The sequence below is a fragment of the Diadema antillarum genome, unplaced genomic scaffold, assembly GCF_040938485.1.
Source record: "Diadema antillarum isolate AM-2024a unplaced genomic scaffold, OU_Dant_1.0 seq00001930_RagTag, whole genome shotgun sequence".
Taxonomy (NCBI): Eukaryota; Metazoa; Echinodermata; class Echinoidea; order Diadematoida; family Diadematidae; genus Diadema; species Diadema antillarum.
The window spans coordinates 89,711-150,658 of NW_027272593.1; the positions used below are offsets into that span (position 1 = coordinate 89,711).

Below are 60,948 nucleotides of genomic sequence, written 5' to 3' on the forward strand. Positions count from 1 at the left end.
TCCATTTTACATACTTGATGGCCCTGAAAAGCGGCCCCCCAAATTAGGTCAACCTTGCTGAAAAAGTAACTAGCTCGTCAAACCGGTGGGATATTTTCAGCCACAGCCGCTCCAGAGACGCACTTAAAGACACAAACTTTGTGCCTAGAGTAACCTATTGGATGGAAAAGTAATCTCGTCTATTATCATTAATACGTAACAAAAAAGAAAAATTAAGTCATTTACATCTCGCCAAATCCACTCTGATTGAAATGATATAGGCCTTACTGTTGTAGGTTATACATTCTAAAGGCAGAAGAACGACTGTTGCCAGGAATTTTAGGTGGTCTGGCGTAGCCGTCGACGCCCTGAGAGACCTAAATTTTCCACCTATGGTAGACAAACTGAAGTTGTCATCCACAGAAACCCACGGGAAATTCTTTATATTTCTTGAAGAGCAAGAGTTGGACTGTTCCCCCCCCCCCGTTTTTTTTTTTTTCAAGCAGGGGCCTGAGCCGGCAAACAGCTCGATCACCCCACTACCACCACCACCACCACCACTGACCACCAAGGCTAGAATGCTAGTTTATCCTAGCTTTAGAGTAATGGTGTGAAACTTTTTGGAATTTAAAAAAAAAAAAAAATCTAAGAGTCAATGAATATCAAAATGGTGGCCTTATCTCTCAACCTTAATGACCACCCCCTTCCACAGACACATACGAAGAGAGACTCACAAAACAACGCTGCATAATGATTATCCATGACTAAACCACCATCAATCTGAATTCCTCATTAGAGAACAAAAGTAGCAGTGCTACTAGGACCATTATCAACTTTTTGTTTTGTTCATGCTTTGTTCTTGCCAATGCACGGGTATTTTTCTTTCACATTAATTATTTTTGTCATGACTCATTAAATGAATGTACTGTGACGAGTTTCCTCATCAGATGTTGGTAAGAATTGTAAACAATGATGGCAAATAAATTGAAACGAACACACGCACACACACACACACACACACACACACACTACCCATCACGCTATTATGGTGTATTCATACGAATGAATGACATGGAACATATTATAGACTTTATGAAATGCTACAAAAGCCTAAAGAAAATCAAGACAATGTACTGCTTCTCTGCATTCTTATCAGTCGACGTAATGAATATTTGAAGAGGGCAAAACAAATACAAACCACTTGGTCTATTCTATTGGAAAAAAAAAAAACAACACACACACACACACCATAGAAACGATGTGAAATCCGGCAACGGGAAAAAGACATTTATTTGAGAAAGTCTGATTTTCAACTCGGTTCATTTTTTTCACACTCAAGCATGCAGGGGCTCTTTCAACGCTGTGGGTCTCTCCATTGCGGTATATGAAAAGTAAACTGTGTTGAGTTCGAGAACATTCATAGGCTGCAAGGTTTAATGAGGATAGTAGAGATTTCAAACCTTTCTATTTCTAAGAATTTTATCTTTAATTTTTCTGGAAAGCTAAACATATTTGTAGTTGACAGTAGACTAACATCCCATCAAAGCATTCTTGGAGATATTATTTGCAATTCTTCGTGAAGTGTTTGCAGATTCCTAAGCTCTTGAATGTTCTAGGCAGGTCATGGTTGGACCCCAAATGTGTAACCAAGTCAAATAAAGAAGGAGGAGGGGGGGGGGGGGATTTTCCTGCTTTGATGATTAGGTGGTTTTCCTTCAGGAGCATGCACAGAATTTAAAGCTCACTGTTAAAAGTATAATTGATATGCAGCTTCTGTGTACAGATATATATACAGATATGCAGCTTCTGTTGCAGTCTTCAGCTGCCGACATTCATGGTCGTATTTTTGTGTGAAAGCATACAGTAATATCAATCTATGAGCATGATGAGTGTGCTACCGTTCCAGATACTAAACTATTCTATGAACTGCATGATACTGCAGTACAAATTGCGCTCAATATCGATACACATAAAATGCGGATGTGTCTCTCTAGGCAGTGTAATGATACATCTTGTCAGTTTTTTTTTTTTTTTTAAGTGGGAATGTCCCAGGTGTCTTTTTCAACAAGTGCCATTTTGGAACGCTGATATAAATACTAGATCTCAGCAGCCCCAACTGGCTGATTTGTCACAAATGTCATTTGATGATGATGACGCAAGAATTTCATCTGAATTTCCAAAAGGTAAGGGATTAAAAATTTCGCATGTTAATATAAGAAGTTTGAGAAATAAGGTTAATGATTTAAAATTATTTTTGGAAAATAACCCATATGAAATACTTTCCATCTCAGAAACGTGGCTCTGTGAAAGTATATCTAACTCTCTATTACAATAGATGCATGGATATTGTTTTGAAAGGAGGGATAGAGATGAAAAAGGTGGAGGAGTTGGTTGTTTTATAAAAGCTAGTATTTCATATGTAAGAAGAAGTGATCTTGAAGACAGTGAGCTAGAAATGATGTGGCTTGAAATAAGACTACAAAATCACAATTCAAAGTTACCTGGTATTGTGTATCGCCAGCCAAACAGTGGAAATACATTTTTTAATCTTGTTGAAATAAATTTAGAAAAGAGTTAGTGATTTATTAAAGGACATTTTGATACTTGGTGATTTTAATTGCAATATGTTGACAAAGAATAATTTTTGATTTTTGTGATAACCTGCAATTTACTCAATTGATCAAAAACCCTACAAGGATAACGCCAAACAGTAAAACCCTCATTGATTTGATTCTTGTTACAAATGATTTAAAATCATTGGAAAGTGGCACACAGTCAATGGGAATTAGTGACCACTCATTTGTTTACCTTGTTTTAAAAGAAAAACTACCAGTATCAAGATGTTCACTGATAACATTTCGTTCATATAGGCGTTTTGATGAAGATGCATTCAAGCAAGACCTCGAGACCATAAAGTGGGATCATCAGTTTGCGAGAAATGAAAACGTAGAACAGATGTGGCATATCTTTAAATGTAGAGTAAAAGAGGTCTGTGATCGTCATACTCCCTACATCACTGTAAAAAAAGGTCCAAAGGGTCACCATGGATAACGAACGAGTATTTGAGTATAGCACGTGATCATGATTATTTTAAGCGTAAATACGATAAGTATAAAAGTTTGGATTATTGGGAAAAGTACAGAAATTTGAGAAATGCAGCAAATGTCCTGAATAGGAAACTGAAACGAAATTATTACAAAAACTTATGTAATAAGAATTGTGATATGAAAACATCATGGAGAGTATTAAAACAATTGTTGCCTAAAAAAATCTGTTCTGAAATTACTTTTTTTTAAATATTGAAATTATTGAAGAGAAAGAAAAAGTTGCTGAACTTTTTAATAAAGTTTTTAATAATCTACAAAATTAAATTTTAGGTAATACGGACACCCGAAACCTTAATGCAAATGCATTAAAGACGTTACATCAGACTGAAAATGTATTTAAGTTTGTTGAACTCAAGGAAGAATTTGAATTAAAGGAACTATCTCATTTTGATACGTCTAAAGGAGTTGGAGTTGATGACATACCTCCAAGGTTGCTTAAAATAGCTGCTCCTTACATAGCTGGTGCTTTAACAATGCTGTTTAATTGTTCATTAGAATATGGCTGTTTTCCGAGAGAGTGTAAAATAGCAAAAATAACTCCTGCTATATTTACAAAGGAGGAAATCGAATGTAACTAGGTAGGTATAGACTCATCTCCTCTGTGCTGCCAGTATTGTCCAAAATTCTCGAAAAGCTGTGCATACGCAATTATATACATACTTGAACAAACAATCAATGCTAAGCGAGTGTCAATCCGGATTTAGACATGGTCATTCAACTCTCACATGCACATAAAGTAGAGAAAAATTTGGACAACATGGATAAAGGCAGTGTCACAGGTGCTGTTTTTCTAGATTTGAAAAGGGCCTTTGATCTTATACCTCATCATCTCATCTTTCAAAAAATTTTATGTTACGGCATTAAGGGTGTTGAATTGGCGTAATTTAAGTTATACTTTTGAATAGGCAACACTGTACTAGCATACAAGGAACCATGAGTAACTATTACCTATACGAGGTAGTTTTGCGAGGCAATTACAGTTCGTATTTTGCAGGGTCGTGGAGTTCAGCAGGCGACATTAGAACATATCACGAGCATCCGGGTTTTTACATATACAGTGGACTCCCATTATAACGAAATCCTCGGGATCGGCAGTTTTCTTTCGTTATATCGGAATTTTGTTATAATCGAACAAATAAACAACAGAAATACATAGAGTGGATGAAATTGCAGCCCAAATTTTTACTTCGTTACAACCAGAATGTTGTTATAACCGTGTTCGTTATAACGGGAGTGCACTGTAAAACAGGGAGGTGGGAAGAGAAGGAGTGGAATCTCTCTTCCCACCTCCCTGCTTTACATGTAAAAATTCAATTCAATTCAATTCAATTCAAAGTTTATTTCATTTTTCGACAAAACATATAAGTTACACTTCTTTTGACAACAGATAATAAAGTAAACAGAACATTATGTATTGAAAAGAATGTAAAACAATTGAGGAGGACCTTATAGTAATTATACATTGTAGTAAAAAAAAAAAGAAGTGATAGAAATAAAGTACATGTATAACTTTGCTTGAAGTGCGAAAAATGGAGAGACCCACTACAAAGACAGAGCTTGTAGAATGTGGGCCCCTCTGGAATAATAACATCAATGGAAAGATTAATTGAAGCATCATAAATACAAAAGGAGAGGGGAAAAAAGAGGAAGAAGTCTGGAAGCCCGCTGAGAACTACATTCACAGATAAATACACTTACTACCATAGACGTGAACAACATAGGACAAGACTAGACCACGAAGAGAAAACATTCAGGGAGGTCGCTGCGTGTCGATTACGCGCACCGCAGAAGAACGCCGAGAAATCAACTCATACAAGGTCGACCACTTCCAGCAGCACTACACGTCAAACAATGACTAGTCCATTTGTGCTCAATATCTGCACAGTGACCATCAGTTAGTACACCTCTACGGAAGCCCATTCGTGCCACGCAGGATAAATCTTTCAGTGAAGCTAACTTGCGGCCGCCAGATAATTATCTGGCGGCCACCAGATAATTATCGATATCGATATCAATAATTATCTGGCGGCCGCCACTTAATTTTCTGGCGGCCGCCAGAGGGATTTAACATCCTCTGCATTTTGTGACCAATATTTTGAGGGGGAAAAGAACTTTCGGTGCGAGTAATCAAGCTGGTTTACGCGGGTACCTAATACGAATCTGTTTACCTTATCATGTTTATTTGATGCACTTATTATTATATATTATTATTATTATTATTATTACTATTATCATTATTATTGTTATTATCATTATTGTTATTGTTGTTGTTGTTTTACTGTTATTATCATCATTCAAAATATCATTGCATTAAGATCACGAAGCACTGCTTTGGTACATGTGCATACCGAGATCTGTCGTAATTCGTTATTTTATACTACCGCCATTTATGGCAGTATTCAACAGCTGTGAGTGATCGGTGCAATTACAGTTTACAGGTATCTATAGTCATCAGTATCACTTCCATTCTTTGCTTTTGTTCAGATTAACACAATCAATGTCAAGTTTATCCCCCACTTTGTAACGGTACTTTTTCAAATGTCCAAAAATGTTCTAAATGCCGCTATACAGAATGATCTCAAATGAGGAACCATGACTTAATAATTATAGTCGACTGATTCGTCACTGAAGACAACGAACTTTGTGTTCTTAATATCTAAGTCGTAAAACATATTCAGATAAGAAACTTATATTACAGCTGTATTGCCTGTTGAGCTCGTAAACATTGAGAATGCCGAATGCAGATCTTTCACAGCATTGTTCAGTCTGCCAAGACGGAACAAACCAAGTATAGTGTGCAGGTAATGGATATTGCTTACATACACAGGTTAGAAAACAACATTGGTTGGAACGTCTGTCACCTTGTCGCTTTTGTGACCTTCTCGGACAACGGAAATGGTCCGAGGAGGTGATATGCATCGGGACGAAACATAAATCATAAGCTTGGGTGTACGAAACAATCATCTTATGTTAAGTTGTGAACAAGCTGAGGCAAGACTGATGACAATGGGTGGATTTACGCTGCGATTTCGTCAAGGGCTGTGGATTTCTGCCCTCCTTCTTTGCTCCTTGGTTGTGTATGTTAGGAGCAGCTCTCGGCAAAATTGTCAAGGTGGCGGTAAGTTGTTTTTTTTTTGTGGCATCTGCAATGATCATAAATATGTGACAAATGATGACAATAATGATGTCGCAGAATGGTGCAGGATGCCAGAGTGGAGCAGGTTTCGACATTTGTCTTTCTCAACTTTATATCGACTGCACGCAAACACGGATTAATAGAGAAATAAACAATAACTTGAGTGCATGGTATAGAAATAATGAAAATAACAGCAAGAAAGAATAACGTAGAATTGGTCTGGACGCGACAACATCTGGAAGCATAATTGGCAACTACAAAACACAAAAAAGCTCGAGGATAGCAGAGCAAAATATATACATTTTGTTGGCGTACGAGCATACATACTATGTATGTAAGACGCCGACAATATCATTGTTGGCATCTTCTATATAAAACGCATTCAACCTTAGGAACCGACTATAGTAGTTACAAACATTACTTTAACTTGGTTCCATCACATTTCAGACTTTTATTCGTAATGAACCTAGCTTTGGTTCCGTCATTTACTTGTGTACCCTTGTGTTGTCAGTTCGCCTTGATATCAATGCAATTAGTTTTGTAGCAATACGTTTTTTTCTTTCATGTTTTGAATCGTAATCTGATGATTTTAATGTTATTTTTTTGTCCAGCGACATGTATTGTATTTGGTTTGTTTTGAAATAATCATAAAAAATTCAATACAATTCAATTCAATTCAATACTAAGAAATGATTTAGTAATGGTTAGCAGAAATGAAGAAGATGTATGTATGTTATACACACACGTATATATGGGCCTATACGCGCGCGCGCACACACACCCATGATATAAATATCTCTCTATGTATATTGATCTATATATATATCGCAAGCAGGTTAGTTTTGAAATCCGTCCGACCAGGAGCAGACGTATACCCTTGTGTGTATGTTCTGCTTCAGAAACGGATTTTAATCTAACATCACATCGCATCCTGGTCGCTGATGAAGAATGCGATGACTAACCTGTTTGGTGTCTTGTTGCTAAAACATGCGCTTAATTTCCTCGCCAGGATAAAGCGTTTTAATGCCATTTTAGGTTTTAATCTCATATATATATATATATATATATATATATATATACAACTAACCTCAAACACATTGTATCAACTTTTTCCTTGAGCACATTATAAAAACAAATCAATCAATCTTTCTCCATAAGTAGGACCTATGCATGTGGAGTGAATTTGTAAATCTGATATCAACGCCTGTATTCAGCCAATCACAAACCATGTACTGTATGCACTATTTCCTTTCTTCAATATTACTCCCGACTAAGTTTGCGAGGAACCAGTCGTGTACGGGGGTGGCACCCCTACATTCTCACCGACTGCCGACTGTTACGCGGAAGGGACTGAGGTCACCATCGGGTGTAGCGGAAAGTTGTATGGCTATCCGAATGCAACCTGTATTCGTGATTACTGGGATATCATTTACATGCCAACGTGTGAAGGTAGGTAAACTAATCATAGGGAAAGAAGGGGAAAGGGGGGGGGGGGGTATCGAACACAATCAGCGGAACAATTTAGATAAGCAATAAGCCATTTCTGAGTTAGCTCATGGGAGCTCTGGTCGGATGACCGTTCTTTTTGCCCAATCGGCTAGGGGCACTTTACTCGTTTTCAGAGCGACATAAGGCACAGACTTTAAGAAACATGGGATCATCAATCCTGTTCAAAACAGATGTGATTCTATTTCTCACAAAATTTCTCTCCCCTTGTAGACCAGATGACCAGAGTGATATGTCAATTAACACTTGTGAAAGCGTCCATTTCATTATTTTGCACTGAATGTATAAACAATCTCTTTCTATTGATATTGCCAAATACCACATCTGCTGTCAGGTGGATGTGCTGGCAAGCAGCATTTACAAGGATTACATGAATAATCATTTCATCACAAATGCTTATCCCAGTGAATTTAAAAACCAACAGGTCTGTTTGTACGAGTAACATTCTTTTTTTTTCTCTGCTCATGCGCAAGCGGAAATGCGAACTGGCTTATACACCGTATGCTTCCGAGCCTTCTGATGCCTTTTCACTGTTGCGTAATTAAAGGTATACGCACTCAAAACAAAATATTTAGGTAGAGTTTCATCACACGTCTGTGTTATCAGTTATGTCGATAAGCCCAAATATTTCTACTTCAGATATTTCACTCAGTGCGTTCGAAATGTAGATAAAGAAATCACAGGCGAGATACCGAGTGGCACTCACAAATCCGTTGATGAAATAATGAAAACAAGATATGAAATCAAGAGTTACTTCATGTTTTTTATAGAACTCTTTGCATGTCTTTGTGTGACCGCGTGGAGCATTGATTAAATATAACAAATTTAGTAATCACAGCGCAGAGAATATGATACATTTACATTACACATGCACACTCACTAGATGACGCTGTTTTTCGATTTATGCTATTTAGATTTAGGGCCCTACATAATAAATAGTGCATGCAAATAAAATGGTACGTATGTGTACATGAATCTTTATTTCAGTAATCATATTATAAAACAATAATTGTCCAACATAATATGAGATGTGACGTGCTGTTTGTTTCCCCTAATATTACGTGTCTAGATGCATGACATGACACTCGCCTATAATCCAAAGCATTGTTCCTCTTTCAGCACATATACTGTCATGCCTGTTGTAATGTTTGTCAACAGTAAATAAATTATTGTTATACAGTTTATTGCACAAAAGTATCGTTTGAGGCTAACCATTACTTGTGTAAAACAGAGGTCAAAGCTACGTTTTATGCAGAGCAATCGAGGGAAGCATCATTTTTAAAACCCGTCAAAATATATACAAGGGCATTTCCAGGATATTTCTTTTGCAGGATATAAGAGTGTTAGTTCTTCTGTTGTTACGATTATTCATACCATTGACTTTACGTGCTATGTTTGATTGAAAAAGGAACAATCAAGAAATTTTTCAAAGCTTTATAAATAGGTATAGTCTGAGGCCTTGGTCCCACGTAAGCGGAGACCGATCGGTGACCATGGTACGACCTCTGAAATCTCTGGTCGGCAGGTAGTTGTTGTTGTTGTGGTTTTTTTTAAGTCGGCAAATGGTTGTCAGTAGGCGGTGACCAGTTTGGTCGGCTAGAGGTTTTACATGCTGCATCGAAAACCTTTTACCGATCAAACTGGGTTTTTTTTTTCGTTTTTGTCTTTTTTCGGTCTTGCATTGGTCATAAAAAGGTAAGCAACAGGTCGTTGACTGGTTGCTAACCCCTTTAGGATTGATCTGCCGTGATATTGGGCCCTTGGCATGAGTATTTTGGTCGGCAACCAGTTGCCAACCAATAACAGACCAAGTAAAGACTGATCGCCGATCATTTGCCAAGTGGCTGCCGACCAGATTACATGTATAGTAATTATATACTACTGACTGACTGAAAACCTTTTCCGTGGACCACACCCAACCTACTATTCTGTGAAAACCTTGTCTCCCCCTAGACAGTGAATGTGTCCACGCGCTTACACATTTGTAATCATGTAGTTGTTGTCCCAAAATTTAAAAAAAAAAGCAACCGATAAGCAGCCAATTTCAAATGGTCTTCATTAAAGTCGCTGACCATTTGCCGACCGTTTGCAAACCTTTCTGCGAAAGCTGTCTGTTCATCATCATTTCTACCGTGGTGTTGTTTGCAAAACGTTCGCAAAACGCTCTTCAACCGATCAGCAGACGGTTTGCAAATGGTCGGGAGTCGGTCAACAGGTCCATTCGGCAATCAAAAAATTGGGGGTGTGGTCGCCAATTGGTTGTCGATAATCGCCAGAAAGTTTTGATCACTTGACGTTGGCGACCAGTCTTCGCGAAGGTTTGACCAGGCCCATAGACATATACCATGTTATACCAGAAATAAAAACCTGACGTCACATTTTCACAGAATCCCCCTGCTCGTCACCAAGTCCTCCCGATCATGGATCCGAATTATACCCAATGGATGAATACTTACTGTACGACACTGCGTTCTTTTCCTGCGACAACGGCTACAGTTTGGTCGGATCCACAGAGGTGGGCTGCACCGGCACTGGCGAGTGGGTCCCGACCATACCAAAGTGCAACGGTAACGTCACGTGATTTAAATCTTACGACATCTTTTGTTTTCACCATCATTCCGTCCACGTTCTAGTTTCATCGGCTGATCGGAAGCACGCATTTCCTACTGTAATAATTTTGTCCTAGCTGAGAAAAAATGATGACGTTTTAGGAGTTCGGATACTTATCAACGAATCTAATAATTAACCCTTCATACTCTTAAGATGGATTAAGTACCACGCATGCGCAGTCGTGCAGTGGTGAAGCATCATTCCTGCACTATAAACTTTACCTTGCATTTCGGGCTCATTGTCTGTTCAGAAAAGACAATGGTACCAAAAAGACAAAAACAAACAAACATTTTGGGGTCATGTAGAATGCCACTCGTGGCCACACAGCATAAAAATAATAACATGAAAAATCTGTGTGACGTTAAATACACAAATGTTTTAAAGAGCTTTACAATTGAACATATAAATAATTCAGAAATTTGCAAAGAATTAACACTACTAATAACATGATAACAAACGCATGCATAAGACAATTACATAATTCGTGAATTGCATAATCAGCGATATTGCATGCAGTATACTATACAAATATCGACTGCTGCAGAGGGAGATGGTAAAACTATTTGCACCGAGGTGATTTCTCAACAGTGCTTATGTCCCGAGACGAAGTCGAGGGACATGGCACTGTTGAGAAATCACCGAGGTCAAATAGTTTTACCATGGCCCGAAAGAAAGCAGTCGATATTTGTTTTATATCCCTCTCGAGCATTTTACTAGAGTAATGACGGTTCCCTTTTGGAAAAATGTGCAGGTTTCTTGAACGATAAATCTACCGTTAGGCCGTAGCTGTGCAGCAGCAGTGCGTGCAGCGCGTAGCGAACGACACCGCTGCGCTGTTGTTGATTCCTACACACGAGCTACACTACTACACAGCGTGCAAAACTCCGAAAGATCGAGGAGGTCCAGGACTACGTTAGAAGTAGGCCTAAAGCAGCTTCGTTACCCAGATCATCTTCAAAATCGGTTTTAGTTTATTCCCAATTCGTACCTGATATGGTGTCCTCCTGCGATCATTCCTCCGTTACTTGAACCAGTCACTTTGTCAATTGAGCTGAATGCATTGATCACACTAATTGCAAATAACGTTACACACACACGCCATCGCACCACAGATTTCTGTAATTATGCCGTCGCGCAATTCCAAAGCGCTGAGCGCTAGCTACAAGCCACGCACAGGACTGTCGCTCAAAAGTATCGCTACTACGCGCACTGCGTACATTCTTAAGTGAGAAATGTCGATATCGATCGCACGATCACGATGGGTGCAGATCGTGGATTCCCAAAAGTACTATATCCCGCTGGCTAGTAACCAATTGCACCGCATCCAGCTGCTCGTAGCTAGCTAGTAAAACTACACCATGTTCGTGCTCTGTACAATCCTATGGCAAGAAGCTTTACATGAGGGATATAATAGTAAATGTTTTGCAGAACCCTGCACCGTTCCTGTGGTTGCCAATGGAAACACCTCATCTGCACACGGCACGTCGAAGTCTCAAGGGGAAGACATGAAAGTGACGTGTGACGAGGGGTACAGCCTAACTGGTCCTCGTGACGTCATATGTAATGACGGGATTTGGGAGCCGTTCATTGGCCAATGTCTGAGTGAGTGGGCTTATAAAAAGACAGTTCGATACCGTTGACACTCAGGACAACCAATCTTAAATCTTATTCGCATTGTTTAGAAACATGTTGCCAGGGTCGGAAAGTGTTAATCCTATCTCTGACCTCAAAGAGTTTCATAAGTGTTTTCTCTGTACGCACTGAAATAGCAAAAAAAAAAAAAAATTGTCTTCATATCACACATGTAAAATGAGTAATCCCATCACAAGCAAAGCTGGATCAATAGGCATCGGCTCGCAGTATTGTTTGATCTGCTAAGATGGTTTTCATTACTTGCATACGTTTTCTCTTTTAAAGAGAGTGTTTACTGTTTTTTCGTTTCTTTTAGCACTGTTTTTTAGAGGGGGTGTTGAGGTTTTTTTTTCTTTTCTAGAGGTTCGTTAATCCGACAACGGAATAAGTGTCGTTATTACGAAGGTTCGTCAGTACGCACCTTTTTTTTTCCTGATTAACGAACCCCAAGAAAAACAAATCTTATTTCATTTACGAATTAACGGACCTTCGGAATAACGCCACAAATGTTAAAATCATCTAATTGGTATAGTGAATGTGTGTGTTTCAGAATAACAAACCTTGGGAATAACGAACCTTATTTTATTTTCGGAATAAAGAACCACAAAGCTTTCTGCTTTGTGTACGACAGGTCATTGTCCCCATCCGACGGTGCCCAACTCGAATTTTGCTGAAGCCGATACCAACCTGACCGTGCCTCATGGAGGGTACGTGGTGGTTGAATGCGACTTCGGTTACTTTCCTGGTTCAGGGGCCAATTTACCCGTGCCTTTGACATGTCATGACGGCTCATGGGACCCCACAGTGACTTGCTCAGGTACGAATATTCTTTTAACTATTAAAAGGCCTCTCTTTACATTGGACACCGCAGTGCAATTTTGAATAACGTAAAGGAGTGCACACACGAACGAATGGCGATACACAGCTTAACCATTCTGCTACATGGTTCACACTATCTTGGCAAGCCATTGTACTGATTTCTTTTTATTTTTCAACTTAATGATCTTGTCCATATAACGGCAGAAAGGTAATTAATTGTTAAACATCGAAATATATTACTGCGAGGTCAAGGACTTGATGGTGTGCGTTCTCGAATAATTCTGCGGTCACGTTGTTAGCAAAATTAACTATGCAACACACTCTCATACCTACTGTACTGTAATTTTCAGTAATCATCCCACGTCCTAAATATCGCACAGAGCAGAAATTCTGGGCGATACCTCCTTAAGAAATGCTTAAAGAGTGAGGATGTAAGGATCGAAGGTGCTTGCGATTGGAGAAGTTCGGATTTTTGGTTTTATGAATGTGATGTACATACAATAATGCTTCCTTTTCGTTTTTGTCATAATATACTATTCTGCCCTACTTTGGCAAAAGGAAGCAAGTGACATTGAGTACAAATACTACAAATGAAGAAACTATGTTTTTGGGTAGGCCCTTCAACATGGAAATTTGTGACGAGAAATGATGTTGGTATTCGTGCAAGTCACATAGTGATGTATTTATGACAATTCGAAGAATTTTGATATTAACGTAGAAGCTCATTATTATGTTACTTGCTTCCTTTTGCCAAAGTATTATAGATGTGTAGCAAACGTAAAAAAATGACAAAAGGAAGCGAGTGACAATCATATCTTAAAGATGTCACCTGCTTCCTTTTGTCGAAGTATTTTAGATTGTGTGCAAATATAAATAATTTGGCAAAAGGAAGAAAGTGAAAATCTTATCATGAGGTTGTAACCTGCTTCCTTTTGCCAAAGTATTTCAGATTTTCAGCAAACATGAACAATCTGGCAAAAGGAAGCAAGTGACAATCGATTATCATGAGAATGTTACTTGCTTCCTTTTGCAAAAGTATTATAGACTTGTAGCAAACCTAGAAAAATGACAAAAGGAAGCAAGTGACAATCATATCATAAGGATGTTACTTGCTCTCTTTTGCCAAAGTATTTTAGATTGTGTGTAATTAATATAAATGATTTGGCAAAGGGAAGCAAGTGACAATCACATCACGAGGCTGTTACTTGCTTCCTTTTGCCATTTTTTTCACGCAATTTTGTGCACTTGCTTCCTTTTTCAACCCGAATATGTCAGAAATGGGCCAAAATGGTAACTTTTGGATTTTTCAGGTAAATAGAGCATGCCTCAATTATGCCAAATCAATGAAACAAGTCAATATTCATTTTAAAAAAAATGTCAAAGTAGGGCAGTATTGTATTTAAAAAGGATGGTGTTGTTTTCTATTGTGGGCCCTTTATTGTGGATCTAGATATATTCTGTTTGTTCTCTCTGTTTTATTTCAATCACAACTATTCAAGAATCTGAAGAGTGCTCTTCGACGCCCGAAGTACTCGGGGGTGGTACTCCGAGTTTCGCACCGGATGCGACCTGCTACCCACTCAGCGCTGAGGTGGAAATCGACTGCAGTGGGGTGCTGTTCGGCTCTTCGGGTGCTTTCTACAACGGTTCCTGGTCTTACGGCAGGACTTCATCCTCCCCTACGTGTGAAGGTGGCGTATAAAATCTCTTCGACTCCAGACAAAAGTCAGCATTCATTCCAACCTTCATGAAAACAGTGTCGCTAACACCCATTAAAGGTTTCTAACATGTTTTAGCATAAATCGACATAACGTTCGGACTGCCATTGACATGTAAATCTAATTGGGATCACCTTCTGACATGTGCTAAATAACCAGAAGGTAAATTTTTCGTAATTAGGGTTATTGTCAAAGGTAATTATTTCCGGCACTCAGAATGGCTGAAAAACAAAAGAGATCTTAATTACTTTAGGTGCGTAGTTTGCTCTTTGCCACACTAGCATGTCAAACACGGATTTGTCAATGAGCATCTCCCTCATTATTGTTTTGCAGATACTGGTAAACAAAGATCATGGTTACGTTTCATGCAGAGAAGACGAAGGATGCACCTTTAAAAACCGTCATATATACAAAGGCACATTCTACAATACATGTATTGTTTTTGCAGGACCTAAGTTTCATAAGTTGTCAGTTCTTATAGAGACTCATTGACTAAACGTACCGTGTATGATTACAAAAGAACACTTAAGCAATTTCTACAAGCTTTATAGAGGTGGGAACGCTGTGGCGTAGTGCATAATGGATAAGACTACAGACTCCTAATCGGCAGATCGGGGGACTCGAATTCGATTCCTGCCCAGTGCTTACGTCCTTGGACAATATGTTTTTACCCACCATGTCTCTCTCGACCCAGGTGTATAAATTGGTACCTGGCAACGTTAGGGTAATAATAATGGCAGGGCCCTCTGGTAGGGAAGTGGCAACACTGAAGTGGCTACCCTGGGTGAATAATACCTTTATTATTATTATTATTATTATTATTATTATTATTATTATTATTATTATTATTATCATTATTATTATTATCGTTATTATTATTACTATTGTCATTATTATCATTATCATTATTATCATTATTATTATCATTATTATTATTATTACAAACTTTATAAATTAGGTATAGCTATATGCCCGGGACCCGAATAAGCAAAGACAGTCGCCGACCATTCTACGACCTCTGAAATCTCTGGTCTGCAGGTGGTTGTCACAGGTCGCAATACAAAAAGCGTTTTGGAAGTAGGCAATGACTGTCAGCTGTTGTCGACCGGTTTGATCGGCTAGGGGTTTCCCTTCTGCATCAAAAACTTTTTGCCGACCAAACTAATCGGCAAAAGATTGTATTCTTTCTTTCTTTCTTTCTTTCTTTCTTTTTTTTTTTTGGGGGGGGGGGTCTTGAATTGGTCGAAAAATGGTCAGCATGATAACCTCGTCTAGATTAATCTGCAGGGATTTCTGGCCCTTGGCCATTGTTGGCATGAGTATTTTGGTCGGCAATCAGTAACCAACCAACTTGAAGACCAAATAAAGACTGATCGTCGACCATTTGCCAAGTGGTTGTCGACCAGAATATATACTAAGCACATTACTAAAAACCTCGAGTGACCATGTCCACGTGCTTACACATTTGAAATCCTGTTGTGACTGTTGCCATGCCTCAAATGAAAACAAGTAACCAATTAGTAGCCAATTGCTAGTGGAATTCATTACAGTCAATGACCAAACGTTTGCAAACCTTTCTGCGAGCAGTTGCCTACATTCATCATCATTTTTTGCTGTTATTCGCTAAACGTTCTCTACACGTTCGCAAAGCACTCTCCAACCGATCATCAAATGGTTTGCAACCGGTCGCGAGTCGCTCAGCAACCAGCAGTCGCCAATCAAAATTTGAGAGTTCGTTCGCTGATTGGTTGTCGATGATCTTCAGAAAGTTTTGGTCGAGTTTTCGCGTATGCCATGTTTGACCAGGTCCGTAGATAACCCTAAACGCTGATAGATATTCATGTAGTGCACTATACCGGAAATAAAAACCTAATGTTATTTTCTTTACAGAATCCTTCTGCGCGTCACCAAGTCCTCCCGATCACGGATCCGAATTATACCCAATGAATGAGTACGTATTATACGACACCGCCATCTTTTCTTGTGACAACGGCTACAGTTTGATCGGATCCACAGAAGTGGGCTGCACCGGTACTGGCGAGTGGGTGCCGACCATACCAAAGTGTAAAGGTAATGTCACGCAATTTAAATCTTACGACATATTGTGTTTTTAGCCATAATTCCGTTGACGTCTTTGGTTTCATCTGCTGGCTGTAAGTACCAATTCCTTAACGTGATAATTTCGTCCAAGCTGGGAAAGAATAAAGAGATTTTCAGAGTTCATATTTAACAACGATAATCAAGCTTTTATTCTTATACACTTGCATTAGGAGCACGAAATACCGTGCACAGTCACGATTGTGATGTAATGGTATAAGGTCATTCCTGCACCATGAAGTTTACCGTGTGTTTCGGACTCATTATTTCTTACATGAAAAATACACTGGTATACCAAAACGGCAAAGCATCTAGGTCACGTAGATTACCACTCAAATTGTGGCAAAGCGCCACGATGATTAATCTTAACAAAAAATCCTACAAAGCACATTGACATGATTGAACAAAAAAAAAAAAAATAAATGTTTCAAAGCGTCTTAGAATTCGAGATATAGATTATTGAGAAATGAACAATAAAAAGTAACGCCAGTAAAAAGACGAGAACAATGACATGCATTCAAGTCAATTGTAATTTCAAATGATTCGTGAATTGCATAATACGCGATATTGTATGCAGCATTCTAGTCGAATATTCTTTTGCAGAACACTGCGTCATTCCAGTGGTTGCCAATGGAAACACCTCATCTGCATACGGCACGTCAAAATCTGAAGGGCAACGCATAGAAGTGACGTGTGATGAAGGGTACAGTCTGACTGGTCCTCGTGACGTCACATGTAATGACGGAAACTGGGAGCCGTTCATCGGTCAATGTTTGAGTGAGTGGGCCTTTAAGGGGATGGTATTGTATCGGTTGAGGTGAATATTCGCCTATAACTTTTTGCTATATACTTAGGAACGACTTTAGAAAAAGTAAAAAAAAAAAATCCCACATAATTCTAAGAGGAATTCAAAGTTCATTTGATAAAAATCGATTTTGAAACCAGGACCAGTTCAACTCCAGTACAAAGTCATAGCGCGATCACGTTCTGCTTGATTTCAGTCGGCTGATTAAATACTTGACGCTGATCCCATGCACCTGGTATCTCTACCATGATATAGCGTATAATTATGGACTTTGATTACGACGAACACTGTTTGTTTGCCCAATGTGATTCTGGTGAATTACTGCGTGAATCATAACAAACTATATTGAAGCTGTTTATGCTAGTCCCATATCGTTTGTCTGATATCACTTTATTATACATTAGTTCCCCGTCGGATAAAATGCAGCGTGTAATAAATACCAACAGATATCATCATGACCATGGAATATCAGGGGTTTTTTTCGGGGGGTGGGATGGGGGGGGGGGGGGGGGGGCTAAGATAATTTATTGGTCCTACCAGCTGGGTAATAATTATCACATCATGATGGATGGGAACCTGTATACTACGCGCCGATAAAACAGAGCCCACGAAGATAATGAACGATAAAACAACGCATTGTACACCAAAGAGAAAAGCGATGAAGAGCTTGCTTCCGTAAGGCGCTAAATCCACTATTTGGCAATGGATTTAGCGCCTTTTGGAAGCAAGCTCTTCAAATATAGCAAAGTAAATAGAATGCAAAACTTTGAAATAAAATCAGCATGAGAAAAAAAATTGACCACTCAACAAGAATATATTGTTAGTCGTAACATCAAGCGAGGAAACAAGACCCTCAGGTAAATAAAAACAAAACGAGATTAGGCAATCAAAACAACTACAACAACAACATCAACAGCAATTAAACAATGATTACAAACAATTACAAAGGCTTTCATTTATATCGATACGAGAATGTTGAAGCATATTCTCTTCCAGGCTATGATTTCATAGAAAATAGTAGACGCGATAGAATGGGCGGAGGTGTCGGTTTATACATCAAACAAAACCTTGATTATGTTATGCACAAAGATTTAATGTGCATGAACGGAGTCATCGAGTCATTATGTGTTGAAATCAAGGTCGCCCATGCCAAAAACATACTTGTATTCATGATGTATAGACCTCCTAATTCTAACACCCAAGACTTTTGGGATTATTTGCAAATTTTATTCCATAATTCAGTATTTCATAATAAAGACTGTTATATTATGGGAGATTTCAATATAGATTTATCTAAGTTCCAAGCAATGAATACTGCTCAATCTTTTCTTGATATCATGATGTCCACATCTTTTTTACCCCTTATAACCAAACCAACTCGAGTAACCAATCACTCGGCAACTCTTATTGATAATATGTTTTGTAACATTAACCCCTTACCGGTCTCTGGTATTGTTCTTTCAGATTTATCAGACCATTACCCTATTTTCACTCACATACCCCTTCAGAAAGACATTACCATGAATGACCCGGTGTCAACTTTCCGGAAAGTTACACCTGGAAATATAGAGAGATTGCAAAACGACCTCGGTAATGTGGATTGGTCTTCTGTATATAATACCGAAGATACAAATGAGGCTTATAATTCGTTCATGAGTACTTTAATATCGCTTATGGATAAGAATGTTCCTGTTGTTAAAAAGATATCTAGAAATTATAAGAGATCCCCTAGACTTCCATGGATATCTAAGTCTTTACTGCGATCAATCAATCGAAAGAATAATTTGTATTATGCTAACAAAATTAAACGTACCCAGCAATCTCATGATAGATACACTTCATATAAAAACGTCCTCACACAAATATTACGTTATGAGAAACGGAAATATTTTACTAATCAGATAAGTTTGTTTAAACATGATATTCAAAATACTTGGAAAGTTATCAATATGGCTATCAACAAAAATAAGGACAAACCCCGTATTACATCAATCAAATATGGTGATTTATTTGTTGATGATGTTTCTTCAATAGTTGATATCTTTAATCAGTATTTTTCACAAATAGGAAGTAATCTTGCCCAAAATATTCCACATACTCATCTGAATTTTCAAGATTATTTAGAAGGCCCGAATCCTAGCTCATTGTTTTTCATGCCTTTGCACAGAAATGAATTATTAGATATAGTTCAGAATTTAAAAAATAAAAAAAGCTCTGGTTATGACGGCATTGATAATGTCCTTTTAAAAAATATTATTGATTATATCGTTGATCCACTTGTACATGTATTTAATTTGTCTATAAGTAACGGTGTTGTCCCTGAGGCTATGAAAGTCTCGAAAGTAATTCCTGTCCATAAAAAAGGGGAAAGGGAAGATGTCTCCAATTATAGACCAATATCCCTGCTAACCTCCGTTTCGAAAATGTTAGAAAGGGTTGTTTACACCAGACTCTTGAAGTTCTTGGACACTCATAAAATAATTTCTGATTATCAGTTCGGATTTCGGCAAAAGCATTGCACATCTCATGCAATCCTTACTTTCCCTGACAGGGTTTCAAAAGCGATAGATACATTTCATCATACTATTGGAGTCTTCCTGGACCTCTCCAAGGCCTTTGATACCATAGACCACAACATACTGCTTCACAAATTATCACATTATGGTATCAGGGGAAAGGCCTTGGAGTGGTTCACGAGTTACCTTACTAATCGAAAACAATTTGTATTTATCAACGGTCACGCATCGACTACGCAAAATGTTGACTGTGGTGTTCCTCAGGGAAGTTTACTAGGTCCCCTTTTATTTACTCTTTATGTCAATGATATGTCAAATTCTTCAAACATCCTCTCTTTCTTATTATTTGCAGATGATACTAATGTGTTTTTATCTGATTCTGATCCCGATCGGTTAATTGATACTTTAAATAGTGAATTAATGAAGTTACTTCATAGGATAAGAGGGTTTGCATATTGATTCTGTATGTCGTGTTATTTCAAGGAATATAGGTATTATAAACAAAGTCAAATTTTATCTTCCCAAAAATGTACTTTTTATGTTATATTCTACTTTGATACTACCTTATTTAAACTACGGGATACTCGCATGGGGAAACACTTTTTCTACTTATACAGAAAGAATATTATTATTACAGAAAAAAGCTCTTCGAATCATTTGTCACGAATCGTGGAGAAGTCATACTAATAATTTATTTCACGAAAATAATATTCTGAAAATTTATGATCTTTATCGTTTGCAATTAGGACAATTCATGTACAAACTCACCAACAATTCTCTCCCCCTGGTGTTTGATTCCATGTTTTTAAAGAATGAAACTGTTCATGCATATCCAACCCGTCAATCCCATGAATATCATTTGCCTTTGACTAGGACGGTTTTTGCTAAATCCTTATTCTCCTTTTCTGGACCAAAATTCTGGAATTCTCTTGATAATAACATCAAAGAAGCTTTAAGTTTTCATACATTTTCTTTAAAGTTAAAGAAATATTTAAAAATGTCGTATGCAGCATAATGATTCATTCTTTATATATATATATATATATATATATATATATATATATATATATATATATATATTTGTGATTTCCAAAACTGTTGTTGCTCGGTAGTGTCGCTATACACACTTCGTTTATCAGTGAGCCCGTACTTCTGTGCCTCTAGTGCCCTGGTTTAATATGACCCATCGTTTCCTTCTCTCTCTCTCTCTGCCCCCCCCCCCCCCTCTTGCCCACTTCGGGACTTACTACCTTCCTCACTATATCTCTATCCTCTCATCTATCTTTCCTTACAAGAGAGCCGCCTTGTGTCTGTCAATGTGCATTGGTATGTGTGCATGTATGTGTGTATTTGTCTGTCTTTTTTTCTTTTTTCCGCTTAGGGAAATTGTTGTTTTGTTGTTTTTGTTACTATGTGTGTGTGTGTGTGTGTGTTTTTTTTTTATACGAGGGGACTGCACTCTACAAGCTCTGCTTTTTAGCAGTCCCCTCCATTTCCAGCAATATTGTGTATGAATTTACCACAGCGACACGAGTTATTTTTTATATCTATGTTGGAAATTTACCTGTATCTGTGTTACAATGTTATTTCTGTTGATCGCATTGTGGTACTGATTTTCTGACATCTGTTTATACGAATGTTTCATTGTACTTCCAATTATTTTGTTTGTTGGAAATGAAAATAAATGAACTTGAACTTGAACTTGAACTTGAAGATTTTCTAGTTGAAGCCGGATATGTAAATCCTTTTAAATATCTGAATGATATTCAAATATAGCTTTTAAAGACGCACATAATATATCTATGCTGTATGTATCCATTGTTTTTTTCTGCACGACAGGTCATTGTCCCCATCCGACCGTGCCCAACTCGAATTTTGCTGAAGCCGATACTAACCTGACCGTGCCACATGGAGAGTACGTGGTGGTTGAATGTGACTTCGGTTACTCTCCTGGTTCGGTCACCAATTTACCTGTGCCATTAACATGTAATGACGGCTCATGGGACTCCACAGTGACTTGCACAGGTACGAATATTCTTTTGAGTCTTCTAACAAGGCCTCTTGTCTTTGAGGTTTCGAACGGACACATCGGAGCGACATTAGAAACAAGGACTGGAACGCGCAAACGATTGACTATACAGACCAAAGAGCCTAGACATGCGCTTCTCTACCTACAGACACAGCTAAAGCATCCAGCCTGCTCGAGCGTTCACACTGCTGAACTGAACAGTCCAGAGGTTCACACTTGCCATGTCTTTGTACTGAGATATTTTTTGTTTGTTCTTTGTTTGTTTTATTTTCGATCACGACTATCCAAGAATCCGAAGAGTGCTCTCCGGCGCCCGAAGTACTCGGGGGTGGTACTCCCAGTTTCTCACCGGATGCAACGTGCTACCCACTCGGCTCTGAGGTGGCTATCGGCTGCAGTGGGGTGCTGTTCGGCTCGTCGAGTGCTTTCTGCTACCGTAACGGTTCCTGGTCTTATAGCAGGAACTCGCCTCCGCCTACGTGTGAAGGTGGCGTATAAAATCTCTTTAACTCCAAACAAACGTCAGCATTCATTCCAACCTTCATGAAAACAGTGTCACTCACATCCAGGAAAATTTTCAAACACTCTTCAAAATAAATCAACATTACTTTCGGATTTGCCATTCTGTGTCGATCGAATGTGTTAGCAATGCAAAAGGTTTCCAGAGTTTTTCATCGGATACTCCAGTTGTCGATGATAATCAATTCTGGCACAGACAATGATTGTAAAAATGGACGCTATTAAGTGTGTAGTTCACTCCCCGTCACACTAGCTAGTCAAACACTGGTTTGTCAGTTGTCATTTACTAATTTCTGTTTCGCAGTGTTTTATAACAAACATTTTTGCTCCATTGAAGATTTGTGTGTGTGTGTGTGTGTGTGTGATTGCTTTCTTCTAATCATCTGAGAATTTCTTCAGAATGCAACAATTTCTTTACGTTCATTGAAAGTTAGTGCATACAACGTCTCTGGGTTTTAAAATCTTTTTCATGATTTTTATTCTAAAGTTTGTATAACTATATACCACTGCCACAGGAGATTTTTAACTATTTCAATGTGCGCGTCCAACATGAATTATCTCATTGTGTGTGTCCTGTAACATTGATTATTTACTGATTAACGTACATGAACTATTACGTCAAAGGAAAATTCGCACAAAGAGGATAATCAACCATTGATATTCTCTTTTTCTACATCATCAAAGTAATAATCATCCTTCATCTTCCTCTTGGTGGCTCAAATGTAGAGTCCACCTGCTCACTGCCAGCTCCTCCTGAACATGGATCCGAAGAATATCCGGGCGATCAGAACACTTTGTACGACGTGGCGTCCTTCGTTTGTGACGACGGCTACAGTTTGGTCGGATCCAGGGAAGTGATGTGTACCGGTACTGGCCAATGGGAACCAGATATTCCTTCATGTGCAGGTGATTTCATATGACCCGGATTTTGAAAACAAACGCAACCTGAAACACAGAATATACAGGAAACTCGCAACAGATCTATTCAAATCCAAGTGCAGTCCAGAAACCATTTAAACTGAAACATTTTCAAGTTCCTTTGGAATTGAAGTATAACAAAGGTGAATCATCACTGTAAAATCTTGAACCTTGTGAAATCCCAACAAGGCAACTGTACTTTAAAAGATTCCCAGATGAGTTTGAGTGAAATCAGTTTACTTATGCCACCTCGGAGGAGACGCCAGCGAAATTACTCACAAAAAGAAGTTACTTTGAAATACATTAATAAAAAATATAACCATTATACATGATATTGAAATGTATAATCATGTTTACGTATTTCTTTTCCTTCTAACGTCATATCAGAATTGTATGTTTATAATCTTTCGTAACCAATGTTTTCTTGTTTGGGGACGTATGAGAAACACACTGAAATTCAATGAAATTTGAAATAGAAATCTTTGTCATATTCATAGGCCTCGTTTACCTGGCCGTCCCCGGACGTGTACGATCTTTTGAATGCAGAAATGTGGAATGGTGAAACTCACCCCAAACTATTAAAACTTAATGGACTAATGCCTCATCTGTATATCCCCGCCCCCTCGCTTCCCGACAGAAAACTGCATCGTTCCCTCTGTTGCCAATGGTAACTGCAGTTTCACTACCGGCACGTCGCTTCGGTCTGGTCAAACCATCAGTATTTCGTGTGCAGACGACTTTACTCTCACCGGGCCGGATTCAGTAACATGTCGTAATGGAGTTTGGGAACCAATCATCGGCGAATGTCTCAGTGAGTACTGAGTATATAGATCTATTCTTGATAAGACATGAAGTACAGGAAGGAAATTCTGGGAATAAACCATCCTTTTAAGATGAAACAAATGGGTAAAGGCAGATAGAATGAAGAATATATATATATATATATATATATATATATATATATATATATGTATATATATACATATGTATATAGATATATATTTTTTACATATATATATATATACATATATATATATATATATATACATATATATATATATATATATATATATATATATATATATATATATTTCAATCTACCGTGCCTCACTTGCTTCTCTATTAATTTTTTTTTGTCTTGATAGGGGATTGCCCCGCCCCGACGATCGCCAATTCGAACTACGCCGATGATCGGGGCTCCATCGCACACGGGGATTACGTGATCGTGGAATGTGACGAAGGTTATACTTCTGGGTCAGACTTCCCTACTCCTGTGACCTGTTACAACGGGCAGTGGTATTCTGAAGTCAGTTGTCACGGTAATAACAACACAGTATTTAAACGCAACCAGGAGAACAGAGAAGAAGGATCTGAATAATCAAAGGAGAATAATAAAAATCCGAAATTATCAGACTGAAATATACATTCCTCATAAAATCGCCCTATCTATAATCTATCTACGAACTGCCCTGATATTCTTTCTACAAACGCGTTCGAGTCCTTTTTAATTCCCTGCTTTATATTTCTGTTCTGATGTAACTATTAATTTGTCTGTGAATAATTTAAGTATTCATCAAATCTTTGACAGTTAAGAGAAGTGAGGTCTCATATAAATATGTGGAGTACGAAACATTGTGGGAACAATGATTTCAAAGATGGTGTGTGTAGTACTTTGTTACAATGAATATGCGCAATGATTTTTTTTTCAATTCAATTCAAACTTTATTACATTTTTCGAAAAGAACATAAACATTTCACTTTCTTTGGTAACAGAGAATAAGGTTACATATAATCAAAATGAATATAATCAAAATGAATGTTTGATGTAAATCGCTCGTGATGTGATATTCACTGGTGCTATAGAACTGATACGTCTGGAAGTACAAGTTGTGCGCTCGTGAAGTCACATCAGTAGCATTATTGATCGAATAATATTGGTATTCCATATAAGCTGCAGCTAGAATATTTGCAGTGGAAAAATTTCACCGCAAGGCGAGTTAACTACATTTTTGTCGATTTAAGATACTTGCGATAAAACCGAAAAACAAACGAAATTGTAAAAAAAAAAAAATAGGGGATATCTTTGAGAATAACTTCAAGAATATGGCTTGTTATGCAGCAATTGAGGTGTCAATGAAAAATAAAAATGTTTTATTTTACTCAATTTGATGGGTCGAATTACTTTAAAATGTTTAGAAATGACGCTTAACCATCTTTGCAACAAAACTTTTTTATTGGTTGATACTGATCAAATTGTAGGCAACGGAATAACAACAACAACAACAACAAAACCCATTGAATTTTGTCTTTGAAATAACTTAAGTTTACAATACACTGTACTTTGAAAATATACAGGGTGCTTAACTTGGTTTTTTCGCAGAGGAAAGTGGCAGTGGGTCGATAGCGATATACATCGTTGCGGGGGTAGTGTCCGTGCTCACTATCGTGAATGTCCTGGTGGTATCCTACTGTATCGTCGTGAAGAAGAGAAAGCTGCAGTAAGTTGTGTATTTTTTATTCTGGATGATACTAACAATGAAATCACGTCGCAACACACTAAAACTTCGTATGTTATTCGATATTTCAGTGCCATCCCACTCTATACAACAAAACAAAACAATAGAGCTTACATAGCATATCATGACATAGCAAAACATTACATAACATGGCATAACATAATTATTACATAAGAAGAGAAAGACAAGCATAAAACAAATAAACATACCAGTGCATAACAAACCATAACATAAGACGATGCTACATAACAGAACAGCTCTGTGCAAACTTTGCAAGAAAGAAAAAAAAAAGAAGAAAAGATGTACTTGTCGCTTACACAATCTCTCTTCGTTGCATGCATTAGATAATCATGTTCGTATCAGGACATGTGAGAATGATTTGTTAATGTGTAGTGGATAATATGCGATATGGCCCTGGCCCTGGGTGGGCTAGCAGGATGAATGGCATTGCCTGATTATGCGCACCTCATGATCCGAATCTCTCAATTATTTCGTCATTCTTTCAATTCTCACTTTGTCACTCAACTATTTCGTCATTTCCAAGGGCATCATCCTCTGGAACGCATCCTTCTCCTTCCCGACCTCTTGAGGAAGTCCCAGCAGCTTCGTCGAAAATGACCGCGGAGGGCGCCCCTTCCGGTTACAGTGATCTAATCTTGTCTAGCATGAGTCATTCGGAGTATGCTTCTCTGCAGAAACTGGACAAAACTCACCAAGGTCCTGACGACAATGTGGGCATTGACAATGAGTACTTGGAACTAGACGTCCATCACGATTACGAGACCATTGAGGCTACTTTTCCTCAAACGACTTTCTAATAAAATACGAGCCATTTTAGTCCGATACTGTATGGGCCAGAGACACCAATAAAGGACAAAAATGGTCGATACATCGAACTGCTCATGATAACATTATCTTGAAGATAATTATGCGCATGCTTCAAGATGTCTTTTTTTATAAGGAAGTATACAAGAGTTATCTTATATATAAGCAGTGGAACGATTTAAACAAAAACAACAACGTAAAGCGAACGTCATATACTTTCATTTTTATCTATCTGACTTATTGAGCTCTTGACTTGACATGACTCTAGAAAGCAGGGGAATTACATTACCGTTATCACAATTATATTTGTAACAAGTAGAAAAAATGTGCACATTTCAGAAAAAAAAAGTAATTCTGTGGAATTCTCTTTATATTTTCGATATATCTTTGAACTATCGTGATATCTCGTACTGTTGTTTTATTCCCATCTAGCGATGACGGTAAGAAGATTTAAGCAAAGCTTTCAAAAATTATAGCATTAGAACGGTCGGTCAAAATTACCTCAAACGTCATTGGTCATTCTCCTTCCCAAACACATCCAACACAATTGTCCCTGTAGTTGTTAAATTTCGTGCTGATTAATGTCTGTATGTAATCAGTAATGGAATCATGTATATCAATATCATATGTGTAAGCCTTCATGGATTTCCAGGCAAACATATGTTTTTCTCTTTGCCTTTGTTCAAGCAAGTAGAACCGTCCAATTATTTCAAAGTTCTGTTTCAACACAAGTCATACTCATATACACGCACTGTTTCTCTTGTCAAACGTTTGTATTTGTTCTTGTTGTCCTTACCTTGATCGATATCTTTTACTCGCACAGTTCTTTGACCGTCAATAAATATATTTTGAAAATAATTTACTTCGAACAACCCATGTCGCTTCTATATATGTTTTTTTCCCCCCCACTTTCATTACTTATATACAGACATGAATCCCATTTTGCTGTCTCTGACGGCCGGTACTGTGATTGGTTAGATCAGATGGACATGAACAGAATTTTCTGTTTACACTATGGACCTAGACAAAAACAAAAGTTTTGAGGTTCGTTCTTCTCTGTCAAATATCAAAGGGCAGGCAGCATATTTTACACGTTAGGCAGTGGAGCGGTGTTGAGCCTGAAAACCAAAATAATAAGAAAAAAAAAAGAAAAAAAAACACACACACACACATTTCAGTTTGCGCTAAAACACCTACGATATAACTACAATGTTTACAGACATCAGACATGGATTGGATTTTCCTCCTACAACATTAAAGGCAACAAGAGGGGTTTGAAGTACTTGACTAGTATATTCTATTATGTGTTTCTGAATTTAATTATTTGTCAATGGTATTGCGTAGAAGTAGAACATGGGATGGGGATTTCATGCTTCTGAAATGTTGACTAATCCATGTTTGCGATGTCACAGTGGTGTATTCAGAGGCTCTTTCCAGGCATAATCATTTTGCCGAACAAGAAACTAAATCATTGATTTGGGGAGAGAAGTAATAAACAGTTCATAAGGGTAACTGAAGCAGAGCTATCAATTTAGCCACGGTTGACATTTGGTAACTCTCCACACAATTAATATCACATGAATGCTGGAGTGTTATGGTTATGGAGAGAGAGGGAGCTCATTAACTGCCATTGAGGACTCATGCGAGTTCCTCTCTTTTTGACGTAGAGAAGTAAAAACAAAGAGAAGAACTTTGGAATAATTGAATTGAGTAGATTTTCTAGTAACACAATTATGAGGAAACCAAACTACAGTTTGCCGCTTAACCCTACTCTACTGATTTTTTTTTTGTGTAAGTGTACTTCAGAATCTGTTAGCTAAATACAAATATTTTCCGACAAATACATTATATATTGCTGTTAAACATCTGCGCCACAAGAGAACTGATATGACTGAAATAGGATCGGATCACTTTTTGATATTTTTGAAGAGACCATCCTGCCGTTGTGCTTCAACAGCTTTATTGAGAATATCTACCCCCTCCCCCCCAAACAAAAACCAAACCAAAACAAATATATATATATATATATATATATATATATATATATATATATTACTAGGTGTGTGCCATTGTTTTCCAAAGTATTGTCCAGAAATATTGACATTCTGAAAAAAATGGCTGTAAACCAGGATGTTAGAAATGCAGCCAAGAATTACTCTATCGTGAGCTACAACTCTATTGCTGTTAACCATTTCTTTGTCACGGACTTTATACAGTATGTAGGACCCTCACAACGCTATAGGGTTTTCTGTGCCAATTAGCGCTCACAGAACACAAAGGGTTAGTCATGAGTCAGGACAGTGGACTTTGCGTTCTTAATACCAAATTCCACACGAAGATGAGATAAGAAAATAGTGTAAACCTTTAAGTCTGTGAACATTGTGTATGCCGAACATTAGCACTATAATCATCTGCAAGACAGAAATAACCAAACAACGTGAAGGGGATTTTTACTTTATGTGAGGGTGAAAAGCAAAATTTTTGGTTGGAAGGACCGTCGCGTTGTCGGGTTCCGACCATCTCGGGCAGATTATAAAGCGTGGATGGCTCGAAGAGGAGATATTTACGGAATCCAAACGTATACCATCAATCTTGGAAAAGCTGGCATCTGCCATATGTTGTGGACAATCTGAGGCACGACAGGTGACGATGGTGAGCTTCCCGCGGCGAATTCGCCGAGAGGTGACGGGAAGGAGTCCGCTCTGGATTTCGACCCTCTTCCTCTGCTCCTTGGTCGTGTGTGTTAGAGGCAGTTGTGGGGGATTTTACAGTAAGTTCTTCAGCAACATTTGGAGTATCACAGTATTTCTAAACTAAAGCGCATTACAACATTTCTATTTCTGAATAATGATTAATAAGCAATTATCATAAACAATATTATTTCATTTCATTTCATGTCATTTGTTTATTTGCCAGTTGCTTATGAACATGACATAAAAGTTTAAACAGCATACAAAACGAAAAACACATATTACATTACACCTGACGAATTATGTATATACATATAATTATATATACAGTTCTATATTCAAATATGGGCTGCATTTTAATATTTGATATCAATGGATGTCCCTATTTATTGTGTGTATTTTATTCACAATATCATAACTTCCCTAATCTTTACATGGGGATTTTTAATCAAATTTTCGTTGTTTTTCTTGCAAAATATACTCTCTCTTCTCAGACTAAAATTTAACTTCAAATTAATGAATTTCTAGCATCGAGGTGTTTCTGTTGCACATTCAAAAAACTATTTTAGTCCCGCACCCTGTAATAAATCACATTGGTGCGTTAATGAAATACTTTGATCCATTTGAATGTCTGTATCAACTTAATCTTTCCTATGGCGAAATTTTGAGTTAGTCACGTGCTTTTCTTTTTAGTTTATATTCTACTACTTTTAAATTGTTAATATGTTAGCAACCATATTTAAAAAAAAATCTTATTGTGATTAATTGTTAGTTTTCGCCATACTCGGGTAAATCCCTCTTCTCATTAGTGTAATCATGTTCATCCAGAATGCATACTTTTTTCAATGTTTAGAATCGAAACAGATTAATGAAAGTATACTTTTTTTTTTGCATTGAAATAAATTGATGTTCCTGCATTACGCTTAACATGCTTAAGATGAATAAAATTCAGATGATCTGGTGGAGCGGGCCATTTCCCGCCTTTCAGTTCATTATTTCCCTACACCTGACCAATAATGCTCCTACCCGTATTGTACCATAATTAATATTCTTGATTTGATTTGATTTATTTCTGCTTAGTTCCGCTACATCAGATATGATTGTGTACAAGTCATTTATGACAAACAGTATATCGACACATAGTTTTTACTACAAAGCAAAACAAATACAAACAGCTTTGGGAGCTTCAACAGAAGTGTCTCCAAAATAAGCCGAGGCTTGACGGTATGGAGACCCTATACTAAGCTACTCTGGATAGAATAAGGGAGAGAGAGAGAGAGGGAAGGGTAGGGGGAAAAGGGAAAATTACAGAGTGTATGTGTACCACTCCAACTACTTTACAATAATAGTAATGATAATAAATGAGTCTGCTATTAAAGGTAACACGTTCAGTTGTCTTTGCCGTAGTAATGACCGAATATGCACCATGAAAATAGTAGTGAATGAATACAAAGCATTACATGAGGTTATCTGACATGAAATAACAAATTATATCGTGGTTAAATGTGCACAGTAATGATAAGGCACATGGTATACATACATACATATACATGCTCATATACATAATATACATATGTACCTATCCTATAATAACACATACATACCCATATTTATGATATATATGGATAGATAAATAGATCGATATATGTATGCACACATACATGCATCATGTATCACGTACATGTTTATATACATTTTGATTGTAATACATAACAATAAAGAAATCAAAATGTTATCCTGGGGAATACTGCTTAAGGAGGTGAAGTTATACAGCCTTCTTAAATGAATACATAGTGGTCATGTTTTTAATTTCGGTGGGAAGGGAATTCCAAGTGTCAGGGCCGGAGTGCCTGACAGAATGATGCGCGAGCGCAGTTTTGGGGTTAAATAAATGCAAATTTGTGGATTGTCTGGTAGGATAAGAGTGAATCTCTGAATTTGACCGAAATATTCTGTTAAATATTGGAGGCAAGAGGTTTGACTTGAGGCAAAACATAAATACAGCCTTTTGGAGAAAATTTATGTCATTTATCTTAAGGGATTTAAGCTGGAAAAACAATGGGTCGGTGTGATCTCGAGAGCGTGCTCGACTGCACACTCGAATTGCTTTTTTTCTGCAGGAGAAGTATACGGTCTGTGTTACTATTTTGTGGGTTGCCCAAATAATATTGCAATACGATATATATGGCAGGATCAAAGCATTATACAGGTCAAACAATACACGAGTTGGTAAAAAGTACTGAAGCTTAGTTAACAGGCTAACGTTTCGGGATACAGGCAAAATAATGTGTTTTACATGAGCATCCCATTTTTGGTGTTCATTTATATACACACCGAGAAATTTAGTGTTTTCTTTTCGAGAGATGTACCATCAATATACAGTTCATATTCTGGTAAATCAGCTTTTTTAATTTTAAAATGAATGAAATTAGTTTTGCTTCAATTGAGTGCCAGTATATTACTTTTAAACCATGTAGATAATTTCGGTAATTCATTGTTCAAAGTAGTAACTAGGTGGTTTAGGTCAGTATATGTGAGTAAAACACGTTTGTATCATCAGCAAATAATACATACTGTAGCTATTACTGTAACTACTATTCATACCCCATCACAACAGACCTATATAGGGCCTACATACATTCTACAAAAATATACCAGTACCATTTATATGTTCATATACTCACTTAAAACGTGAGCTTTACGTGTCATCTCGTATTTGAACCATATCACACACACACAATAGAAACAACTAAAAACTGTACCCTCTTAACATTTAACAATTTCACAATACAATGTAGCATGTAACTTATTACGTAACAAAATACTTACTTAACTTGCTTTAACTACACACAACAGAACCCGGATTATACTTTCCTGGTACAACCCACCCCCCCCCCCCCCCCAAAAAAAAAAAAAAAAACAAAAAAACAAAAAACAAAACAAAAACAAAAACAAAAACAAAAACAAAAACAAAAACAACAAAAACAACAAAAACAAACAACAACACACCAACAAAACAAACAAACAAACAAAATACACTATATACACAAATATCACTGTCAGTTCAAACATACTACATTACATATAGCACTCGCCTGCTGACGTGACCTGCCTTCCTGCTAAACTAAGTCAAACCCTATTTTACCATTGTGCAACATATCCAACCTGACATACAGCATAATCTGTACTTTAACAGACTTTATTCTCATATTATATTGAAAAGTGAATTAACAGCCCTAATCTCAACTAAATGAAATCAATCGATTATTCTCTTTTGCTACCTTTGTCAATACAACAGATCGGCTTTCAAAATAAACTTACATCAAAATATGATTTCCCTCAAAATCATGCTTCAGTCTTGCACAGCTTATGGCCATGATTTGCGAACGAATCCGAAAAACAAGGAATTGCTTCTTCATTCACACGTTCAGTCATCAATATATTCATTCATTACCATCAACCGATGGCTGTTTTTTTTTTTTCAGTAAGACTTGAACCCTATATAACGCACTTGGAATGTATCCATAAGTCTAAAATTGTACATGGCAAAACACACTGACGATCGACATTCGTTATTGTTCAGGCGAATATTGGTTACGTTGTATAATCTTGCATTGACCAATGATGTCACATCACCCCTTTATTCAACCAATCACAGACCATGTTACATGCGCTACTTTCTTTCTTCATTACCTCTCAAGATTGTACAGAACCAGATTTGTACGGTGGTGGCACACCAACATTCTCACCGGCTGCCTCGTGTTACGCGGAAGGGACCGTGGTCACAATCGAGTGTAGCGGACAGTTGTATGGTTTTCCAAATGCAACCTGTGCTGATGGATACTGGGCTATGCATGATATGCCAACGTGTGAAGGTAGACAAACTGAAACGGATCGAGGAACGCAAACGGGGGAAATGGAAGTAGCGGAACAGTTTGGTTTAAACCAATTCGTTCATTTCGTAGCCTTCTGATGCATGATGAAATAGACTATATCCATGAAACAAAAAGTAATACATAATACAAAGCTTGCATTTATTAATTCATAATTGTTGGGCAATTTGAAAACAAAAATACTAGTCAGAAGTATGATACAAAATATACAGATAACAGATGCGCAAATAAACAGACTATTTAGGTAAAGTTATCATAAGGAGTCACTTATTGTTTTTGATTATGTCAATAGGCGGTCATAAGTATATTACCCAGTGCATTCGGAAATTGAATGCACATCAGAAAACCAAAGCGCGACTACAATGGAGTACAAATAATGCATTAATTAAAACATTATCGCATCAAAGGTTATACCCTTGGCAGATTTGAGGCTGATCATTCTGTGTATAACACAGAGCTCATGGTATAAGTTTCATAGCGAGAAGTCAACGAAACCATCCCCGAAACCAGTCAAATGTACTAGTATGAATTACAAATTAGATGATAATTGTTTTTGCAAGATAGGTGCATCATTTCTTTTATTGTTACAATATCAAAATATTATATTGATTTAACCATATTCAATTTCAAAAGGGCAATACCATTAACCAATTTCTTAATGCTTTATGAATGAGGTAGCCTTGGATATCCTCAATGTTGTTAGGCAGAATGCACTATAGCAGAAATAAAAAGCTGACGTCACATTTTCACAGAGTCCTTCTGCTCGTCACCAAGTCCTCCCGATCATGGATCCGAACTATACCCAATGGATGAATACTTACTGTACGACACTGCGTTCTTTTCCTGTGACATCGGCTACAGTTTGGTCGGATCCACAGAGGTGGGGTGCACTGGTACTGGCGAGTGGGTACCAGCCATACCGAAGTGCAAAGGTAACGTTACGTGATTTGAATCTTACGACATCTTGTGTTTTCAGCCATTGATTTAGTTTCAGTGTGCTGAAAGCAAGTACACGTTTCCTGATATGATATTTTCCCCATCTGAGAAAGAATGACGTGTGTATCAGAAGTTTCAATTCAATTTTAGTTCAATTACTTTATTTCCATCAAACGAAAGGCGATAGATAATACAAAGTATACAAGCAAAAAAGTAAAGAAGTAAAAGCTGTAAAGTCAATAGTGTACAAAATGTATGTGCAAATGAATATAGAATTTTATAAGACAAACAATGCATACTTTGCATGAACTGTCTTTATCGGACCTATTCGGACTATTTTTATTTTGCTTCATGTAAATCTTTGACTTTGTATATAGGTAAGGTGTGCTGCGTCTTTGAAAGATTTGAAATAATAAATTGCTGTATTGCATTCTTAAAACAGAATGGAGAGCATCTATATCATAGTAATTGGAATACGATTCTAGTCGTTTAGATTAATTTTTCCTTTTATTTTTGCAGAGAATTGCATAGTTCCAGTGGTTGCCGATGGAAACACCTCATCTGCATACGGCACGTCGAAGTCTCAAGGGCAAGACATAGAAGTGACGTGTGACGAAGGGTATGGTCTGACTGGTCCTCGTGACGTCATATGTAATAACGGGATTTGGGAGCCGTTCATTGGCCAGTGCCTGAGTGAGTGGGCCTATAGACTTTTGCTACCACATACAGCGGCTAGCCTTAGAAGCGGCAACAAGTTGCAGGGATTGTTTCTTGTGCCCACTTAACTGAAAATGAGATGTTATTAAAATGGGAAATCACATAAAATATAGTCTTGTAACCATATCATCATAAAACTGAAATGTTGTTATACAAAATGGGAAATTGCATAAAACGAAATGCTGAAGCCATTGAAGAGCTGATCTCAAAAGTAATTGTTCTGCTGAGATAAATAATGAAGACAGTATTTGCTGGGTTTTTCCTGTTTGTTTTCAAGAACCGAACCCAGCACCTATCTAAACACAATCCGGGCACGTCCATAGATACGTTTTGAATTCTGTTTATCCCCCACGGAAGTCTATCGTTAAGAAGAAAAAAAGAAGAAGGATTTTTGAAATCTCAGTGTAAGGGTTTTTCATTATCTTGATGACTACTGGGAAAACTTCAATTATCAATTATTTCAACTAATTTATGAATAAGTGAGTATATTTTAGTGAATTAATGAATTAAGTTGAGAAAGAATATTTGATAACGAACAAATTTTTCAGTCGGCGGGCGTATACATAATACATAAATCATACATAGATGATAATACACATTCATTTTTTCATGTACATTTTATTATCACCTACTAGAAGGCACAAGAGAATACTGAAATACATACAAAAAACTTTTTTTTTCTTTTCAAAAGAAACTTAGCCAATCATTTCAGATCGACCAAATGCACGAAGAATCTTTGCCTATAGATATCATTGTTATGTTGTTTTAATTCTAGCGGGGGTTCCCCACCCTCACATTGGAAATGTTCTCAAAGTATAGGTTACGCCAGTCGGCGTAACAAATCATAAACGCTCTGCTTAATTTCTGTTGAATGATCATAATTGGTGTTGATTCTACGTGTTATCACTTCAATCAGATAGCATATACGCACTTTGACTCCGACGAACACTGTTTGTTCACCCGACGTGACCCTGATGAATTATGGCTATAAACATTAAAGTTATTTTTGCTTGCCATACTATATAGGCTTTTCTAATCCTTTTCAAAGTACAGTGTATGCTACAAAGCAATAAACGCTACCGAATATTACTCGTGGTTCGAGTACGTCCCTCAAGTTAACCGCAACAAAAAGAAATTAAGCAAAAAAGAAATAATACCTAAACATGCAAAGGTTAGTGATTACAAACGCTTTCATATTATGAATCGAGATAAGAATTAATGTTGAGTCGCTTGCTGAAAACTGTCTTACCAGCTCAAACGCTCACCGCATTGTAAGTATAGCCAAAGAGTCGCCAGCATTTTGTTCTGGAGTTAAATCTATTACGTCAGAGGGGATATCACATGAAACCTTTAACGAATTTCATTCTAATGCAGCCTTTAACAATGTAAAGTTGGACTAATGTTGTCTGCCATTATTTCAATATGTATGTCAGGTCATTGTCTACACCCGACCGTGCCCAATTCGAATTTCGCCGAAGCCGATAGTCACGTGACCGTGCCACATGGAGAGTACGTGGTGGTTGAATGTGACTTTGGTTACTCTCCTGGTTCAGGGGCCAATTTACCCGTGCCTTTAACATGCAATGACGGCTCATGGGACTCCACAGTGACTTGCTCAGGTATACTTAATTGCCCCTTTTTGTCAGGGCCTCCTTATGTCAATCATTCCCTATAAAGCTGTATAAATAAGGTATTCTTGATACTTCTTCGATTAGACCAGGCGTCCACTAGGGCGCGGACAAGTCGCGGACAAGCCCCGGAATGCAAATTTGGTATTCCGCACTCCTTCGGGAACCTGTCCGCACGTTCCTGAACGTGTCCGCTCACTGTCCTAAACATGTCCGGGCGTTTCCGCGCCTTCGGGAGAGAGAAAAATTTCCGCGTCCAAATTTTGATCGAGACCAAAATCTGGACGCGGAAATGAACTTCCTGACACCTTCGGTGACTTGTCCTGACGATGTCCTGACGATGTCCCGCTTGTCCGGAACCCTTCCGCTCCTTCCGCATACGCTCCGGAAAGAATTCCGCGGTGTGGGGAAGCTTCGCGAATGAAAGCGGAAGACACCAGGAATGTTTCAGGACAGCGCGGAGCCGATGCGGATCTATATATGCCAGTGTCCGGAACCGATGCGGAAATTTTGTGATCCAGACACGAAAATGTCGACACTTTCCGCGAGCGTCATGCCAATGAAACGCAAAATGAGCTAGAAGGGAGGCGAGGCCCCCATGCAAATATCCCCATCACAGGCACACCTCTCGTCTAGTGATGAAGAACAGGTAAATCTAAGGAATTTCCGGTCTCAGAAGGCAAAGAAGAAGGTAGTAGAGACTGTGCCAAAAGCAACCTGAAAGAAGTGAAATCAGCCCCCTAACTTCCTAGTAAGTTTATGTTGATTAAATCTTTTCAGAAATTATTTTTCATCTGAGTGACTTTCCTGGTTCCTATTACTTACTATGGTACATTTTCCTTTATGTTGTTTTCGTATTTCATTTGCAAACAAACTAGGTTGTCCCATGGAACAGCCCAGCTGAAAAATCACAAAAGTAGGTGGAAGTACACTCAGAAAAAAAAAGCATAGAATTTTTGGCTAAATGTTAATGTATGATATAAACATGAATAAGTTGTTATTCATACGTAAATGCTTTCTAATGATACAACATATTAGAACAAAAGACGAATTCATCACACTAAAAAACATGAATTCAATTGCAAAGATATACCTGTGGTCTCATTACAATACAATATCTTTGAAGCCCAAAATAACAATGAAAGCTAAAGATAATAGAGGAAAATGAAGAATTTTCTGTCAAACCAAAATTCAAGTGAAATGAGAGAAAAAGCAATAAATCATGAACTCGAAAAAGTATTAGATTTCTGTCTGTCTTTTTTTTTTTTGCTGAGTGTATATATTTAAGTACACATTATGAATCAAAAATCATTTCAGAAATATTCTTTACCTAAATGATTTTCGAAGTTGTTATTACCTAATAATTTTATCTTCTCTTTTTGTTTTAGTTGCAAATAAACTCGATTGTCCAATTTGACAGCCCAGCTGAACCCCCCCCCCAAAAAAAAAAACAAACACAACACTTTATTGACAATAGGCTAGTAAGCTCTTAGCATAAAAAAAAAAACACTTCTTGGACTTGAATCATTGCAAAATGTTCAAAAGTGATCAAAATAAGAGAGATTTAGAGATGCACAAGGGTACAAATGAGAGAAAGAAAAAAAATTAATGATTGGGATCATTTTGGCATGCTCTGCAGAAGTATCAAACAAAACATGTATATACTTCACGATGGATAAAGCACATGTGTAAAAAAGGGAATAAAGAATATATATATATAATATATATATATATATATATATATATATATATATATATATATATAAGTAACAAAACTGCAACATAGTTCATGCTGTATTCACCAACGGTTTTTTATTTCTTGTGAAGAAATAAACCGTTGGTGGTGAATACAGCATGAACTTTGTTGCAGTTTTGTTACTTATCTTTTTATCTTGCCAACACGTGGACTACCTTATCAACATATATATATATATATATATATATATATATACATATATATGTATATAAATTTACATTTTTATGTATATTATAATATACATATATATATATATATATATATACATATATATGTATATAAATTTACATTTTTATGTATATTATAATATATATATATATATATATATATATATATATATATATATACATATATATATAGATATATATGTGTGTGTGTGTGTGTGTATGGTTCAAAAATTTTGCGAATATCATCCATGTGACTGTAGGCAGAGACAAGATTGTTCTCCCAGATGAAACAAATTAAAAAAAAAAATGAGTCGTCAGCCGACATGCAGACAATCCTATTCTTCGACTTTTGGTGATCACATTTACAAAATGATACTGACATATCATATCAATATAATATCAGCAGCTACTGCGGAAGCACAACAAGGAGCATCAATGACGGCTAGCAGTCAAATGAGGAAAAGTCAAAATCAGTGCCAAATTTATACCTTTCCATTTTCCTGGTATTGTCCGCAGTTTGTCCGCATGCCTAACTGACATTGTCCGGAAGGCATCCTGATTGTCCGCGTTCATTCCTGGTGTAATCCTAGATGTTTCCGCGCTGCCCGGCTACGATTAGCATATTCCGAGGTATTTCGCGCTCTTCCGGAGTGATTCCCAGGAATGTCCGCAGTCAGTCCGCGGACAGTCCGCGGACAGTCCGCGGACAGTCCTAGGAATGTTCCAGGACAAGCCGATTCACAAAGTTATTCCTCGTCTGTCGCGGACAGGATGCCGAAATGACAAAATTTGCTTCCGCAACCCTTCCGGGGCTTGTCCGCGCCCAAGTGGACGTCCGCCCTTGAGGGGATGCTTGCGACTTGAGTATCAGTCGTGAGTTTATTGATAGAGTCTGAAATTCAAGGATGTTTTCCGCTCTTGTTCTTTTTAGCTCATCTGAGAGAAGATGTTCATTTTAGCTATTAGATTTATTCATGGTCCCGTTCATGGTCTGGCGTCCGTCTTGCGTCGTGCATTTTTTTTTTTCAGCTTCCTCATGAAAACTCCATGGCGGATTTTAACAAAACTTGGCAGGTAGAATTCTTGGCGTGATAGGATCCTAAGTATTCCTAACTGGGTTAAATGGGCACTATGCCCTGTGATTTTGATATTAGTATTGTTGAAGACGCATGGTCAAGTTTTTCCCCAAACTTGGCAGGTATAGATCAATGCCATTGTGATACAGAATATATAAATTGCCACCATGCCTTCCGTGCAGTAAGATACCCCAAAGTTTGCTATGTAGGCCTATGCCAAGTATACAGTATGTCCCAAAAATAATTACAACGGGGGCCTCCGCAATGATATCTTTAAAGATAGTGAATCAATCTAAATAAAAATTCAGGGTATAAAACTATAACTCATTGCCCACATCTTACAGAAAACCCCACTCGATTTGCTTCAGAGGTCAAAGAGAAATACGAAATTTTTATAGAGGATGTCGGGAATCTCTTCTGTCCAAGTTCTGTCTATTATTAACATACAAGATCATCAAAATGCTAAACTCGGAAGAATCCGATTCATGAAATGCTTTACAACAATCCACATTTCTCTGTGACCGCTTAGTCAAATCAAATGGGGATTTCTGCAAAATAGAGCTAAACTGTGACATTTTTAGACCCTGAAGTAGTATTTAGAAATTTAATCATATTGGGCGTTATCAATGCGAAAATCTGATTGTAATTTTTTGGGGGACATACTGCAGTAAGTCGCCCCAAAAATTACAATCAGATTTTCGAATTGATAGCACCCAATATGATCAACCTGTCTAAATGCTACTTCAGGGTCTTAAAATATAAAATCTTAGCTCTATTTTGCAGAAAACCCCAATCAATTTGGTTGAGCGGTCACAGAGAAATGTGGATTGTTCTAAAGCATGTCATGAGTCTCATTCTTCCAATTTTAGCAATTCAATGCTCTTGTGTGTGAATAATAGACAGAATTTGGACAGAAGAGATTCCCGACATCCTCTACAAAATTCCGTATTTCTCTTTGACCACTGAAGCTAACCGAATGGGGTTTTCTGTACGATGTGGGCAATGAGTAATAGTTTCATATCCTGAATTTGTATTTAGATTGATTCACTATTCTTAAAGATATCATTGCGGAGGGCCCCGTTGTAATTTTTTTTTGGACATACTGTATTGTCAAGTTTGTTATATTTTTCTTGCGTCAATGTGCAAGAAGTCGTGGAAAGAAAACTTGCGAGCGCCAAACCACCGGGTCTCTATGTTTGTTTGTTTGTTGTTGTTGTTGTTGTTGTTGCTGCTGCTGCTGCTGCTGTTGTTGCTGTTTTGTGTGTATGTGTGTGTGTGTGTGTGTGTGTGTGTGTGTGTTTCTTCTAGTGCGTTTCGTGGATCCTCAAAATTCCGAAGTGATTAATCTTCACTCTTTATAATCGCTGAATCGTTATCGATCTCTATGCTTTGTTTTTAATCATGAACATTCAAGAATCCGAAGAATGCTCTTCGGCGCCCGAAGTACACGGGGGTGGTACTCCTAGCTTCTCACCGGATGCGACCTGCTACCCACTCGGTGCTGAGGTGGAAATCGACTGCAGTGGGGTGCTGTTCGGCTCTTCGGGTGCTTTCTACAACGGTTCCTGGTCTTACGGCTGGACCTCATCTTCGCCTACGTGTGAAGGTATGTCATAGAAAAAAGAACCTCCTTGACTGTAGAGACACAGTACCAACATGTTATTTAGCCCTTCTAAAAACATTGTCGCTCACACATTTCACAATAAATCAACCCACTCATCTGGTTTGCATTTGATGTATAGAGAGCACTTTTTTGACATGCGTTAGCTTTTCGTATGGTTAATGGTTAAAATCCAATGTTCATTTTTCATCAAAGTTTATTGTTAGCAATAATAAAATCCTTGAAGCGCTGAGGAGCATTCTTTTTGAATACAGCTGTATCATCAAAGTACTTTTCTTTCTTCATCTAATGCTTGGTGGCGCAATAAAAGAGTCCAGCTGCAATATACTAACTCCTCCTGAACATGGATCCGAAGAATACCCGGGCGATCAGTACGCTTTGTACGACGTGGCGTCATTCGATTGCAACGACGCCTATAGTTTGATCGGATCCAGGGAACTGATGTGTACCGGTACTGGCCAATGGGAACCAGCTATTCCTTTGTGTGCAGGTAATTTTTGCATGATTTGGATATAAAACAAAAAAAAAAAACAACAACAACAACAAAAAACACAAAAAAACACACACACACACACACACACACAAAACAGTCCAGAATATCAGGAAACTAGCAACAGATTTTATCAATTGAATTTGAAATCAAAGTCAATTCCAGTCACCGCGTTCCATTTGAAAGGATCAATGACAGAACATCACTGTAGTGTAAAATCTTGAATCTCTTGGAAATTCAAATTAGTCAATACTATACTATTGGTTGGAAAGGTTTCCAACTGAATTGGAGTTAAATCAGTCTGCATACACAGGGAAATTAAACATAAAGTAACTTGTTTTGGCATTTCTTGACTTTACGCATAAGAGCTCGAGAAACATGCAAGAAGTATATCACAGTGTTTTTTTTCTTCTTCAACAAAATAAATTACGTCATACATCGATTCCTTGATGTTTCTCTTACATTCGCTTTCTTTGTTACAATATGGTATTGATTAATACTTGATTATTTAGAAACTGTTTTATTATGGTCACGTAATTTCGTTTCTTTCTTATGTCATGGCCTATTTCTATGTTTACAAAACTATTAGAAATCACTTCTTATTTTTGATGTAGCATTCATTATAGGCCTTGTTAGGCCAGCCGTGTTAGGCATGCATGATCTTTTGAATAAAGAAATAAAAAACAAAGGAAAATGAAAACTGAATTGCTACATTTCTTGACTGATGCCTGTCTATTCCCTTCCCGCTCCCCTCCTTGTTAGAAAACTGCATTGTTCCCTCACTTGCCAATGGTAGCTGCAGTATTGCAGCCGGTACCTCGCTTCTGTCTGGTCAAACTATCAGTATTTTGTGTGAAGACGACTTTACGCTCACCGGGCCAGATTCAATAACGTGTCGTAATGGAGTTTGGGAACCAATCATCGGCGACTGCTTCCGTGAGTAGAGAAATAATTGTTTGAAAACTAAAGTACACAATAAGGAAAATTTGATTACACTCTAGGTAGCTAGTTTGAGTAGATATAGATAGCGACAGTTTCTACGCAAGATTATTATAAAATGTTGGTAACGCCATATTTTTAATCCTCCGACTTTGACATTAAGATGAAGTATTACAGATGTTGTACTTTGATTGCAGAGAAAAACAATGAGAAGGTTAAAAAGAAAATATTGTTCAAACTATATTTTGATATTTCATTGATTCTCTCTCATGAATAATGCTTGATGAGCATGCAGCGAAAAGGTCACTAGGTCCTCCATTGTCATGATAGAGAACTGCCCCGCCCCGACGATCGCAAATTCGAACCACGCAGAAGACCGGGGCTCCATCTCACACGGGGATTACGTGATCGTGGAATGTGACGAAGGTTATACTTCCGGGTCAGACTTCCCTACTCCTGTGACCTGTCATGACGGCCAGTTGGATTCTGACGTCATGTGTCATGGTATGCAGAGACACCTGCCTGGAACAGCGAAGTTTGCATAACAGTAATAGTCATGTCATCAGTGGGTGGGGGGGGGGGGGGGGAGGGGAGTTGAGCAAGAATCAATTTTGTGTCTTGAGCTAGGGTTAGGACAGGTATGTGCGTGTGTGTGTGTGTGTGTGTGTGTGTGCGTGCGTGCATGTGTGTTAGTGTGTGAGGAAAGAGAGATAGAAAGAAAGAGAGAGAGAGAGAGAGAGAGAGAGAGAGATTGTACTTATGCGTGCATGCTGCGTTGAGAAGAATTCATTTCCACACTTTTTTTTGTCGATGGTACTGAAAAAAATTCTTTCATATCTGCTTTAGATATCCTCTTAAACAAGGATGAGGCGTAATAGTTTCGTCTATATAATTATACTTATATCATATAGACCGTTGTTCGTCATGTGAAGGCAAATATCTTCATATGATTAACCAATCTTTCCTATGAAATTTAATGTTCTCTTCATAATTCAATTTTGTCGTAAAAGCAAATTAACCTTGAGGTGACGGTAGTATAAAGGTGTTTAATAATCATGTCAAACTCTATCTTACATTTCGGTCCATAACATAAGCACCCACCATACTTCCTGGTAAAGGCATGTTCTAAACAAAGTTACGAAGACACATCTCTTTTAGATTATTTTGTCAAATATCTGTCCGGGTATTTTTATCTATCTTAAATCCATTACTGAGAGAGTCACTTATTGCATCATTCCCACGTTTCAGAGTATGCGAACTGCACATCCACTCCTACGGTCTACGGGGGTGGCACTCCTAGCTTCTCTCCGTCAGTTTCCTGCTACCCCGGAGGAAGTAACGTGACCATTGGCTGTAGCGGCGTCCTGTTCGGTTCGTCGAATGCGTACTACAGCCATCTGAGCTATTGGTATTTTGATGATTACGGGTCGCCACCTACCTGTGAGGGTAACTACAATAAAGAGCTATACCGGGTGTCCCAAAAAAGTGGAATGGTGGATTTTCAGTACCTTGCGTTCTAAAAGTTTTATATTTTTTGACGTCATTAGAAAGAGCATTGTCCGCAGAAGACAATGATACCAAAATCATTAAATTTGGTTCAGTACTTTTTATTCTACGCCAATTTCTGTAAATGCAGTCATTTTCAAATTTTTGCGACTTATGAGATAATAATTTGGGTGCGACGAGCGTTCCATACGGTGAATTGTGTCAGCTCGTTGATCCCACATTTAGTTCGGTGGTTGATCCATGTCAACAAAAGATACAGCTTTCACATTGGGCGCGCACACACATACAGACAGACAGACAGACAGACACACACACACACGCCACACACACACACACTGTTTTTTTCCTGGCCCGCACCCAATGTGAAAGCTGTATCGTTCTCTCTAAAAAATAATCGAGTGAAAATATTCACTCTTAAAAGAGTGAATACAAAAAAGAGTGATTTTAGAGTGAAATTGGAGTGAATTTTGAGTGAAAATGTTCGTTTTCACTCGTTTTGGAGTGACCTCAGGGATCGCTCCAAAATCTTCGAGTGATCCCTGAGGTCACTCCAAAATGAGTGAAAATGAACATTTTCACTCATAATTCACTCCAATTTCACTCTAAAATCACTCTTTTTTGTATTCACTCTTTTAAGAGTGAATATTTTCACTCGATTTTTGTTAGGGAGATTTTGTTGACATGGATCACCGAACTTACTCAATATTCACCGTATGGATCGCTTGTCGCGCTCAAATTATTATCTCATAAGTCGCAAAAATCCGACGAAATTTGAAAATGACTGCATTTACAAAAATTGGCGTAGAATAAAAAGTGCTAAACCAAATTTAAAAATTTTGGTATCATTGTCTTTTGCGGAAGATGTTCTTTCTAATGATATCAAAACATATATCACTTTTAGAACGCAAGGTACTTAAAATCCACCGTTCCGCTTTTTTGGGGACACCCAGTATAGATATGCGATGCTATCAAGGTTATGACACGCGTTGATACATGCGAGTTGGACAATGGAAACAGCAGCATTGTATCGCGCATATTGTGCAGAACGAGACCTTTTTCTTTTCTTTTTGCCTGATTGCCGCTTCGTATATAGGACTAGCGTCGCAGATCTATAAGCCCGCAATTCGCCGTGGCCACTATAGTGGATACACGACAAACGATACGCCTCCTCTGAGATGAGACACAAAATGACATAAACAGGGGCGTCACCAGCTTTTTTTCTTTTTTCAAGGGGGGGGGGGGTGCGTTTTGACCCTAATGTAACGAGATTTTTTTTTTTCTTTTTGACAGACATTTGGAATATAGGAAGCTCTCAATCCCTAGACTTTAACTGTTGTTGAGGGAAACCAAGCGGGGAAAGGGCACCGGCGTAGCTAGGATTTCATCTTGGGGGGGGGGGGGGGGGGGGCGGAGGTGTGTTAGTATGCGAGGGAGCGAGCAGGGGGGGGGGGGGAGGGTGTGGAAGTGCCTGTTGTCCCCCCCCCCCCCCCCCACGGTGATAACTTTTTGCATTTTGATGTTATAAATGGTGCAATTTGATGCAGGCTTTTTGCGTGTTTTTATCGACTTGAAACAGTCCCACTTGTTTAAGATAGCAGTACATTTTGATGGAATTTGTTGTTGAACAATGTGCCTATAAACTGTATCATTTCAATAAACTTCTTGTATTGATTCTTACACTGATGTCATGAACGCGACCGAGCCCGAGCAAGCGGAGAGAGCAAGGGGGGATTTGATGCATGTTTTGCTTGTTTTATCGACTCGAAACAGTCCCACTTGTTTAAAGTAAAGCAGTATATTTTGATGTAGATTATTATCGAACAATTTGCCTATAAAATAGTATCATCCAAATAAATTTCCAGTTTTAATATTTACACTGAATATCATGAACGCGGCCAAGCAAGAGCGAGAGGAGTGAGCGAGGGAGAGGATATGGGAGGGAGTGTCCCCCTCCCACGGTGAGCACTTTTTGCATTTTTATGTTGTAAATGGTGCAATTTGATGCAGGTATTTTGCGTGTTTTATCGACTTGAAACAGTCCCACTTGTTTAAGGTATCAGCACATTTTGAAGTAAACTGTTATTGAAGAATTTGCCTATAAATGGCATAATTCAAATAAACTTCTAGTAATAATTCTTACACTGATGTCATGAACGCGACCGAGCCCGAACAAGCGGAACGAGTAAGGGGGAGGTTGTAGGAGGGGGTTGTCCCCCTATAAATGGATTATGGAATGACGGTGTAAAACGACAAATTACTGGCAGCAATATCGGGAGAATGACTTAACGATTACATGCGAGCGAGCGGAGCGAGCGAGCTTTGAAATTTTGACATTTTACAGTCCCAAAACTGCCGTTTGTAGCCATATTTATATATTTTTTTTTCCTTTGGAAATTAAGGGGGGGGGGGGGGCACCGGGTGGAACTGCCGGCAATTACTGGCAGCAACTTCAATAGAATGGCATTACGACTAAATGCCAGCGAGCGGAGCGAGCGAGCTTGAAAATTTTGACATTTTACAGTCCAAAAACTGCTGTTTGTAGCTATACTTTTTCGCTTTGGAAATTAAGAGGGGGCGGGCGCCCGGTGCGCCCCTCCCCATGGATCCGCCACTGGTAGTCAAGGGTGTCGGTTTATGTTCATGACTGGGGGAGGTATGACCAGCGAGGTGGCGTCGAAGTGACCAAGCATGGGAAGGATGTCCAAAATCTATCTAAATAGTAAACACTGTATAGAATACACTTGTACTAGTAGATATGTATAAAATCAGTGCTGCCAGAACCAGGGGTGCGAATTGTTTTTGCCCACGATTTTTTTTTTTGTCCCCGATGCAAAATTTCCCCCCAAAAGAAAAAAAATAGATAAAAAAATAATCATTATTTAGGGTACGGCGTTGAGGTCGCTCGCAGACTGAAGTTTTTTTTTTTGTTTTTGTTTTTTAGGGTCTGAAGGGGGTGGGTTCGCACCCAACGCACCCCCCTCCCCCCCCCCCCCCCCCCTGGTGACGCCCATGCATAAATCATATCATTTGACTTAATCATTTTGCATGCTTTAACCTTATCCATTTACGTGGATTTTCTTTCAGGGACCCGCACATTGCAAGCTTTATCTTTTTTTTTTTGCCCCTCCATTTTTCTCTGAACATGTCTTAAAGTTTCCTTTAATTGTAATGACAAGCGTATTTGTTTGATAATGAACAGTATACTGTCAATTGAGTACACTGTATTTAATTCCTACCTTGTTGATTTGTCTGCTGTTGATAAATGAAATACGTTTGAATTAAGCTGAATGGAATTGAATAGAATGGACGTGGCTTGCATGTATTCAAAGGCGTGTAAAAACAAAAGTTTTGCTACCACACGTTTTGTAGAAGAAAGAAAAGACAACAGTCTCTAACAAATATCTGTGTACATCACTTTTATGTATCTCATTATTTCATTAATTGAGGAATAAATGTTCCTACGAGAAGCTTAGGACTGCGTGTTTTCAGAGGTCTATTTTTGTGAATCCATTTTATTTGCCACACACAGGGTGACTGATGATTTGGAATGAAATAAATTTCCTTTTTTTCTCGTATATTTTTGTATGCTGATGCATTCACTGAGAAACGATCAGCAGTTATTACACTCATCTTCTAGGCTAAGTAGCGCAACGCCGTAAATTATAGAACTGAAAGGCCTTCATCTACAAACCTATAATTTTCTATTTAGCTTCAGGAATCTCATGAGATTTAAGTTCTTTTGATCAAATCTATATATCATTTTGTAGAAAATTTCTGCCCATCACCAACTCCTCCCCTTCACGGATCCGAAGAAGATGCCACGAACCTTTACGTGTTATACGACACTGCGTTCTTTTCCTGTAACTATGGGTACAGTTTATTCGGATCCCAGGAAGTAATGTGTAGCGGAACTGGCGAGTGGACACCGGCTGTACCGACGTGTGAAGGTATAGGTGTCGTGTGTGTATGTACAAAGGGTGTAAGATTTGTAGTGCATAAACCACAATGTAACTGTTTCTACCTTTCAGTTCATTTTGTCAGCTCCTCTTAAATATCGTAAATGGTTTTACACGGAGCCAATTTAAACAAAAATAGTGATATGAATAAATTGTTGAGAGGAATCAGTGAAAAAATCCTTCTATGCCTTTCTTTGTCTTTTTTGATGAACCTTAGAAATATTATGTACAATACCCAGTCAAACTGAAATATGACTAAAAGTCGAACGCATTCTTGAGATGCTTTCATGATGATGTCATTCTTTGTACTTTGCAATGTATTCCACAGAGCATTGCGTTGTACCAACTTTGTTCAATGGTAACGCCTCTTTTGCACCCGGCACCTTGGTGCTGAGCGGAGAAGCACTCATCGTGTCATGTGATCAAGGCTTCACTCTGAATGGTCCAAACTCGGTCACGTGTCGGGATGGAACTTGGCAAGCTGCTATTGGTCAATGTCTAGGTGCGTATGACTTTGTCAGTCTGGGGCTCCATTTGACTTCTAAATTAGAATTATAAGTTCTTGATGGGAATTTGTGAATAATTAAGAGGAAAAGATCAACATTGAGTTACATTTTAGAAACATTAATCAAACCTAACCAGCGATAGTGGACATGTTGAGGTCATTGTTTTGTTTTAATTTTATTTTCACAAGATTTCTTGTGACACAGGAATTAATGGTCATGTAATTCATGCAGTATAGATAAGTTTCGATTTTTTCACAACTTGCAGAATCAATGAAGCCTTTGATATAGGTAGGATTTACGATTTAGGAATAATGGGGTAAGAAAAGGGCACTAAGATCCAAAGGAAGTTCGTCACTCATCCCAACGACATAAGTAAAATAGAGTGGTCTTGATAAAATGTGGTTCTCATGTTTTATTAGGAACTCTTTGTTTCTGGATATCTCAGCCATTTCAAATCAATTTGCTTCAAATAAATTTTCAAATCCTCTGAGAAATGTATACTCTTTCATATTTCATAAGAGGTTTTTAATCATCTCACAAAAAATTGGAAACCTGAAGCCCCATCTCAGTCGAAACTATACCATACGGATACCTTTAAGTTTGAAAATTATGACTCTTAATCAGTGGCGTATCTAGGGAAAACGGCGCCCGGGGCAAGCGCGAAAATTGCGCCCCTAATTTCTGAAAAAGTGTTCCACCCCAACCCCATCCCAGTAGGGACTTTAAACACAGTCCACATGATGTACTTTTTCAAACACTTAAAAGGGGTCTTTTTGAGGGTGATTTAAATGTAATGAACGTTGATAAATTTTGGCGAGCGCAGTGAGCGAGCCGAAAATTTTTGTATTTCAGCTAACAAAACATGGAATTCTTGTCATTTTTTGCTTATTAAATCTTACAATTCTAATCAAGATATAGTGACGACGATAACGATTTATACCAACAAACTGAGGACTTTAAAAAATACTCTAAATTAGTAAGCGCGAGTGAGCTGAAATTTGTATATTTCCACGGCATCATCACGATTTGTTCTTAACTCTTTTTTTATACATTTTGGCGAGCGAGCGCAGCGAGCGAGCCGAAAAATTTGTATTTCAGCTAACAAAACATGGAATTCTTGTCATTTTTCGCTTATCAAATTTTACAATTCTAATAAAGATATAGTGACGGCCTTATAGATAACGATTAATACCAACAAACCGAGGACTTAGAAAAACTACTCTAAATTAGTACGCGCGAGTGAGCCGAAATGTGTATATTTCCGCGGCATCATCACGATTTGTTCTTATCTCTTTTTTGAATAAATTTTGGCGAGTGAGCGCAGCGAGCGAGCCGAAAATTTTTGTATTTCAGCTAACAAAACATGGAATTCTTGTCATTTTTTGCTTATCAAATCTTACTATTCTAATCAAGATATAGTGACGACGATAACGATTTATACCAACAAACTGAGGACTTTAAAAAATACTCTAAATTAGTACGCGCGAGTGAGTCGAAATTTGTATATTTCTGCGTCATCATCACGTTTTGTTCTTATCTCTTTTTTGGGGATAAATTTTGGCGCGAGCGAGCGCAGCGAGCGAGCCGAAAAACTTTGTATTTCAGCTTACAAAACATGAAATTCTTGTCATTTTTTGCTTATTAAATCTTACAATTCTTACGAGATATAGTAACGACCCAAACTGAAGACTTTAAAAAATACTCTAAATTAGTACGAGCGAGTGAGCCGAAATTTGTATATATCCGCGTCATCATTACGTTTTGTTCTTATCTTGCTTGTTTTGGGTTGTTTGGGGGTTTTTTTTGCGCCCCCAATCCCCCCCCCCCCCCGTATGTTCGAAACCGTTGGCGCCTTCTTTTGATCCAATTGGCGATCGCTTCAGAACGAAAGAAATGGCAGCCGCTGCTCCGTGAAACATTTGCCTGCTAAATATAAAGTGACATGTGTGAACACAATAGACATTGTCATTTTGTCCATGTCATCATCACGTTTTGTTCTTACCTTCTTTTTTATATAAATTTTGGCGAGCGAGCGCATCGAGCGAGCCGAAAATTTTTGTACTTCAGCTTACTTACAGAACATGGAATTCTTGTGTGAACACAATAAACATTGTCATTTTGTCGGCGGCATCATTTTTTTTTTGGTCTTGTTTGATTTGGTTTTCTGCTCCCCCCCCCCCTTTTCCGGGCGAGTTTTTTTTTCTTCTTCTTCTTCTTCTTCTCTTTTTTTTTCTTCTCTTTTTTTTTTCTTCTTCTTCTTTTTTTTTTTTCCTTTTTTCTTCTTCTTCTTCTTCTTCGTTTTTTTTGCGCCCCCGGGGAGTGGCGCCCGGGGCACGTGCCCCCCTTGCCCCCCCCCCCCCTAGATACGCCACTGCTCTTAATGACTGAAATGAGTTGAATTCATTCAACGTGAATTCTACATTTCTCAGAAAAAAAGTAAATGTTCATTTAATCTATGATGTACCCATGAACTATAGCATTTCGTTGATGCATTTTGAGAGTGCGGCTGGCTCTACCTGTCCTCTACGTGAGCTCAAGAAACCGGACGCAATCATAAATTTAAACCTTGGATAATATACGTTTCTTTGTACACGTTTCCGGATTCAGAGAACTGCATCTCGCCACTGATTCCTAATTCTAACTACGAAGCACTCGGATATGAGGTAGCTGACGGAGAGTACGTGGTGGTAACGTGCGACAACGGTTACACTTCCGGATCCGGGTCAAACTACTCTACGCCTATGACCTGCAGTGATGGCGTATGGGACATTTCTGTCGACTGCTACGGTAATCATACGATAGGATAGGGGTGACACACAGTGTCTCTAATGTTTCAAAAAGGTTTATTGGAAAAAGAAAGACATGAATATGATCAGAAGGTTCTGGTTTTCTTTTTTTTCTGTTTTATTTGTTTTGTTGTTTTTAGTTTGTGCGTGTGTGTGGGGGGGGGGGGGGGGGGAGGAGGGGAGTGCTTGCTGTTAAATGGGTCAAGTGTGAGTCAATGATTCCCCCCCCCCCACATACACACTGATGAAGTCAAAATAATTGCAATTATGCATTCATGTTAAAAAACAACAACAACAACAAAAAACCCAAGAATGTCTGAGACATTCTCCTTATTTTACATAATCCATGATTTTTTTTTTGCATTTACGTCATCAGAATCGTTCACATTTTTAATATCATTGTTGTTGTTCTATTAGTATTAGTGCAGTATTTCTTTCTTTGACATTTTAATTGTTATTATCACATCGTTTTATCCTCCATGTAGCCAACTGCCCAGCCCCCACTCTCCCGCCTTCTCTGAGGATAACTCCAGCCGCCAGAACAGACGACGGGTACTACTACCACAACGACGACATCACGGTGACGTGCGCGCCAAATTACCGACACGTAAATGGCCCGGCGAGTGGCACATTAACCTGTAATGATGGATATTGGACTCCGGATTATCTACCTGTGTGTATCTAACTCATGGTTCAAAGGGATGGTATAGTTTTGGTTGAGATGAGGATTCAACTTTTACCTCCTTACGAGACAATTGCATATATTTTTAAGAGGAATTTAGAGTTTGTTTGATGAAGATTGGCTAGTAATGGCTGAGATATCAAAACACACACACACACACACACACACACACACACACAAAGTAAAGCAAGGCGATCCTAATGAAACCTAATTACCTATTATTAGGATTGCTTTGTTTTTGACAACTCAGCCATTTCAAAATAAACTTTCATCATATAAACTTTGAATTCATGAGAGGTTGAACATTTTCTCACTAAGAACTTCAAAACCTGAAGCCGGTCATCTCAACCAAAACTATACCAGCATCCCGCCAAACTCAATCCAAACACAGGCATGGGGCTCTGTCCTTTTTTTTTCTGTCTCAAAGAGGTACAAAACAAAGCAAAAAAAAAGTGTTCATCATCTTCAAGTTATACAAAATGGAGCTATAACAAACAGAGGAGGAAAACAATCCACAGAAATCTGAGATAAAATAGCATAATTGTCTATTTAAGAGTTCAATTTAAGAATTTTCTTTCTTTCACCGTGATGATGAAAGTTGTCGGGGAATGATACTATCGTCTCACAGCTCAACAATTTGTTTGTGCGCAGGATAAGTTGGCGATTGTTTAGCCAATCTTCTCGCCTATAAAATACACCTCCAATGTCATCCTTGGAAGTAAAGTCAAAACGTCTCCAGAATTATGTCATATAGAAAATACAATACCTTCCTTTTGCCGTTCACCTCAAGAAAAGAAAAGAAAAAAAAGAGAAATGAATTAGTAAAGATGAACATACTTACCTATACGTGTGCATTTGTATTACATTTTCTACTTGTCAGTGGTGACCGCATGGGGCTGCAACTGAGGAATATTTCATGCTATGGAGATTGCAATAATGTAGCCAAAGAACGAGTCAGAAAGTGTACTGATGCATGATGGTGTAGTGTCTTGTGGAAATTTTCTATGAAAAGTGACATTTTAAGATTATAAGATATCTATTTTAGCTCCTTGCCTTGTTTTCTTCCCAATATCTCATCCTAGATATTAAAAGGTAGTTCTGATAGTGAACTTCCAGTATTAAGTAAATCCTTTATTTTTCTTTCTCTATGAGAAGTTTCCTATACTGAGTATGGACTTACATGACCATTTTCTGTCTGACAATCATGTATGTAAGGACTGTTTACTTTACCATAATCATGTGTGCAACAGATTCAATTACTGGACATTGCCCTGTCGTGGTTAATCGTTCTGTGTTGAGATGCTTTTACAATACATGCTAGCTACGTCCTAGGTCCCTCCCATTTTGAGCTCCATTAGACTACCAGAGACTTTCATTTGACGTTTTTCTTCAGTTTTTTTTTTTCGTTAATTTAATGTCATGTATTGTATCTTCCGAGCTGGATTCATTACGTTGTATATTGCTGTTCATCACATTTAACGTTCTAAAGTTAGCATGTGTTCAGTAAAGTTGGTGTCAGCTATGGTGTCATTACGTTGCATGTTGTATTATGTTAGTATGTAGAAATAAACATAAAATTACAATAATAATTCTGTCAAATGGGTCAATGGCTGTTTATTTCATAGACATTGCGTGTATTTCTGGAAAGATTGCGATATTGTCTTCTTTGTTAATTGTGATTTATAATTACTTTATTAATTTACTTTATGATTACCGTTCATTTGTATTCTGGACGCTATATACCATGGAGGACCAGCAATATAGATTATGTCCCGTCATCAGTGATCAAGTCGTAATTTAATTTTTTTTTTTCGTCTTTTAATCAGGAGAATAAAAAATATTGCGACTACTGCTACAACTACAATTACTACTTCTACTACTACATGTCTACTACTACTACTACAACTACTACTACACACTCTCTAACAAAATCGAGTGAAAATATTCACTCTTAAAGGAGTGAATACAAAAAAGAGTGAATTTAGAGTGAAATTGGAATGAATCTTAAGTGAAAATGTTCATTTTCACTCATTTTGGAGTGACCTCAGGAATCACTCGATGGTTTTTGGAGTGATCCTTGAGGTCACTCTAAAAATGAGTGAAAATAAACATTTTCAATTAACATTCACTCCAAATTCACTCTTTTTTGTATTCACTCCTTTAAGAGTGAATTATTAAGAGTGAATTTTTTCATTCGATTTTTTAGAGAGTACTACCACCACCACCACTACTACTACTACTACTACTACTTCTATTACTTCTATTACTACTAGTGCTACTCTACTACTACTACTACTACTACAGCAACTTCTACTCTACTGTTCAATTATTTCTACCTTCATTACTACTTATACGGAAATGATAATTACTTCAACAAATTCTAATATATCTTTGTCATTACCACTTTTACCATCGCTCCTCCTCCTTCTACCGCTATCGCTTTATTCGTACGTTTTCTACTTCTTTAATAAACTATTATTTTCAAGTGTACAACGACATTATGTCTTGCCCATGCTTTAATAAAGAGAGGGGTCATTCTGTCTTATCCTACTCACCAGAATGGTTCTCATGTTGTGTTTAAGTCTGATTGAAGCCAGTTGAACTGAACATTCCAGTGCTTTTGTGATGAATCGTGTTTTTTAATATGATTTCAGAGGCCTATAAATATTGTTTCATATTGAAGATCAGCATATTGAGCAATTCTATCTGCCGAGGCCTTCAAACTGTACCTGAGCTGATATTTCATTTGGCGCGCGTATATAAACCAGTAAAGTACATGGTATTATATTACATTCGACACCGAAAATCGCATACAGTAGTACGGGACTACTTTGTGAAGAACATTCATTATTGCGCTTTGCTAAAGCTGGGTATTAGAGCTCTTGGCCAACAATAGAGGCAATTTATTGCTATGATACTAACTTCTCGGTAGCTAGTGCGGATTTTCCGCCCATCTAACTCACCCTAACCCGATTGAATCACACACAAAATCCGCTGCCTGTAGCGCGTTCAAAGGGCCGACTCGGCCAAAAGCTGACTATACGCACTGCATTGGCTTCCCAGTCAGTCGCTAAATTCACTGTACAGTGTGTATCAAAAGAAGAGGAAGAAGAAGAAGAAGAAGAAGAAGAAGAAGAAGATGAAGACGTAATTCAACTCTGGAGGGCCACTATTTCATCCATTTGCCATCTATGGAGAGCGCAATGTTGGTTGTGAGGAAAGAAAAACTCTTCCTCTTTCCATTGATAGCTAATTACACTGTATATGTTGACAAATGTCACGCATGACTGTGAGTACATGCACTTTAAAGACAACCATGACAAATTACTTTTTTTTTTCAAGTTTGCGTGTGATCGTGAAGAAACAATGAATGTCTCACTGAATGGATGATATCTGTCAATGAAAGAGGTCAGATTAAGAGGCCAGCCTGCTACACTGCAGGTTGCAGGGTTTCTTCTAACCTTTTTATGGTCCATAACCTTCAACATGGTCACGTTGTCGATAACTTGCTCATTCCCACAAAGGCTAACCCATTATCCATTTCTCTCTTGATATTCAAGACAGGGCTTGTCGCTGAGAGCTACGTGTTGAACATGAACAGAGAAAAATGGACTGAGTAAATTGGCCTCTTGTTGGAGTTACCAACACAGTTATCGGACAGGTAGTCATGTTGAAAGTTTATGAAACATGAAATGTCAGAAGAAACTCTAAACACAAACCTCAAACACAAACCTGAGATATTACAGGATGACGTATTTCTTTGGCCACTTTTTTCTCTCTAAAAAAAAATCGAGTGAAAATATTCACTCTTAAAAGAGTGAATACAAAAAAAAAAGAGTGAATTAAGAGTGAAATTGGAGTGACTTTTGAGTGAAAATGTTCATTTTCACTCAATTTGGAGTGACCTCAGGGATCACTCGAAGATTTTGGAGTGATCCTTGAGGTCACTCTAAAACGAGTGAAAATGAACATTTTCACTCAAAAGTCACTCCAATTTCACTCTAAATTCATTTTTTTTTTGTATTCACTCTTTTAAGAGTGAATATTTTCACTCGATTTTTTTGGAGAGTTCATGGGCAGATCTCATCCATCCAGTGACTCGTCTATTGTTCCTTCCTGATGACACTCAAACTGTTCTCCTCCTCATCTATTCTGACCCACAGTCATCGTCATCATCACACACTGTCACATTTTCATCATGATTGTCATCATCATCACCACCATCATCACCATTAATTATCATTATCATTATTATTAATATTATCATTATTATTATTACTATCATTATCATCACCACCACCACCATTATCATTATTATTAGTATTATTATTATTAATATTATCATTATTATTATTACTATCATTATCATCATCATCACCACCACCATCACCACCAGTATTATTATAATTATTATCATTATTATTATTATCATCATCACCACCACAACCACTTGACCATCCTCATCATCCTCATCATCCTCATCATCCTCATCATCATTCTATTTCGTGGATGGACAATTATTAATATCATGATTAACTGTTATATTCTTTTCCTCCATTCTTCATCCAGCTACTGACGTCACTGGCCTCTATGCAGGTGACTTACAAATGACAATAACTGTTGCCTTATGCCATCGCGATTTTCGTCGTGTATCATTTATTCACCTGATCCGATTTCAGTATTTCTCTATACATCTGAAATTCAAAAAACTCAAGATGAAAGATATCTTATTATTGTATACCCTTTTCGGGCAGAAAATTCCTCAAAATAAAATAAAACCAATATGACACTGAGTTGAACATTGGGCGCGCTGGCCATCCGTTTGAACTTAACCGATACGGTACATGCAGAACAGAGAGAGAGAACATACATTTCAACTTGAATAGCAGACAGTACAACTTCTATAATTCTGATTCTAGATTATTCTTTCGTGTAAGTATACAAAGTATGAAATAAATACTAGCTGACAGTGATATATGACGTCTGAACGATATACAATGCAATTGCGAGGTTTCCTATTTCAGAACGGAGAAGAATGATTAGCGTGATTTGCAGGACGCAGAACGTATTTTCGCAATATAGTCCTGAGAACACCAAATATACATATTGATATACATACATATAGTTTTATATTTGTATCTCTAAGGATAGATTTGAACTGGAAAACAAATGCATTATACAAAACACAACTCTGATGAGTTGCCACAATTTCTAATCTGTCCCTTCTGTGATAAGAGAGTGGTCCGTTTGGTATATGGGCTTCCTTTAAGTGCATAATTCTAACTACTTCGGTTATCTTACTGCTGCAATCAAGGTCGTTGGTCTTCCCGATTAAGGATTTTTTTTTTTTAAATAAGAGGATAAAACATATACTTCAAGAAAAAAAATTCTTGTGCAAATGACAATACGTTTCAAAGTGCTCTTTTAAGCGACAAAATAAACAATGAGAAATAAATCAAGGGAAAATGTGAAAACAGAAGGGAAAAACGACAGTGAAAAAAAAAAGAAACAAAGAATATTTCTGCCTCTCTGACCTCACCAGCAGGGAGAATTAGAGGGTATCAAAAGGTCATTTCACGGCACGTATCTCCCTCTTCCAGTATTGATTAATCCAGTCAAGTGGAAAATTCCTTTGATACCTTATTTCTCTTCTAGATACAAAATACGCACAAAATAACTCGCCTTCCACTGGTAAAGAGGCGCTCGTTGATCCCCTAAAAAGATGAAAGGCATAATGAGGCACATTTCTAGATGAAGTGCTGTGATACGTGGAATATTATATTTTGATAAGTATACTGTTCTCAAACATGAATATTAACACCGCTTCATGTCGGAATGATATTATACACAATCAGACGGATAGAAATGACAATACATTTTACAAGGAAAATAGGAAGGAGAACAAGGAGTAACAGAATGTAAAATTATAGAATGGTGCAATTAAATGAGGAAGATGATGGAGGAATGGACAGATGAAATGAAATAAGGAGTAGAACGAAGGGTAAAGAAGAGAGTAAATGAGACGGTGTATAAATATTACGAAGAAAAGAGAAGATGAAAGATGGGACGGAAATAAAGAAGGACAAGGAAGGAAAGTTGAAGGTTAAGGGAAACATAAATGAGTATACAAAGTTGTATTATGCCTCTATGATTAATACACCAAGGCTCATTATTACGTGTTCCGCTTGAGAGCACTGTACGGGGAATATCCCAATAACTTCATAACGTCCATGCACAAGCTCTCGACCTGCTCGATCTCAACCTCACTGAGCTCACTCATCCACCGGCTCGCCGTCGCCGTCGCGTTTTTCGCGATGCCGAACGTACCCTGGTCGCTCATCTGAGCATTCGTGTTCTGCTTCACCCACTCGCGCACGCTATCAGGGAGCGTCCACCCGACGAACTGATACAACTCTTTCGTCTTTCCGACGGGATTGTCGGCAAAGTCCTCGTAGCGTAGGGGAAGATACCGTCCGTGAAGCCATTCAGGGAGCTGCGATGGCGCCATAAAGTTTTCTCGGAGCCAGCTGCACATGAAAGGTACCGATTCCATGTGGCGCGTCTCTTTGTCGAGCAGCTGCAGCGGCTTCAGTCGGCCAGATGCGGAGAAGTTCTTGTGAGCGAGGTTTTCGTGTCCCCATTGGTACAAGTAGTTCAGCCTCGATGCCATGGATCCTCGCGGATCTCTTACAAGGTGAATGACCTTTACGTTCACCTTATCGCTCACCACGAGGGGCTTGATCATTCCGAGTTCTCCGCGGATGATCTTCGTCGCTAAACTCCGATTGTGCTTTTGGCACAGGTCACGCAGCCACAACGCGTCGGGAATCCGGCGATCGGCCTCCAAAGGCAATGCCTCGCAGATGGCTCGGTTGCGAGTCCGTCCCCCTTGGCTGTTCGTTATATTCACAAAGTCGACGACCTTGTCACCAAAGTCACATTTCGCTATATCCCCGAGAATTTTCATCGAGTAATAATACGTCTCCCGGGTGAACGGGCCCGGTATTCGCCAAAGTTTGACCATGTCCTCAACTACCAGCAGCGGCTCGAAAAGGTAGAAGACTTCCGGGTTTTGGTTGAAGAGCTCCCCAATGACGCTGGACCCAAATCTCCACTGAGCCATGATGATGACGAAGACCGGAGCATCGTTGTCGTTGCTGGTCTCCAACATCTTCTTATTCTGGATCGAGGCGGTGACTCTTTTATCACCTTCATCACCCTTGTTCGCGGGTGGTTTCAGATCGACCCCTCCTTCATTTCCTGCTTGTTTGTCTTCAGCAACATTGTCATGAGTTCGCTTGTAAATCTCATTCATTTCTGCTTTCAGTGCGTCATTCTCCTTTGAGTTTTCTACACCTTCGAGCTCATTGTCCTCCGCGGGTCCACTCTTGACGACATCCTCATCCCTCCTGAAGCTCAGCATAGCCCCATCATCACCATCATCGGAATCAGAGGTGGCAAGATCCTCCGAATCCTTGTTGCCCTCAGTGATCTTTGTTTTTGCGCCAGGGGAGTCGTGTGGCAGGTCCTTCCTCTCTACGATGTTTCCCTGCACGAGCTCGACATCTGCGTGGAGGCCGTCGTCGTGGGCGACTTCCCTCCCATGTCCCCCGTCGGGACCGCCCTGATCCATTAACCGTCCTACTTGCCTTTCTCGATCGTGATCATCAACGTCCTCAACAACAATGTTCCCCTGAACGGCCTTGATCACGCTGGCTTGGTCGTTCCTTCGCGACGACGATCCGAAGCCAACGTCGCAATCACTATACGGAGTCGTCTGACCGCTGCATTCGTATCTTTTCACCAGATATCGCACGGTGTAGAAGACGATGATGGGCAAGAGCAGGAGGAAGACTGGCCGGAGCCTGCCGGGTACGCACTGTCTTCGAAACTTCAGCGACATCGTACTAGCGCAGTCTGCTCCCCAGTCTCTCTGTGCGTGTGTTTACAGTACCCATGAATTGCAGCTGCAATGTGGAGTAACTCTCGATCTCACATGTACATTGCTGCACGAACGATTGTAGCAGGCCCACTACACTTTGGCAAGACCATCATACCTTGATAAATGAAGCACCAGCAGCACCTATTGCTTCCACTCGTAGAGTTTCGACTCTCGCTGAGACAGTTTCCATTCTAAATTAGCTCCTTTGCCTGACAGTTTGCTTGAAGACTCAAAAGAAACGATTCAGACGAGCTTTCTCTCGCTCTCTGCCGCTATTCATAACGTCACGGAGAGGTTTACCCATCAGAAGACGCTCCTGTGTTGACATGACTGCTATACAGCAGCACCGAGGGAAATCATTCCTATTGTGTTCGATTGCGTAACAGATTCCATCGGCTTTTGTAAAGCTTTACGCCATGTTTCGGACCACGTCGCGATACGATAATAGTCTTGATATTCAGTCCCAGTATGTAGGTAAACTTACCACTCCCCGAGTTGTAGCGTATTGGTCAATGCGGTGCATCATATCGTTTAAAAAAAGTTATGACTTCTTTCTTACTTTCATCTTTTTTTTTTTAAATTTCATGAACACAACCTGATTTGGAAGATCAGTTACCTCTAAAGTGTATATTGCATTTACAACGAAATGTGTTGTCATCTATTACTGATGAACCTAATCTACACACGCGAAGTATAGTAAAGAAGCCATTAAAGCAAAATTCCATCCCGTGTTCAAGGGGGGGGGGGGGGCAGAGTGAAATCCTACGAACAAAGTGGTAGAATCTTGTGCAAAGTCATACCATGGAGCTACTATTAGTAGCTCCATGGTCATACTTCAGATAACAACTTTCTGACGCAATGAAGTATGTAGTCTGGATCGTGTTCGAATTTGGGTTAAAACAAAATATATCTAGGCCTACATACG

The 60,948-nt window shown here is 38.3% G+C and overlaps 2 protein-coding genes across 2 annotated transcripts; both read left to right on the plus strand.

The window, feature by feature from the left end:
• The first annotated feature begins 34,120 nt into the window (after positions 1-34,120).
• On the plus strand, positions 34,121-42,650 carry LOC139713242 (C4b-binding protein alpha chain-like). The gene is made up of 5 exons (XM_071624986.1): positions 34,121-34,247; positions 34,771-34,944; positions 36,402-36,587; positions 41,010-41,201; positions 42,469-42,650. The coding sequence occupies exons 1-5, from the start codon at positions 34,121-34,123 to the stop codon at positions 42,648-42,650; spliced, it is 861 nt and encodes a 286-aa protein (XP_071481087.1).
• A 318-nt stretch (positions 42,651-42,968) lies between these two features.
• LOC139713243 (C4b-binding protein alpha chain-like) lies at positions 42,969-56,692 on the plus strand. The gene is made up of 6 exons (XM_071624987.1): positions 42,969-43,149; positions 43,894-44,091; positions 48,436-48,609; positions 51,221-51,400; positions 51,885-52,006; positions 56,651-56,692. The coding sequence occupies exons 1-6, from the start codon at positions 42,969-42,971 to the stop codon at positions 56,690-56,692; spliced, it is 897 nt and encodes a 298-aa protein (XP_071481088.1).
• Positions 56,693-60,948: the final 4,256 nt, after the last annotated feature.

Bases quoted from the DNA above. Each gene is read 5' to 3' on its own strand.
- LOC139713242 (XM_071624986.1), top strand. From the start codon at position 34,121: ATGGATGAATACTTACTGTACGACACTGCGTTCTTTTCCTGTGACATC. The intron at 34,945-36,401 runs GTGAGTGGGCCT...TATGTATGTCAG, and splicing joins GTTCATTGGCCAGTGCCTGA to GTCATTGTCTACACCCGACC. The intron at 41,202-42,468 runs GTATGTCATAGA...CCTCCTTGTTAG, and splicing joins ATCTTCGCCTACGTGTGAAG to AAAACTGCATTGTTCCCTCA.
- LOC139713243 (XM_071624987.1), top strand. From the start codon at position 42,969: ATGATAGAGAACTGCCCCGCCCCGACGATCGCAAATTCGAACCACGCA. The intron at 43,150-43,893 runs GTATGCAGAGAC...CCCACGTTTCAG, and splicing joins TTCTGACGTCATGTGTCATG to AGTATGCGAACTGCACATCC. The intron at 51,401-51,884 runs GTAATCATACGA...TCCTCCATGTAG, and splicing joins CATTTCTGTCGACTGCTACG to CCAACTGCCCAGCCCCCACT.